This window comes from Haliotis asinina, unplaced genomic scaffold (genome assembly GCF_037392515.1).
Source record: "Haliotis asinina isolate JCU_RB_2024 unplaced genomic scaffold, JCU_Hal_asi_v2 scaffold_17, whole genome shotgun sequence".
Classification (NCBI taxonomy): Eukaryota; Metazoa; Mollusca; class Gastropoda; order Lepetellida; family Haliotidae; genus Haliotis; species Haliotis asinina.
The window spans coordinates 1,023,708-1,095,796 of NW_027133889.1; the positions used below are offsets into that span (position 1 = coordinate 1,023,708).

Below are 72,089 nucleotides of genomic sequence, written 5' to 3' on the forward strand. Positions count from 1 at the left end.
CAGTTTAGGATAACGTGGTGACAGTTTTTACATTCTTTTGATATTTTGCTTTTGGATCTAATCCTTATACATATTGCAATTCTTCTTTCGATTTTGGATATAAAGATGTCATGCCGTATTAAACATGAGGTGAAAGTGCTGTATGAATTTCAGAATATCGTGACAGGTCAGTTCTACATGATTTATTTATATTTCCTTACTTCCTCTTCGTGCTTACTTATTTCATTTACCATAATCTTTCTCCCCTTATTTTTCGCCAAGAATTCTACTGAGCAGATATAGTGAAATACATGATCATGTAGGCACCCGTGGCGAGCCACCTCCTCGTGGTGGGTGCTGGGTAACGCTAAGTGCTCGCCAACCCCCCGTGTGGATCCGGGGGCATATTTGGTCCACCAACCCGTTTGCCGTGGGTTGCAGCCCTGTGTCGGTGGAGGAGGGGATCCTGGTGGTTGAGGGTAACAGGGACTTAGAACCGTGTTCCTGTTGCTCAACACACCACTTTGGCCTTGACTTCACCTAGACGGGTGGTAGAACTGGCCCGGTTCTATCAATCGGCTGGTCACGCTAAGCCCTGTGCATGGTGACAATATTTGCACATTTCATTATATTTGGGTCTTGGACATTTGATCACTTGTATCTAAATTTTTGATAACTTGAAACTGCCTAGAGTCCTATGCCAGAAGGCGGTGGCTCATGGGCCAATCTGGCAATATTGACCTCCAAATACAAGATGTGTCCAATTACTTGTCTTGGGCAGAACCACCCTTGCATTTTAGTTGGTCTGCAAATATTGCTATTTGTGTCACTGTTGCTGGAGTATGGCATCCCTGTATCTCTGGTGTCGGCATCTTGGAGATCAGGTGCTATTTGACATCGTCCTCGTTGACACTCCGTGGTGGGTCGGGAGCAGGGATGCTGAATTCTTTTCCTTTCATTATGGCAACCCCACAAGCTGGTTCATCTCGCTATGAAAAAAAGAGACGCCTGGATGACCTAGATCATCTACATGAAACAAATCCGTCAAACATTGATTTCTGGCCTAGATTCTTGGTGATTGAAGCTTCTGACCTTCTACCCATTAAACTAAACCCATTTGCTGTTTCCAAAGCTATCCATGGTATATGCGGTGAAGTTAAAAATGTCACTCGTCTCCGTAGTGGTTCACTTCTGGTGGAGTGTGCACGGAGACAGCAATCGCTTAATCTCTTATCTATTAAAACATTTGCTAATGTTGAGGTTGTTGTGTCCGTGCACAAAACTCTCAATTCCTGTCGTGGTATCATACGAGACAGGGCTCGTTGTCTCTCTGACATGTCCGAGGAGGACATAGCTGCAGAACTTGAAGACCAGGCTGTTACGTCAGTGAAACGTTTCACTATTCAAAAGGATGGCAAAACCACAAATACAAATACCTATCTCCTGACATTTTCTAGATCATTCCTACCACAGTCGATCAAAGCAGGTTATTTTAACATCGGGGTGGATGTGTATATCCCTAATCCGCTCCGGTGTTACAAATGCCAACGCTTTGGACATGGTTCTCACTCTTGCCGTAATTCTGTGATATGTCATCGTTGTGGTGACCACCATGAAAATACAGATTGTGAAAATAACTACAAATGTGCTAACTGTGATGGCTCACACTCTGCCTCATCCAGGTCCTGTCCTGTGTTTCAACGGGAATCTAAAATTATGAGAATTAAATGTGAAAAAAATCTTTCTTACCTCGAAGCCAAGAAACTGTTCACAAATCAGTCGTCACTTGCCTCAAATATAACTTATTCTGCTGTAGTCACTCGCTCTGTTGCGGTGTCCTCCACTTCATGTCAGACTGACTTAACGTGGGTCACGTCAACACAACCAGTGCCTTTAAGCTCAAAACCTGCTTCCCCAGTTAGTCACTCTACGTCGGGGTCTCAGACTGAAATTCTTCCTGTGACATCACAAGATTCTGCATTCAAATCAGATATTTCCCAACCAGCAAAGGATCAATCCAAAAAGAAGAAAGGAAAAAAATGAATAGAACCCCACCTACTGTCACTTCAGCTTCGGGAGGTTCCTCTCCAAAATGCATTTGGGCCTCTCGATATGGAGGTCACTGTGTCCTCCCAAGACAGACAGAGGAGCATATCCTCCTCACATGCACGTGAACGTTCGCCAATTGAGCCACCATGACTCAAATGTCCACTTTAATGCGGTGGAATTGCAGAGGATTGCAGCATAACTTAAATGAGCTTCACTTATTGATACAAGATTTTAAGCCGTCGGCGCTATGTCTTCAAGAGACATACCTAAAAGATACAGATTCCTTTAATTTGAGACGGTATAGTGATTAACATTTTTATTCTCAACCTGGGGGTAGAGCAACAGGGGGCGCTTCCATGTTAGTACGAGAGGATATCATTCATAGCCCTGTCATTCTTACTACTAATCTTCAGGCTGTAGCTGTTCGTTTAACGCTACACATTGCAATAACACTGTGTAGCTTGTACTTACCACCTTCTACTAATATCCAGCAGTCAGAGCTCCAAAATTTATATGATCAACTTCCCAAGCCATGCCTCATTATGGGTGACTTCAATGGACACAACCCACTTTGGGGAAGTGGCCACACTAACAATAAAGGTAAAACCCTTGAAGAATTTATTTCCGATAATAATTTATCTATTTTTAATGACGATTCAGCCACCTATTTACATCCAGCTACGGGAACATATTCCTCCCTCGATCTATCACTTACCGATTCAACCTTATATACTGAATTTGAATGGATGGTCCATGATGACCTCTGCGGGAGTGATCACTTCCCAACCATTCTCAAAACAATCAAAACTGGTGATGATCCACCTATATCAAGAAGGAACTTCGCCAAGGCTGCCTGGTCATTATTTGAGACGCTGTGTATTGACCACTTGAAACATAACGTTTTCAGGAACAGTGAAGATCCTATACAGTCGTTTTCAGATATTCTAAATGACATTGCTGAGAGAACAATTCCACAGTCCTCTGCAACTCCACACATTCGCAAACCATGGTTTAATAACGAGTGTAAACAGGCCAGAAAGAGTAGAAAGAAAGCCGAAAAATATTTTCGCAAACATCCGACAGTCCATAATTTAGAGAAAGTTGGAGGAACTATGTTTCCCAAATAAATTCTCGCACACCAATTTCAAAGGTGTGGAACATGATCCACAGGATAAAAGGCAAAGGATCAAAATCTACTGTTCAGCATCTGAAGGGTGGTGATAATGTATTAACTAATAAAACTGAGATAGCACATAAAATTGGCGAAACACTTGCCAAACATTCTTCATCATCTAATTATGTTCCTGAGTTTCAAAAGTATCAGAAACAACAGGAGAACAAAAAAAATCAATTTCAACTCAGACAACGGTGAAGATTATAACGAATTATTTTCGTTACATGAACTCCATACCGCCCTTCAGCAAGCTCATGATACAGCAACTGGGGATGACAACATTCATTATCAGTTGCTGAAGCATTTGCCTGAATCATGTTTAGAAATCCTTCTAGAACTTTTTGATCAAATATGGACTTCAGGAAATTTCCCACCTTCTTGGCGTAATGCCATTGTAGTCCCTATTCAGAGGCCTGGTCGGGATCACACTGATCCTTCCAACTACAGACCAATCTCTTTAACGAGTTGTGTCTGTAAAACCATGGAACGAATGGTAAACAATAGATTAACATGGTACCTGGAAAACAATAATCTGATAACAAATATCCAATGTGGTTTTAGGAAAAATCGTAGTACCATCGATCATCTGGTACGATTAGAATCCTTTGTTAAAAATGCTTTAGTAAATAAACAACATGCAGTATCGATTTTCTTTGATCTCGAGAAAGCATACGATACCACCTGGAAGCATGGCATTTTACAGGATTTACATGACTTCGGTTTAAGGGGTCGTTTACCTGTTTTTATATCACAATTTTTAAAAGACCGGCAATTTCAGGTACGAGTGGGTTCAACTCTGTCTGAACATTTTAAACAGGATCAAGGTGTTCCACAAGGCAGTATTTTGTCGGTTACACTCTTTAGTATCAAGATAAACAGTTTATCCAAGGTTTTAAATGATTCGATTGATGGATCACTTTTTGTGGATGATTTTAATATTTCTTGTCGTGGTAAAAATATGCATACTATTGAACGGCAACTGCAATTGTGCTTAAACAAAATAAACAAATGGTGTCTTGAGAACGGCTTTAAATTTTCTAAATCAAAAACCAATTGTATACATTTCTGTAGAAAATACAAACTGCATAAAGACCCGGAATTGTTTTTAAATAGCACTCCCATCAAAGTCGTTAAGGAGGCAAAGTTCTTGGGTCTGATCTTCGACTCACATTTAACTTTTCTCCCCCATATCAAGTCCCTAAAAAACAAATGCCTGAAGGCGCTGGATTTATTAAAAGTCGTTTCTAATTCAAAGTGGGGAGGGGATCAAGCTACCCTCCTCCACTTATATAGATCACTTGTCTGCTCAAAACTTGACTATGGTTCCATCGTCTATGGTGGAGCCTGCAAAAGCAACCTAAAATTATTAGATTCTGTCCATCACCAAGGTCTAAGACTTTGTCTTGGGTGCTTTAGAACCTCACCTGTTGACAGTCTCTACGTTGAGGCTGATGAACCATCTCTTACACAACGCCGTATAAAATTGTCCTTACAATATATTACTAAATTATACTCTAATGAATCTAACCCTGCATATAACTGTGTGTTCAATCCACTTTATGTGGATTTGTACGACAAGAAGTCTTCTCTTGTTCCACCTCTAGGGCACAGGATTAAACCCTTTATTACTTCGGCCGGCATTGAGCTGGAAAACATAGCTCCCTCCCGTCTTCTTTCTTCTCCTCCTTGGCAGTTGGTTAGACCACAAGTCGATCTAACATTAACTTCCTTAAAAAAATCCGAAACTAATGAATTACAACATAAACAAGAATATAATCAGTTAAAAAGTAAATATAGCAATTACAAACCCATATTTACAGATGGATCCAAGGACGGTGGCGCAGTGGCTTGTGCCACTGTCATTGGATCGAGAACAATCTCTTCTAGAATTCCTGATAACAGCTCTATTTTTACTGCAGAAGCAAACGCCATATTAACAGCTCTCAAATATATTCAAAGACACCCTAAACGTAAACAGTATGTTATCTATCTTTCTTGTCTTCAGGCGATTAAAAATATTTCTTGTAAACATCCACTTCTAATAGACATTATTAAATTGTATAATGATCTTGCTACTGACCAATACGACATCGTCTTTTGTTGGTTACCCAGCCACGTAGGCATTTCTGGGAACACACTGGCAGACCTTGCTGCTAAAGCAGCACTCAAAAAATCTGTGACACCACTTCTTATTCCATACACCGATTATAAAGCTATCATTAGGTCTTACATCCGTGATCTGATGCAGAAGAGGTGGGACACCCAAGTAGGTATCAACAAATTACATGAAATAAAACCCTACATTGGCTACACGTACTTGGGTTGTCAGTCCAGATCTGAAGAGGTCATCATGCGACGATGTCGTGTTGGCCACACACGATATACACATAAATATTTCCTTAAAGGTGAGGATCCTCCGTTTTGTATCCCTTGTGATGAAAGAATCACAGTCAAGCATATTCTGCTTGACTGTGTTGAGTATTCCATCACAAGGGATGAGTATTTTAATTCACAAACTATGAAGGATCTTTTTAATAACACAAGTTCTCATTTAATCATTGCATTTTAAAAAGAATTAGATTTATTAACTGAATTGTAAATAGATAAATATTTTATTATTGGGAGTTTAAATTCGTAACTGTGCTTGTTAGTGGCTGTATCCTCGAAGGGGGTTGAAGTACCGTAAAATTATTGTCCTCCCGAGAGGGTACGTAAGTCCCAAAACTGCTGAAGTCAGATTTAATCTTCCACATTTTTAGTCGTAGAATATGTGTCATTTTAAATTATGGCTAATTTTGCATCCAGTCGCCACCAGCCGAGGGGCTGGTGTAAATCCAGCTAGGGACCATGCAGGTAGCAAAGGCACAGTAAGTCCCCATGGTCCCTAGTATGGTGATCTACCTTCGGTTTTTGGCGATCTATGGCCTGTTTTTATGTTGTACTGTCCAAATAGTGATAATATTATGTTTTAAGTTTCCACGCTAGTTATAAATACTAACTGTGATAATCTAGTGATTTTACTGTCCTTCGTCGACAGGTTCTTCATAATGTGCACATATGTTTGGCTTTTTAATATCACATATGTTCTCGTCACGATATGGCTGCAATATTGCCGATGTGACGTTAAATATTAACTCACTCACTCACTCATGATCATGTAGGTTATATTTCTTAGCTGTTGATAGCAACACTCCACATAAACTGTCTAAAAAGTTTTTAAAATACATCTTCTAAACAAGAAATGTATAACAAACCCATTATTGAGACTTGCTGTTATTTCGTGCAAGAATGATGCTATCGCTGCTTGATAATTAACCATCAGACGCAGAACTTAACAACTACGAATGAAAGAATCCAAAAGACTATTAAGACACTAGATAATTGATATAACGGTTAACGGTTAACGGTTACCGGTAATTTTCCGATCACGAGGTATGACGTGAAACCATGAAATAATGTCACTCGAAACGAATCAGCAGTGTTGTACTTGGACATGTGGCAAATGACATTGTACCGTGGCTCATGGTCACATTGTAATAAAACGAGGGAGTGATTATACTTACGTAAGTACAGAACTGGTTCTTGATTTAATCATTGTATGAATGTGCGCCAGTACAAGGAGCCCCGGTTATCCGCCCCCTCACTCCTTGACTAAGTATCCCTCAATGGACCAAGCGAGGATACAGATCCGTGCAAAAAGTATTCGGACACTTGTCACTTTCCATGGACTTAGATGCTATTTCAGTGTAGCCTGAATGAATAATTTTCATGGAGTGAGTTTAGGGTGGATCTTTGTATGCACTCAGAATTTGTAAAAAAGTGTAAAATCTGACTGGCAAGTTGGAAATCATCTCTGCGCTGCGCACATTATATCAGTTCAATATTCCGACCACTATTTAACTAATGACATCACATTTATCAGCTTACGTATGGTTCCACACTGCATAATCCCATAGGCCGCCATATTACAGGAGTTCACAACACTGCACACATGTTGATTAACTTGTCGTCGCTCGATAAATAAACAACGGAAAAATACACAGAAATAATGTGATTGAAGTTAGGATGATTTTCCACTAATTTGCAAAATTTATCTTGGGTCTTACGAAAATTAAATTCATGAAAAGTATTTATGCTACACTAAATTAACATGTTAGTCCATGGAAATTACGTCAAGTGTCCGAATACGTTTTGCATGGGCCCGTAGAGCCTGAGCATACCTACGTGTCTCCCAACAATGTGGAACGGTCATATAATATGACTGTTGTTAGACAATATTAACGCGAAGCAGCACTGACTAATGGCACTGGCTTTCATGCCGGGCTCCCATTCGTGAATTTCACTGTGGGAAGTTTTGCTTAATATTTTGTGGCAGAAAAAGAGAACAGATGTCTATGAAAGACACGAGACACAGCAACTCTGCTAGTCTCAGGGTCGATCGACGTTTTAAGGCGAATTTACAAAATGTGTTGAATGCATATTGTTTACATTGCTTTCGAAACCAACATTAACAACACGTAGGACATACTCCATATTCAACGCCTTAGCATGTACGGAGCCCGCATGAAGAAATTACTGTTTCGGGTAAAAACGTTTCAGAGTGTTAAATACTGATATAATATATGGCTGTCCCACCTGAATATATATAGTTGTAAATTTCACTATTTGAATTCGAATTGCTTCTACAAATTAGCAGGTCGATGTCTGAATAGAATGTGTTTCTCTAGAATCTGCTGAAATAATATTGAGCCCGCCGACAGATCTCCGACAGATCCACAATTAGGTGTATAGAGTTGTGCCCCCTGAAGAATATGCATAAGTAATATTGAGCCAGCGACAGCGACAGCGACAGTGAAGAATGCAGGACATCCTGTGGATATGACCCTTTGTTCACCATGATTCAGCGAGTGGATTTGCACTTCTTTTAAGTGAAACACAGGGCTTCGGAAAAAAATGAAACCAACATGTGTGTAGCACTTCGCGGTAACAGGAACCCTGCTCAATACCTCGTTAAATCAAACGAATAGCAACACCCACCCAGTCAAAGGTTGAACACTGTGGGATACTTTCTTTTGATTCTAGGTTATAATAGTTGGAAACGTACTGTTGATAGTTTAATCACAATTCTGAGAGTGTGTGAGTTTATTTTTACAGGAACACTTCAGCAATATCACAGCGGGGTACACCAGAAATGGAATGCGCTTCACACAGGTCTGGGGCGCGACGGTTGCATGTCGAAAGTGCTGACCATAACTGAATGCTGACTTCCCTAAAGGCAAGAAACTAGGCAAGAAGGCAAGAAACTTGTGGCAACCAGTCCTGTCCTTTGCGTTTCTTGTCGATCACGCATCCCACCCAACAATCACACCGCAAAAGAGTCTTCTTTTGTCTTTCTTTCTGTCACTCGTCAACAGATCCTTAATCTCCCACCGATCCTGAGCAGATAATAACTGCTTATATGAAAAGATAAAAGCGTTGCCGGCGACGACGATAAAAGCGTTGCCGGCGACGACATTGCCAACTTTGCCCAACTGTCTGACCAACGAAAACGCCTAACCACCGTTGCCTCATGGGCGCATTTCCTCTGAACACCTTGTGGGCCATGATAATCGTTGCAGTCGACAGTCGATATGATATTTGTTTGCGCAAATGATAGTATGTACACGATTAACGAAGCAGTATTTCGTGTCCAATTCCAATGAGAAGTGACTGACTAATGTTGCTATGGAACGTATAAGCAATCAATTTAATTTAGTTTTACGCTACACTCCAATTATACGTATTACAGCTATATGGCAGCGGTCTATAAATAATCGTGTTTCGACGAGACAATCCAGTGACCAGCAGCATGTGTATCGAAACTGATGACATGTGTCAACCAAGCTGACAACCTGACCACCCGATCCCGTTAGTCGCCTCTTACGAAACGCATACTCATGTCATTTGCGGCAAGCAAGGGTTGATGAAGAACTATTCTAAACTGGGGGAGTGATTTTAGATTTACATTGATATTATAGCAGCTTAACAGTCGGAGACACCAGAAATCGAACCGGATGATGGAACGCTTTAACCATTAGACTACCCCACCCTCCTGGATTTCATGAAGAAGTGATGTACTGCACATTATGCATAAATTGACAAAAAAAGATCTCTACTGGCTTTCTTACAGGGATATTTCTCAACCAAACATATCTTAGATGATAAATTTTAAAGTGCAATCAGTAATAGTCATTCTTGATCTGAGTTGTAGTCCATTTTTTCTCATCTTCTGTGGTGTTCTGAACAGAGACTATTTGATTTCCATGCTCTTCGTTGAAGGAACGGATGTGCCAAGGATGAATCATAGTCTTGTGATCATTTGAGTGAGTGAGTGAGTTTTACTTTTACGCCGTTTTTGCGATATTCCAGCAATATCACGGCGGGGGACACCAGAAAATGGGTTTCACACATTGTACCCATGTGGGGAATCGAACCCAGGTCTTCGGCGTGACGAGCGAGCGCTTTACCACTAGGCGACTCCATCCAAGTTCGCTCACATTCAGGAAGTAGACTGTTAATCCCTGTGGTCACTAACATGGTGGCCTAAATTTGACTGCTCGTGACCTTTACCTTTGTATCCTTATGTATACTAGGTTTGTGCTTCCACACTGATATCAAATCTAAACTTGCTTGTGTGTAATCAAGCATTAAATGTGATAGACTGAGATGGCCCAACTCTGCAAGTGTTCTTTGTCTACACCTTGTATAATCTTTGTACTATAAAACAAACTTCACACATGATACCCATGTGGGGAATCGAACCGGGATCTTCAGCTAGGAGAGCGAGCGCTTTAACAAATAGACTACCCAACCGCCCCTTTAGCAGTACAAGCAGTGTCGAAATAGTATTACAGCTGGCTTACACAAACATGACACAGCGATATACTGCATGTAGGTCGTGTATAGTCTACCGCATATGAATCGCCTCTCACTGTACAAGTAGGTTCTGAAAGACGCGTAAGTTAAATTGCGAGCGGTCAGTTTTCTGGTTCACAACTCAACTGTTCCACTGCTTATTTACCTAACCACTTTCACCCCCCCCCCCCCTCCGCCTTCCCCCCCGCTCTCTCTCACTCTATCTCTCATCAATCCATCTATACATACATACCTACATACATACCTACATACATACATATATACATACATACATCCATACATGCATACATACGTACATACGTTCATGCTTACGTGCGTGCGTGCGTACCTGTTGCTCTATTTACTGAAGAGTATTTTCGTCAAGTTGAAATAAGGTCACATTTACAGCCACTCTTTTTACTTCCTGCTTTGAATTGAAATTGCGACGTACTTATCCAGATATACACGAATGTGTTAATGGCCAGAAATAAACACTTTTTTTGTCTTTTGTAATGGGAAAATGACAAATTTCAGAAAAGAAAAACGCTAATTAACGTTTATCTAATTAAACCGATTAGCATACAATTTACAAGCCCTGCTTATACGCATGCGCTGTTTCCATTGGTTTATTTATATCCACAAATATCTGTCAGGACTAAGAGGTGCACTTATCAAGGTGAGCATTGATACACCTTAAATTCACACGACAGTCATTGTAACTATAGTCTATGTTTTAAGAAGCTGATTTTATAACCTACTACACTAGACAATGGTGTCAGATCGAGTAAATGACAGATTCGTACGTAAAGCTGTAGACATTATATTTGACAAGGAAGTGTAACAGTCCATATTTGTGTCGTGTTCCGCGATATGCATGAAGGCAGTGCAAGATGTTTTTGTACCTATGGTGACACAACAAAGTCTGACATTTGTTGTCCGTCTATCACAGACTATGACAGGTGAAAGAGTATTTAATTTAGTATATATGTCTTCTGGTGTCTGAGGGACTCCAAGGTCATTGATATTTTGTTTACATTGATATTTTGGGGTTTTTTCTTGCGTATGCTATTTATTGTATCGCCTTCTTGGGTGAGTGATCTGGGTTGTAGGCTGCTTTCAACAGTGTTTCTGCAATGTCGTCTTACATTCTAACATCTGATCCACAGAAAGGACACACCCACAATGTGGAAAGGCTCGACGTTATTACCGTAGTAAATCCTTTAAGGAAAATGCGAAGGAATCCCTACAGCGCGCAAGGTATTATCGTCATGCGTAGAGCATTGTTGTGCTTCAATGACGTTTATTTATCGTTTTATTCACACATTGCGACTGATCTATAGTAGTCCGTCATAGATCCAGAAACAAACATATCCAAGATATGGCAAGTCCAGATTTCAAAAGACAGATTCTAGACTCCTTGACGTAATCTTTTGCATTTTTTCTCCAAAAATATGTTCTTTTCAGCGACTAGATGTTACCCTACTATCATCTCCTGAATTTTCTATGTCATCATGAGGTTTTGTATTTTGTCATGCGGTTTCTGGTAGCGGTAGGGGTTCATGTTTAATCACGGAATTTCTGCTTCACATGTTGTTTCACTGTATCTCTTTGACGTTTATGTTTTGCCATTTAAATGGTTTAATGTGAGATTTACGCTTTACCCTGGGGTTTGTGATTTGCTGAGGGGTTATGGTTCATAATGTGATTTCTGTTTAACGATATTATTTTTTTGCTATCATATGATTATGATTATGATTACGATTATGATTATGATTATGTTTATATTGTGCTATGCGGTATGGGTTTACCACGAACTTTGTACTATGCGGTTTGTCTTCTATTTAGTTTCTGCATAAATATGAGGTTTTGTGTTACAGATTTTCTTTGTTTTTCACTACGATATTTCGTTTTAACTAACAAGATTGTATCGGACATATAATGCTGACATTTGATCTTGTCTTTTAAATTCTATGACAACAACGCAAACTTCAAAATCGATAAATTATTCACTCCGTTGGATGGTGTAGATTTGTTCCGATAATCGTTTTTGGCATAATCATATTGGTATTGTTAACATGATTTGAGGTAGCTCGATTGTCCAGTTTAGAATAGAATGTCAGTAGAAGTCAGATGTCTATCGAGAAAAGGGGTTGTAAGGACGCAGGGAGTTCATATTTCACTCATTGTGATGCCATTGCCCCGTAGCCTCTGTTCCTATAAATATGGGAATGAAGGGAAGTATTTCATATGTGTCCATTTCGGCCTGTATATGCGATTCATAAGAAAGCAATACAAGTCGCTATCAAATTGCATATCGTTTTAACAATGTTGATTACATTGGGTAAAGTGTGCATCGGTGTAAATGAGGAAAATGTCCCTTCGTCTCTTCGGAACGCCCTTCCCCTATGTATACATGTGTGAACAACACGGAGGGGAATGGGCGTCTTTGTTATCAATATGACTTCCACAACCTGAATTATGACAGGGAAGTGTCAGAAGCCCGTACGGTCCAAGATAACAGGTCACTATGTATATACCACCTAAACCAAGTCGCATTGTAAACATGTTCCGAAGCGTATCAGTTACACAACTGTCACATTCTCTCATGTTCATACGTTCTGGAGGATCCGGGTAAACGACCCCTAAGAACCTGTGTCCAGTGAGAGGCGCCTCGCTGGTGCGGCTTGTAATTGTTCAGCAAAACGCCAACACAGAGATATCGTTTCACCTGCATATGCAGAGATATACATATCTGTAAAACATTGGGTATTTTTAATGTAAAATGGTAGGTGGAGGGTAACTGATGTATAGAGAGGGTTGACTAAACTGATGTGTCAAGGGGTGGAGGGTAACTGATGTATAGAAAGGGTTGACTAACCAGATATATCAAGGGATGGAGGGTAACTGATGTATAGAGAGGGTTGACTAACCTGATATATCAAGGGGTGGATGGTGCACTGATGCAAGGAGAGGGCGATTGACTTACCAGATATATCAAGGGAAGGATGGTGAAGTGAAAAAAGTAGAAAGTAGAATACTGCACACACACACATGTATAAAGTTTCCAGTTAAACAAATCTGTTTATACATTACATGGTTGACGATATCTGTAATGGTGCATCAAACCGTGGGAGTCAACATCTCCCCACTGCACACACCCTTCCCCACACCTCCTCCCCAACCTCCCCCATCCCCCACCCCCAACCCCGCTCCGCTTAAAGACACACAGACACCCCCCCCAACACACACACACACACACACACTCGCACACACACAAAGGAAGTGTTTGACAGAGATAACTTGACTAACGTCCGCTAGTAAGGCGATGGCTTAATGAACTAGATTATACCAACATATTCACGTAATTCATTATGATAAATATATCCTTCCCATTGTGTTGGGCATGTGACTAAGTATCATCAATACATCCGCTACTTTTCCAGACATGTCCCTGTAAATAACTTTCATTTCGCAGTAAACAGGATTCATTTTCCCATCCTTGTACAGTATCACTATTCATAGTCACAAATTACATATGTTAGGTATCCAAGTGTATCAGTGGCCCAGGTTATGGCATGTTGGGTGTCTGTGTGTATCAGTAGCCTATATTACCACATGGTTGGTGTCTATGAGTATCAGGCACCCGTGGCGAGCCACCTCCTCGTGGTGGGTGCAGGGTAACGCGAAGAGCTTGCCGGCACCCCCGTTGTGGACCCGGGGGATATTTGGTCCACCAACCCGTTTGCCGTGGGTTGCGGCCCTGTGTCGGTGGAGGACGGGAGTCTGGGGGTTGAGGGCACTGGGGGCCTGTGACCGCGTTCCCTTTGCTCAACACACCCCTTCGACCCTTACTTCACCTAGACGGGAGGTTGAATGGGCCCGGTTCAACCAATCGGCTGGTCATGCTAAGCCCTGTACACGTAAATGTTACTGCATAAATTTTTAGAAACCATTTTGTCTTTTGTCAGCTGCCATACCTTTGTGATGACATGTCTATTTTGAGATTGAATAACTCAAATTTCGTATCTTGCCTTGAGTCCTATGTCCAGAAGGCAGTGGCTCACGGGCCAGTCTGGTGGAATAATTACTTGTTGATTATTCTGCTTGAGTATATCATCCGGGTATCCTTGGTGCTGCAGGCTGGAAACCCGCCTGCTCTTAGCATTGTCCTTGTGATACTCCGTGGGGGGTGGGGAGCTCTTATAACGAACTCATACTAACTTACCATGGAATACCAAACCCCAAACAAAAAAACGAAACGCAAACTCGATAATGATGACGATGAACAGCGACCCTCCAAATCTATTGATTACTGGCCTCGTTTTCTGATCCTTGAGACTCTTGATAATACTCCTTTAAAACTGAATCCATTCGCGATATCTAAGGGTATCCATGGAATAGCAGGAGACATTAAAGATGTGAAACGCTTGCCTACAGGATGTTTATAACTTGAATGTAATAGAAAACAGCAAGCAACTAACCTGTTGTCCATTGAAACGTTTGTTGGAGTTCCGGTTAAGGTGTCTGCACATAGACCACTGAACACCAGCAAAGGTATTGTACGAGACCGAGAACGTCTATTTGCAGATATGACCGAGATTGACATTGCATTGGAAATGAAGGATCAATGTGTGGTGTATGTCAAAGATTTTCCACTCGAAAAAACAATGAAAGTGTTCTAACTAACACATACCTGTTTTACCTGCGCCAAATCCACCCAAATCAATCAGGGCAGGTTACTACAGCGTTAATGTTGATGCATACATCCCCAATCCTCTGAGAAATTTCAAATGCCAGAAGTTTGGACATGGTGTGAACACTTGCACATTGTCTGTTACATGTGCTCACTGTGCTGAGAATACTCATGTAACAGAAGATTGTGAAAGTAGCTCCAAAAAATGTGCCAACTGCAATGGAAATCATTCAGCATTTTCTAAGGATTGCCCCACTTGGAAAAAGCAGATGGAGATCAACAGGATTAAATACACTAATAATGTCAGTTTCGCTGAACCCAAAAAGTTGATACAGTCAAGGGATACTAGTGAAATTTATGCCTCCATCGCCAGAAAACCATCAGAAATGACCAACAAAGAAAATACTTCTCAAGTCATTACCTTGTCACATGCCTGTCAAAAAGACTTGACGTGGATAAACACAGACATTCCTAAAAACCTTTCTCCTAAGCAATCAACACAGAATGCAGATTCACTTCCTGATCAGCAGAAATTTTCTCAGCAACAATCTCCCGTTTCTCAACTTGGATCACAACCAGGGAAAAATGAGAAACAGACAGGTAAAACAAAGATCAAATCAAGATGAGACACCTCAAGACCAAATCGAGCTCCTAAAGGGTCAGACAGGATCAAATTATTTAATAAGTGTGGGTCACTAGAAGATATGGATGTGTCTGATAACATCCATCCTCGGGCACATAGCCTGTCGCCCTCTAAAAAGGTGCGGGGCAGATCCCCAATCAATCCACCATAGTTTCTTCCAAAAATTAACACAATGGAATTGTAGAGGATTAAGGACTAATTTTAATGAACTACAGCTATTAGTCCAAGACTTTGCACCATCAGCTTTCTGTTTACAGGAAACATACCTAAAACAGACAGATACTTTTAATTTACGTCAGTTTGATGCATACAATTATTGTTCCTATCCGGGTGACACAGCTACTGGAGGATCTTAATCCTCGTTAAACAAGATGTTATCCATAGTTCTGTAGCTCTTAAAACTAACCTCCAAGCCGTTGCAGTGAAACTTACTCTTCACGTTACTTTTACACTATGCTCTTTGTATATACCGCCTTCCTCAGCACTCCAACAGTCAGATCTGCAAGGTCTCTATGATCAACTCCCAAAGCCGTGTATCATAATGGGTGATCTCAATGGGGTGGTACAAACACTAACTCAAAAGGTCAAATACTTGAAGATTTTATCTCCAATCATGACTTATATGTATACAGTGATGATTCAAGCACTTATCTGCACCCTGCAACCGGCACCCACTCTTCGCTAGATCTGTCTCTTGCAGGTTCTTCTCTAATAAATGAGTTTGATTGGCCAGTCCACAATGACCTCTGTGGAAGTGACCACTTCCCTACTATATTAAAATCTATAACTCCATCTGATGTGCCTCCATCATCAAGGTGGAATTTTAAAAAGGCTAACTGGGCTTTATATGAAACACTGTGTTCTGAAAAACTTAAACCTGAACGTTTTATTGACGTTCCTGATGCTATTCAATACTTTTCTGAGGAACTGAATTCCATAGCTGATGGGTGTATAGCAAATTCTTCTGTAGTTCCACACAAGAAAACCATGGTTCAACGATGACTGCAAACAAGCTAGGAAGGCAAAAAAGCAGAACATTATTTCCGTCGGCATCCTATGGTGCATAATTTTAACAAATTTAACATTTTAAATGCTAAAGCACTGCGTACTTTTAAACAGAACAAACGCCAATCTTGGCAAGATTATGTATCCAAAATAAATTCTCGGACACCCATGTCCAAGGTATGGAACATGGTCTTGAAAATTAAAGTTAAACGTACTAAATCTACTGTCCATCATCTTAAACATGGAGGTCAATTACTTATTGATAAATCAGATATTGCGAATAGACTGGGCGAAACTCTCGCTAAACATTCTTCTTCTAATTATATACCAAAATTTCAGCAATATCAAAAACAACAAGAAAAGAAAACTATTAATTTCAATTCTGATAATGGGGAAGATCATAATGAAACTTTTTCTATTCATGAACTCCATACTGCTCTTGATCAAGCTCATGACACTGCTACTGGAGCTGATAACATACATTATCAACTCCTGAAGCACTTACCAGAATCCTGTTTAGAGACGCTCTTATCAATTTTGGATGATATTTGGACTTCCGGGAAATTTCCTTCTTCATAGCATGATGCTATAGTAGTACCAACACCTAAACCTGGACGTGATCATACGGATCCATCCAATTATCGTCCGATTTCATTAACTAGTTGTGTTTGCAAGACCATGGAACGCATGATAAATAATCGACTTGTTTGGTACTTGGAAACAAATGACCTTATCACAGATATACAATGTGGTTTCCGAAAAAACAGAAGTACAGTCGATCACTTAGTGCGTTTAGAATCATTTCTTAAAAATGCGCTGATTAATAAACAACATGCTGGGTCTATCTTTTTTTATCTTGCGAAGGCATATGACACAACCTGGAAGTATGGCATTCTGAAAGATTTACAGGATTTCGGTTTGCAAGGTCGTTTGCCTGAATTCATAGGCGATTTTTTAAATAACAAACAATTTCAAGTCCGAGTGGGTTCTACCCTGTCTGATCTATTTTGTCAGTCACACTTTTTAGTAAAAAGATTTAACGCTTTATCAAAAGTTTTAAACGGTTCAATTGATGGATCGTTATTTGTCAATGATGTTAATATTTCTTGTCGTGGTAAAAATATGCATACCATTGAACGGCAACTACAGTTGTGTTTAAACAAGATTAAAAAATGGTGTCTTGAAAACGGCTATAAATTTTCTAAATCGAAAACTAATTGCATACATTTTTGTCGTACATATTAACCACATAAAGACCCTGAACTATCTCTAGATGGCACAACAATTAAAGCTGTAAAGGAAGCTAAGTTATTGGGTCTCATTTTTGACTCACACTTAACGTTTTTACCGCATATTAAGTCACATAAAACTAAATACCTGAAAGCTCTTGACTTGTTGACCCTTCTCCATCTCTATCGATCACTCGTTCGTTCGAAACTTGATTATGGCTCCATCGTATATAGTGGAGCCTGCAAAAGCAACCTTAAACTTCTTTATTCTGTCCACCACCAAGGTTTAAGACTTTGTCTTGGGTCTTTCAGAACTTCACCTATTGACAGTCTTTACGTTGAGGCCGATGAACCATCTCTTGCACAACGTCGTATCAAAGTATCTTTACAATGTATCACAAAACTATACTCTAACGAATCTAACCCAGCATATAACTGTGTCTTCACTCCTCTTTATGAGGATCGTTTAGCAAAAAGTCTTCTCTTATTCCACCTCTTGAGCTCAGAATAAGGCCGTTTATTGCTGCTGCTGGTGGTATTGAGTTGGACAATATAGCTCCCTTCCGTCTTCTTTCCTCTCCCCCTTGGCAGTTGGTTAGGCCACAGGTTGACCTAACAGGTTGACCTAACAGGTTGACCAGTACATTTAAAAAATCAGAAACGAATGAATTACAGTATAAACAAGAATATAATCAATTGAAACATACATATAACAATTAAAAATCCTTATTTACAGATGGGTCCAAGGACGGTGGTGCAGTTGCTTGTGCTACTGTCATTGGATCCAGAACAATACCTTCTAGATTATCAGATAATAGTTCTATGTTTACAGCTGAAGCTAACTCCATATTAACAGCTCTTAAATATATTCAAAGACACCCGAAACGTAAACAGTATATAATATATTCCGACTCTCTTTCCTGCCTTCAGGCTATTAAAAGTATTTCTTGTAAACATCCACTTTTAATTGAAATTATTGAACTGTATAATACTCTTGCTAATGGCCAATACGACATCGTCTTTTGTTGGTAACCCAGCCACGTAGGTATTTCTGGGAATGTGATGGCCGATCTTGCTGCCAAGGCAGCACTCAACAAATCTGTGACACCACTTCTTCTTCCATACTCAGATTACAAAGCAAGCATTAGAACATATATCTGTGATCAGATGCAGAAGAAGTGGTACACTCAAGTAGGTATCAATAAATTACATGAAATATAACCGTATATTGGATACACATACTTGGGTTGTCAGTCCAGATTTGAGGAGGTGATCATGCGACGATGTCGTATTAACCACACAAGATATACACATACATATTTGCTTAAAGGTGAGGATCCTCCGTTTTGTATTCCTTGTGATGGAAGAATCACAGTCAAGCATATCCTGCTTGACTGTGTTGAGTATTCCATCACAAGGGATCAGTATTTTAATTCACGAACTCTGAAGGATCTTTTTAATAACACAAGCTCTCATTTAATCATTGCATTTTTAAAAGAATTAGATTTATTGACTGAATTGTAAATAGTTAAATATTTTATTAATGGAAGTTTAAATTCGTAACTGTGCTTGTTAGTGGCTGTATCCTCAAAGGGGGTTGAAGTACTGTAAAACTATTGTCCTCGTGAGAGGGTACGTAAGTCCACAAACATTCAAGGTAAATTCAAACTTTCCACGTTTCTAATCGTAGCAGTGTCTTTTTATTTGCATTGCCAGATTTCCCACACTGCTGACGGATTAGGGCATGATGTAAATCCAGCTAGGGTCCATGCAGGTAGCAAAAGTACTGTAAGTCCCCATGGTCCCTAGTATGGTGATCTACCTTCAGTTGTTAGCAATCTATAGCCCATTTTTATCTTGTATTGTCCTCTATAGATAAATTGTTTTAGGTATAGTTACTAGTTTTATATTCCCATCCTGTGATATTCTAGTTGTTTTATAATAGGTTTTATAATAGGTATATATTTCATTTCAGTATTAAATGTTCTCGTCACGATATGGCTGAGATATTGCCGATGTGACGTTAAATATTAACTCACTCACTCACTCACTCTATGAGTATCAGTTGTCTAGATTATCACATATTTGGGATTTATGTGTGTCAGTAGTCTAGTTTATCTCATGGCTGGTGTCTATGGGTATCAATAGCCTAGGTTATCACATATTTGGTGTCGATGTGTACCAGTAGTCTAGATTATCACATGGTTAGTGTCTATGTGTATCAGTAGCCTAGGTTATCACATATTTGGTGTTTATGTGTATCAGTAGCCTAGGTTATCACGTATTTGGTGTCTGTGTGTATCAGTAGCCTAGGTTTTCACAAATGTGGTGTTTATGTGTATCACTTGTCTAGATTATCACATGGCTGGTGTCTATGTGTATCAGTAGCCTAGGTTATCACATATTTGGTGTCGATGTGTGCCAGTAGTCTAAATTATCACATGGTTGATGTCTGTGAGTGTAGGTAGCCTAGATTAAGGCATTTTCAGAGTTTGTGTATATCAATAGTCTTGATTACTACATGCTGTCTGTCTGTGTATATCAGTAGTCTTGATCACTGCACGTTGGGTATTGATATGTGTCAGTAGTCTGATTAAAATATGTTGGATGTTGGATGGATAAGAAACTGCTAGCTGTATATATGTATCAGTAACCCATGTAACGTTTCCTTAGGTGCCTGTGTGTATCAATGACCTACATAATGTCATACTAGCTGTCCAAATGCATCACTGACCTACACCGGGTGATCAAGTTAGTTGTCTGTCTTTATCACTGACCAACAAAATATCATGCTCGGCATCTATCTGTATCACTAACCTACAAAACATTACGCTAGGTGTCTATCGGTATCGCTGACCTACAAAATATCACGCTAGCGATCTATCTGTATCATTGAGATACAAAATATCATGCTACGTGTCCATTTGTATGCTGGGTGTCAATTTCTATCACTGACCTATATAATGTCAAGCTAGGTGTTTATTTGTATCTCTGACCAACAGATTTTATGCTAGGTATCTTTCTGTATTTTTTACTTACATGATACGATGCTAGGTGTCTATTTGTATCACTGACCTGCAAATTATCATGCTAGCTGTCGTTATGTATCACTGGCCTACACAATATCATGCCATTTGTTTATGTGCATCAGTGACCTACATAATATCATGATTGATGTCTATGTGTATGACTGACCTACATGATACTAGGCTAGGTGTCTATCTGTATCACTGACCTACATGATACCAGGCTAGGTGTCTATCTGTATCACTGACCTACATGATACCAGGCTAGGTGTCTATCTAGCCTATATGGCACTGGCCCATGTTAGATCATGTCAGCAGGAAACATACGAAGTCATACTAAAACAACAGTTGTATCAGTTCCAATTCTTTCAGAGGACATATGCTTGACGTATCTATAAGTGTAATGTCTGATGTGAGTACAATTATGATATCAGTCACTAGATTGTTTGGTTTCGTCATCGCTATTGCTCAGAAAGAGAAATGTAATGTGTACTCAGTTTTGGGTGTCAGTGATCTGTGGTATTTTATCAACCTCCGGCTTTGCCGTGACGAATGCATGTATCCCAAATTGATCCAAACCGTCTCCCTTATTAATGTTCTTCAACAGAGTGGCCGATACCCATGAAAAGTCACTGGGTCGAGTGATCCAACCTCGATAATATAGCTTGACGGACTGACAAGCACACAATCATGTCACCTGAAACAACCATGAACACATTTGCAATACAAGTATACAGTGGAAGCTGTCAAAACCGGCATGTGTCCATACCGGCACGTTGTCAACACCGGTATAAAATCTCACTCCCTTTTGTGGCTTGTACATTTATCATCAGCTCTCCAATCCGGTACATTGTCTGAACTGGACAATTTCTTCAGTACCGATGCGTGCCGGCTTAGACAGCTCCCATTGTAGTCTATAGTCCCTCCACGCGCACGCACCCCATCACACATACAGTCATTGTATTTCTGAGTGCGTGTACCCTTGTTGGAACTGTGATAATGACATATTCACACAAAACATGGCCACGTGGTTGAATCAAACAGAAGAGAGTGTGGCTTCAACTTATCAGTCGTCATAATCACATCCTAGTTTCTTCGTCAAATCAAATAGCCCTGGTCGAGTACCCACGCGGGTATAATGTATACAACCCATTTCTGGTGTAACTCGCTGGAGTATGGCTGGAAAAGTGGCGCAAAACCGTACAGTTGCTATGTATTTAGACCGAGGCAAATATCAGGGACCACGGCATCAGCATCCATCTTTATCTCTCCCATCTAGTATACGTTCCGATCTACGGAACAGCGATACGATGACGTGTTTCAACGACGACTCGCTCCCCTTTGTCGCCTTTCCCGATAAGCGTGGTTTGCTAAGACCAATAATTATTGCAATCCGGTTATTCACGGGTTATTTGATGGGGAATCCCAACTGGATCGCCTCGAGGAAAGAACGCGTGTTTTATTTGTAATATTTAATTTCATTTAAATATTCGATGGTCTCGTCCTTATTGAGTAAGTGAGAGTGGTTTTACGACGTTTTTACTAATAGTCAAGGACTACCAAGGCGGAGGATACCAGAAATATACTACCAAATTGTACCTGTGTGGGGAATAGAACCAGCTCTTGGAGCTGCGATGCATTTAACACACACACACACACACACACACACTCACACCAATGAAAAGAAAACAAAAAAAAATACAGACAAAACAAAATAAAACAAACACACACACACACACACACACACACACACACACACACACACACACACACAGACATTGTAGCCCCGTGAAGGTCCTCGATAGAATAGGCCTTCAGTAGGTCATGGCGACTATGCTTGTCGAGAGAGGCAACAAACGGCATCGGGTAGTCTTGCTCGCTAACATGTCACATGTCATCGGTGCCAATTCCCCATGCTGTTGATGACTGGATTATCTGGTCTAGGCTCGATTATTTGTAGACCGCCGTCATTGATCTGGAATATTGCTGAGTGCGGCGTAAAACTAAACTCACACACTGTAAGTTCAGCTTTATGAAATGCAGTGAAGCGAGCAGAAAAAGTGGTAAGGTAACTTCAATGTTAACGTTCTCACACAGAAATTTGACGAAAGGCATAGATGCTACATAACTTGAATGTTGTTAGTATTGTGACAAATATATACCCATCAGCTGGGTAAAGCATAAAACAAACTGAGAGTATTTGTTCACAAACAATAGCCGTTCAGTGAATGCAAAGGTCGTCCATGTTGTATGAACGCCACATCCGCTTGTGTTGACGAGCACTACTTCCCGGTTTGAACGTGGTCGCGTTCACATGATAACGCACAGGCTGGAACAGAGTGTGGGAATTCCCGTCACTGCTTCAGTGAACTACAATCGAGTATCAGTAACAGACAAGAGGCGTATAAGTCATCTACATATACACCTTTCTCCCTGGTGAGTGACAGTTGTGTTAACGTGGATATTTAAGCATCCCGTTGATGTAGCATAAATTACTTCTATAAACTTAAAGTTCAACTTTTTATTGAAATATTAGACTATCTTCAATAATTTTCTTGCGTTTTGAATCATTTTAGCATTCTTTTGAGATATTTTTCTGTCTCACCAAGCAGTTATTGTGATCACGCTCTAAAAAAATGCTTTTGAATTTGCTTAGTTTTGTGGATTCTTGCTGATAATAAATCCAGTAGAAGTATCATTATGTCCTGTGTTCCTCACGAGGAGAGTTCCATCCAAAATCATCGTGTGAATATACAGTTTCACAAATCAGAGAATGCGAAAGAATGTTCAGTTTCGAGAATGCGGGAATGAGCGAATGTATAAAATTTCAGAATTGCGAAAATGTTCAGTTTCGAAAATGCTGTCACAGCTGTGAGCTCAGGAGTCATTGCCATGATCGCACGGGCAATCGCATTCAAGATAATAGACTTAAACCGTCCACTCAACGGCGAGCGATGGGGTAGCCTAGTAGTTAAAGCGTTCACTGGTCACGTCGAATGCCCGGATCAGACTGGAATACTTCTTAAAAGAGCGTAAAACTAAACTCACTCATTCACACCAAAACGGTTCAACACCAAAGAAACGATGAAGATCTCTGCGCGTATGCGTGCGCATCTATGTTTTGTCTGTTTCACCGAATACGGTCCATAACGAGTATATAATTTAAACTATCCCAGATTAACGTATGTATGCATGAAGAGAGCCACATGTCAGCTAAAAACAGTTTTAGTTGCAACAAATAGGTATTGCAAAACAGGTGGAAAGGAACAGTTAGTTAAATACAATTTATGTGTGATATTTTATGACATAAACAAATCACATTGGAATAATGGAACTCACACGGATACCGACAAAACACTTTAACATTTACATGTTGCCCACAAAACTATCGTTGACGTCAACGCGGACGGATTACTCCACCATTCCTGTAGAAAGGTCCTCTACTTTCACTTTCGTGAGTAAATGCAGAGCAATTGTTTGTGACTTTGTAAACATGTTTGTTTACACGTTGTTTAACGCTGCACTCGGTTATCTTCCCGATATGCAACGGCGATCCAAACGTAATGGCGTATGGACCAAACAATCCGGTGATTTCAAATATTTTCTCATTATTTCGATAAATTTCACGCTGCTTCAAATAAACAGAAATTAATTGAAATGTCTTGAAGTTGTTTTTTTCACAGAAACGTGAAGCAACGAGTATACACTCGAGCAATGCAAACGAACCATCGAAAATATAGCTAAAATATTGAGAAAATATTCGAAACGAGAAAATATTTGATGCAATGAGGAAATAGTTGCAGCAATGGGAAAAATCATCCAGGCAACGAGAAAATATTCAACGAAAATATAATCGAAGCAACGAGAACTTCCTCAGAAAACAAAACAATTGTGCTACAAACGTGGCAGCATTATCCTTTCCTAGCAGACAACTCGTCTAACGGTGACATTGTTTGTGACAAAACTGTAATCATGTTAAGTGCAGGCCAGCTGGAATATAAACATGCGTCCAAAAGAAACGCCACCAAATATCTTTCCGGTCCAAAACGAAACTTAAGCAAACTATGGTAACATTAAATCTTTTATTGTAAAACAAACAATCATTCAGCAATGGTATTTAGTGGATAACAAGAAGAAAACCGACGCATTTCGTGATCTAATATTACATGAATAACTAAATCTCGTGATCTAATATTACATGAATGACTGAATCTCGTGATCTGATATTACATGAATGACTGAGAGCTTTCATAACTTTCTGGCCATTCCTTTTACGGGGGAGCTGCCAAAGCTGATTTTGGTGTTTCCGAATACGACGACCTAGCTATATCCAAAGGTGCTCAACTGGTTACAGATATTTTAGAGCTGGACCTTGCTTTTGCCTTTTAAGTTCACTCTTTGCCAGTGTCGCCGCGGCCAGTGTAGCACGGTCTTGGTTCATCTCAATCTGGCACGTCGGTGTTGGCACGTCAACGTCATGCCCTTGAAAGGTCGATCGACACAGAGACCATGAATGCGTAGTAGTCTGGTCACACTTTGTCTGCTGACTGGATGTCCAATGCTGTTGGCGCTTGATGACATCACAGTGACTTATCGGTTCGTCAAGTGACACAACCGAAAAGACCGGTCTTCTTTTTAGGGTAGTGTCCTGCAGTCAGCCACTCTGCAGTACTGCCAGTCTGTCGAAGACGTGTGACAAGTCTTCCAATGGAGGGTTTGCAGCGTCCCATGGTCCTAGACACATGCTTCTGTGTCTGTTCCATCTGTAACATACCGATTGCTCTCTCCTCCTGCCCTGCTGTTAAACGAGTTTAACGAGTTTAACGAGTTCCTAGTTTTCACCCGATTAACATTATGTGAGAGAATATACCTGGATACGAGTAACTTCGTTATCATGGCAAAGTTATAATGAGAATTATCTTTCACACATATCATCTCCCAAAGAGCAAAGAATATTCCAAATTCACATGCTCACACAATTTGACACTTAAAAGTTCTTACTTAAAAAAAAAAAGTACTAGAATTTGTACTTTACTAAGAAAGTGAAATCCCAAATATGACATATGTTGCATTTGACCACTTTCTAAATGGCATCGCGTAATCATAGCTTTCGGCCGTGGGAGCCGTGCCAATTTACACTTATCAGAGGGGTACACAAAGTACGCAGTCTAGACTACCAGTTGTCCGACTTTCATTTTTGTGGAAGTCCCGGTTGCTGAGCGGGCTAGGCGGCTGACTTTGTGTGCTGGCGATTAGGTGCCTGACTCTGAGGGTGCGGGTTCGAATCCCGGATGGGATTCAACGGAAAGAAAAAAAAAGAGAAGTACTAGAATTTGTACTTTACTAAGAAAGTGAAATCCCAAATATGACATATGTTGCATTTGACCACTTTCTAAATGGCATCGCGTAATCATATTCTCATTAGGTTCTCACGCCACGCGAAAGATCATAAATGATTCATAAGGATATTCTCACTAATTCTCACACTAAGTGAAAAGTTCATAAAAGAATCTCACAGATGTTCACTGAAATAATAAAAAGAAGATTCATACAGATATTTTCATTAGTTTCTCACACCAGATGCAAGTTCATAAAAGATCCGTATAGATATTCTCATAAGTTCTAGAAATACGTGAAAGTTCATAAAAGATTCATAGACATGTGCTCAGTTTCTAAGTAAATTAACCCGCACCATAACATTTCAGGGTTAAAGTCAAGATGTTGCTTCATTCCAAAACCTAAGCTCCTACACATGGATCCATCAAGGATCTTGAATAAGAACCTGCCTCTGCTGATACAACAGCTGCAGCCAGATGAAGTACTGGATTACCTGCTGTCTGAGGATGTTCTCAGCCAGGCGGAGTACGACAGGTGCAGGGACAACAATGTCAAGTCAGATCGCATCAGGGAGTTGATAAGGCTGCTGATGTGTAAAGGGGAACGTGGATACAGAGAGTTCTGCAAAGTACTGGACAGGGACCAACGCCATGTCAAGCAGGCTTTGGATAACACTGCACGTGGGGAAGGTATAGAATTTATTTATTTGTTTGTTTGTTTGTTTGTTTGTTTGTTTGTTTGTTTGTTTCTTTATTTCTTTATTTATTTATTTATTTATTTGCGTGTTCCAGTCATTGTTGGTATGGCACTGACACCGACATCTTGTGTAGACGTGTAGTTCCAGTACAAGGCATTGAGTAATTGTTAAATATAGAGCTTCAAATGTGTAAACATATTGTTAAAATGGTTTACTTTTACGTCATAAGAATTAGGATATTAACTATAATGTGTCTATATTTTTATATGTCATTCATGATAGATATTGTATAATCCCCTTCACATCACCAGCAGTGATCGTGCCTGCGTACATCCGTTTTGAGTGTTCAGATTCTTTTATTTATGAATCTATATTTTGCCAAAGCAATACATGTATTATCATTTTTATTTTGTGCAATCACGTCATAAATGCAAAGAATTGTTGTAGCATTAGTATCGGTTTGTCCCAAGCACCATTCGTGCACCATATGTACACCTTTCTGCTCATGTTACATCATGCTAACAGTAATCATACAGTCAAAATCCTTTGACCATCAATGGAATATTTGATTATTCCCTTCAGGATCTCATGACTTAGTCTACATTCCTGAAACCACACTGGTAAGAGAACTCGGCGCTAAAGAAGAAACTATTCGTCGTTTGCAACAGGTATGATTTAAACCGGCGTTAAGCTGCCAAGACGTGAGATACCTGAATTACTGATAAAACGACATTAAGCCCAGTTATTATTCTCTTTCCCACTTTGTTGTTCTTCAGGAACTACAGTGGTTGAAACAGGAACGTGAAACTATTGTCAATGACGAAAGAAGGAAGATTGGTAGAGAACTCGACGAAGAAAGGCAAGGGAAAATAAAGGGTATTGTTATGGTCTTTGATTTAGCTGACTTTATTTCAAAGCACATCATTATTTATGATTAGGCAGTTTGTCGTAAGCTTGATATTGATGAAGCCACCTAGAGCAAATGTCAGGATGGTATGATCGATGCATACAGGTTTAATTAATGCACATTTGCACTGAGACCTATTCAATGTTCCATGTGTAGCCCTGAAGGATTTGAAAGACAAGGTTACAAAGAACGACATCCTCAGTCAACGCATCAAGGAACTGGAGAAAGTAAGGACATATACTTGATCTGTTCAATATATTTTGTAAGATGAACTTCTGTACGTTTACGTCTTTTGAAATGCATTGTAAAGTATGATGAATTCTCATTGTGGAGACACACCTTCTGAAGTTCATATGCAACCAAAGAATAACAACCGTAATCAAAACACAATTATCACTTATTCATAACATATAATACACATAGCCGACTTCGTAAAAAAAAAATTATACGCGTACAGTCGGGAATCAAAAGTGCAATATTTTGTACTTGTGTTTACTCCCCTCGAAACGAAGCACCCGGGAGACCTGTTTTAAGTGTAACGAAGACTTTTCATCGGCTTGTTTATTTGCCAATACGCAGAAGGCTCAATGTGTATACGTAGTGACGGCCTGTTTGACTGGTATTTCAAAAGTATGGTGAGTAATGGGAAAGTAAGATTAAGATTTATTTATGAATAACAACTTCTTTTGTTGTTGATGATTCAACGTTTTGGCATAGATTCATATACCGTTGTCAAGCAAGAGTTATAACGATATAAGAATCCATACCGAAGCGTCGCATCATAAACAGTTGATGAAGTTGTTATTCATAGATAACGTGTATGCAGGTGTTGGGTTTTGTAAATACATGCATTTGTGTTCGATCCAATCAACAAATATGGTGAACTACTGCGTGGCTTGCAAACTGTCGTTCGTCCATGTACAAGCCAGAACATGAAACTGAAAATCTGAGTTTGCACCGGTTTCCGTCCTGTCCACACATCTGGGGAAATGGATGCAGTTCCTTTGCAACCCACGGATATGATAACGCCGTGTGTACAATTATCACTATGTCAGTAAAACAGACATTGAATTTTGTCAGTGACAGCGACAGTTTGACACAATCAACATATTTTTCCGTTTCCACAGACATGTACTTGTATTAAAACATTTCAGTTTCCAAGCTGACCAATTTTTAGCAATGAAATTAGTACAATGTATTTCTAATGCTACACTGTCTAGAAAATTTGGTTTGCAAATCTGCATGAATGGGACCGGTGCTTATTCATTACTGCAGCCAAAAGCTTGTAATCACAAGAATTTTGTGTTTGCACGAGTCGCCTTCCCGGTTCGAGCCGCTAATCACTTAATCACTGCGCAGCGCAGTACAGGTGGTGAAACCACTTCTTCTCCCTGCGCTGGGGCCTATTTAGTGAATCGTTTGAGCTGCGATTTCGCGAGCTTTTTTTCTCATAGCTTTATTTTTTAATATCAACTTTATAAGTTGAATTTGCATTTTTGATGATTTGTCCACACCGAAAGGTATCAGAATCTGCAAAGTTGTCTTTTGCGTTGCATGTGACCTTTAATGTATTTAGTGATTTGTATGGCTTTAATTCCCGAAACATTTAAATCGTGAAAGTGCTCTTCAAACGTTTGTGGGCATATACGTATGAAACGTGTAAATACTCGAGCGTATTTTTTATCAATGGCATTACAATAACGTTCTAAATATCACATACTTATGAATGTATTTCAAGGAAAATAAAGATTTGCAGTCAAAGTCGGTAGCACTTCCAAGAATCGAATTTGAGGAGGAAGAACAGAAACAGTCAAGTGTTCCCGGTAAGCATATGGTATCAAGTAGCAATACAGACTTTTGAAGGACTGGCCCTATCAGCAAGACGATGATATTCAGAATAATTTCAAAAGAACCATTACGAACCATATTAATGTGTTTCATTTTACTGGTTGTCCTATGTAACATACAAACTGGTATGTTAGAAGAAAGACATGTAGAACACAATGCATAAAGAGTCGATGTAAAGAAATAATTTGAAGTATTAACACTATTCGATTAATTGTCAGCTGCAAATGGATACATGTTGTTATCATAAAATGAAGTTAAAATACAGTAATTATTTAAACTAATCATTTAATTATGAAAAGGTGAATGATGGAAAGAAATCGTTTTACGTTAAAGTAAATATTGGTAACTGGAATCCCTACCGTATCCTTTGCGATACCAAGTGCTGAGTTAACAATGTGCGTGAAGTAGTGTATGTTTGTTATATACACATATATAAACATTATAGACAGTTTTGTACTTTTCTGCAGGTCCTTTTGATACAATGAAATGTGCCCTAATGACCTCTGAAGCATGTGATCCTAAACGAGGCCTTGTTCTCCCCTGTCTTCATTCCGTGTGTGAAACCTGCCTTCAGCAACATACAGAGGAAAACCTTACCTGTTTCTGCGGTCGTGAGGTTGCGCGCAAAGACGTTACACAAGTTGATTATGTTCGGCGCCACGAACATACCCGTGATACGAATATCCGTTGTGCATACCGTACGATCCCATGTACAAATGCAGTCGTGTCGACATGCGAGGAATGCAAAATCAGCCTGTGCCAAGCCTGTATGGAGCTTCATAATTCGATCAATCCCAGTGCATCCCATGACGTGCATTACATTAACAGATCTGATAATGAAAATGGCGACCATTACACGAAGCCAATGTGTGATCACCATTCTAGTCAACATGCGATCTATATTGACCACCAGTGCCACAAGAAAATATGTGGCACTTGCTTTGCAAATCTGCATGCTAGGCACGACGTCAGCACCATTGAGGAAGAATACGAACAACAAAAGTCACTCCTTTCCAAGGTGATCGAAGATCACAGGAAATCACTAGAAAACGTTCAGGCATGTCTGAAAGAAAGATGTGACCGGATTCATGCTCTCAAGTCTAACAAGAAGAAGAAGGTTCAACACATGGCTAACCTTTATGAAAACTTTGTGCAAGTCTTAAAGGAGCGGTTCGAATATCTTAGAGAGAGCATGATCCGAGAAACAAAAAGGCTGCAAGACGACATTGTTCAGGATATGAAGTCTTTACAGGAAACTGAAGCTGCATACTTGATGACTTTGGATTACGCCCAGCGATGCTTGAACGTTGGCGAGTTGCATTTGATTGCTCTTGCGCCAATGATTGCCAAAAATGCTGAAGAAGATCGGAAGCGATTACTGCCGAAATGTACAGCACTGACTAAAGACATTGTGTTTTCTCCTCAAGGGAACGCGGCACTACTGAACCTGATACGCAGATTCGGAGGCATAAAGTGTACAGGGAGACATGCCCGTCAGCAAGATGACCTTCCAACACTTGAAGGTGAGATCAAATTTGAACTTCTTTAGTGGTACAAAACCACATGGATATAAGTTGTGCAGTTGTGCAATGATACGTGTTTAAGGTCATAATCTTAATGAGAATGTAATATATCCTGCTCAAAACGCACTATCTGATCCGTATTAACCCGGATAACCCAAGCTGAGGCGCGAGAAGGTCTGTAATCTAACGACCTATTTCAGTGGGTACCCATTTTCTGCTTGTTGAACAAACTCGCTTGTCTGGGGTAGACCACAAGCATCATATGTAATCCGTTGTGGGACAGGACTGAAGTCCTAGGAAATCTCAGGAGTCAAAGTTGTCACACACGGTCACGCATCCAAGGAGTCTCAGAGCCCAACATCGGTCATATTCTAATGATTGTGACATGATCGCTATGCAGAGGACCACTCCACCAAATTTGAATCTGAGGGTGCAGGCTCGAAACCCGGATGGGACTCAACCAAAACATACTAGAATTTGTACTTTACTAAGAAAGTGAAGTGCCAAATATGACATATGTTGCATATTTGAATCCTTGCGCAATTTCATCATTTCTACATAGAGAAATGCTTTTCATTGTTCCCAGACCATAGCATTGTCTTTATAGCTACAGTATGCGATACAATGTAACTATAATCACTACATATTTTTCGCTTGGTGAACTGAATTGTGCTTCTGGGAATGAAGGAATATTTTTGATTTGTCTAGATCTTCAAAAACAAAATGATGCTCTTCAACAGAAACTTGAAACCCTTACCGACGAATGCAGAAAGCAAGAAACAAAAACCAAAGAAGTAAGTACATAGAAATTTGTTTCTGTTTTCGCAAACTCTCTTATCATAACCTGTTCCTTCCCCTATTTTGTTGTAACCAGAAGCAAGTAGTAACCAGATTAAACCTATCTGAATCAATGTATTCAAATATTTCTTGAAGGAGCGATGGTTTCACAGGACGACAGATGGGTGAATATATAATTTAAAATGGGATGGCTTCCTTGATCAATGCATGAACGGTAAATGGGCATGTTCCATTGTAAGTTAATACTTTGTATTCTTTTCAGGAAAAAGATCTCATCTGTGAAGCTGTTTCATTGCTCAAGGATAAACTGGAACACTGTGGTATGTGTCCTACATACTAACTAATGCGTTTTCATGAAAATAAGGTGTCATTTTACGATCTACTTTTTTAACAACTATAATTACAATTATTTGTTTTCGCAGGAATCTTCATCCATGAGCCGAGGCAATTAAGAAAGACATGTATCCTTCAATGTAAGTCATTCATTCGTGCAATATTCAACATGTTTTAAATATCCTAGTTCAAATAGGTGCGTTGTGTTTGGAAAGTTTTTATTATTGTACGTTTTTATATGTTTTCTTTATTTTTTTCATTTCAAGAAAACGTGACAAGCACAAGTATGTTTTGACAAGCACCATTCGTCATTTCATCTTTTGTATTAATGCTCTGACTAGCTGCCAAACTTTATTTTTCAGGCATCCACATTGAGTTCAGCAAAGACAAGCTGAATATCCACAAAGCCCGCATAACCACTAACGGTGACCTGGTGAACGACGGGAAGATTATCACTCTGCTCCCGGGTCAGGGGAGGCTAGAGAGGTACATGGGCACCTGCGGTACAACAATCCTGCCCTCTCCTGGTGTTCCTGGCTACCTAGAGGTGATAGCCAAGGTCTGTTTGAAAACTGTCTTGACAAAGAATGATCTCATTTTGGAGATGGGAATGTGCAGGGAGAAAGTTAAGGACAAGGGACACACGATAGGAGACGCACCACATTCGTACAGCATGGCAGTGTCCCACTGCTCAAACCATAACCGAATCTGTCGAATCTTTTGGAAGGAGAAACGCCATCACTTGTGTCTGCCTGCAGAGACTATTCCCAATAATGCCGTGGCTTCAGGCATTCTTCGTGTTGGCATTGCCTACGATAATACCAGGTACAAGATTGCTTTCATTGATGTGGAGGCCAGCCAGGTCATGGCAGTACTGGACGGAGTGGACTTCAGACAGCCCCTGCTGCCCATGTTTGGGGTGTACAACCCCGACAGAGTATCGGTCAGCATGAGAGGTGTCAAGGTCAAAGAGATGGAAATTTCAGAGGAGAAGATCCGACTGATCCTCAATGCTCTGTCATGAACAATGGTTACTAACTGGTTTTGATATTTCAAATTAAGCTCCATGCAACAGAACTAAGCTTCAGTCAACGGGTCTTATTGGCAATGAACACCGCATACGCATAAACAGATACCGCATGGTTCGTTGCATCACATATAAAGACAGGGGTCAGTAGGATCTTGATTGTCTTCCCTAACACAAATTTTTCAGTAGACTTGTAGACATTTGTCAACACAGAGATCTTCAGTATATCATTACTCATGCTCCAATATGGCCTGAGCTTTACTTCACATGTACTTGTATCGCTTAGAAACGGCGTTTGAAAGACATATAGGTGTCTAGACCTTCCCCTAGCACTATATAAAAGGAAAGGGATGTAACGAAGAAACCACCCCATCCTCGATCAAAGTTACATGTTGCCCCGTCGAGGCCAACGGATCGAAAGACAGATGATGTCCCCACAAAACGAGCCATAAATGGTCACAATCGGATCATTATTTCAAAAGTTAAACGCCACGAATCATCGAAAACAGCTACCTCCGCAATTTCAAGCCAAAATCATCTACATGCCTTTTAAACTGTGGAGCAATTGACAAGCGCTCTTCCCTGGCTAGACAATGTTCCGTATGATAAATAGGGCACTTGTACACTTGACACACACAGACGGCGGTTTTCCCTACCCCCGCCCCACCCACTTCCTTGATTTACCTGCTATAAATGTCGCCACGCACAAGTTACTCTTATATAAAGTGCGTCAGGTCTATTAATACCTTACATCGGGAAAACCGGATCCTCTTTGTGAACTATGCAGGAAACAGCGGAGTTGAACTGGAGATCGTGGCAATTTTAGTTTCAATAAAATACAGGACGTTTTAAATAAAGTTTCACAATATTGACATGAAATGAAGTATGTGCTTTCTTCAGGCGCATAAGTCATTAATACATAAAAGACTGTATGAGGATAATTATGCTTGCCAAACCTCTTGTATGCATACATACACGATCTTTTACCTCTTAACGACTCTTTAGATGTGCAGTGTGTGCGTGTGTGCGTGTGTGCGTGTGTGCGTGTGTGCGTGTGCATCATCTGTTAGAGATTAGCAGTAGTTTCATGTAACGTTTAAACAGCACGATTTCATGGAAAGTATTTTAGTCCCTTTATTGACTATCCTGGGAAGCCTTGAACTGCCACTCGCTCTTCCTCTTTCACAATTTATAACTTAGTCTACTATCCAAACCCATTCCGTGGTGCGTGCGCATGCGTGCGTGTATGAGTGTGTGTGTGTGCGTGTGTGTGTGTGTGCGTGCGTGTGTGTTCCTCCAGGTCGCTTACAGGGCGGTGCTGTTGCCTAGTTCTTATAAAGTGTTCGCTTGTCAATCCGAACACCTGGGTTGAATTCGCACATGGATACAAGGTGTGAAGCCCATTCCCAGTGACCTCCCGCCGTGGCATTGGTGGAATATTCCTAAAGGAGGCGTAAAACCACACTCATTCGCTACAATTCAATTCCAGCTTTTAGGTTTACATTTTCTTGGGACAGTTATATTTTACCGACGCTTGCATAGACGTTTGCGTAGAGGGACACAACTCCTTCGATCCTAATGTTTCCGAATACCAGTGAGGAGTTACAACAATTATATATTATAATAATCATTTTGACGAATGGCTGTGTTAAGACTTGTCCTTGATGAACATCTTTTGAAATATTTTCAACCAGAATAGTTAGTTCAAACCTATTGTTCGTCATTTGAGAATTTGAGTGAGTGAGTGAGTTTAGCTATCAGCCGTCAGCTATATGACGGCGGTCTGTAAATAACTTGTCTGGACCAGACAATCCAGTGACCAACAACATGAACATCGATCTACACAAATGGGAACCGATGACATGTGTCAACCAAGTCAGTGAGCCTGACCACCCGATCCCGTTAGTCGCCTCTTACGACAAGCATAGTCGCCTTTTATGGCAAGCATTGGTTGCTGGAGGTCTGTTCTACCCCGGGATAGGTTTTGAGAATTTGAAATTTGTTCGTCTATGCTATAATGTTCCACATTTGATCACTGGAATGTCTGGTCCAGACTCGATTATTTAAGCCATATAACTGGAATATTGCTGAGTTCGGCGTAAAACTAAACTCCTTCACTCCCAGATTTGATTATTTACAGACCATCGCCATATACGCTGGAGTATTGCTGAGTGCGGCGTAAAACTAAACTCACTCACTCACCCATGTTCCACACAAACACGTTTTCACACTTGCCAAAGCTGAACTTTCGTGAATTTATTCTGCAATAAATATACGCGGGCAAATGTCTTGGTATTTGTTATATGGTAATATTTATTGACTCACGTCTTGTGCAAACCAGCGCCTGTGGTTGTAAGAAGTTACATGGGTCCCATGTACACAAACGTTGACTCAACGTACATGTCAACCAGAACATGAACATTCATAAAAACAAAAAAACAAACAAATAAATAAATAAATAAATAAATAAATAAATAAATAAATAAATAAATAAATAAATAAATAAATAAATAAATAAATAAATAAATAAATAAATAAATAAATAAATAAATAAATAAATAAATAAATAAAAACACACTGTTTATTTAAGCCATAAAAACTGCAAACTATACATGCCGCTTTAAGATCGTTTTATTCGCTACGTAGTCATAAATATTCCAGTTGAAAATAGTTGTGAATTTCTGCATATGGACCAGAGAAAGTACCACTTAGGTCACCTGTCCATCAGATCCTTTCACAATAGACATTTGTCTTTACCCGCGGGGACCGCCTCCGTGATGTAGTGGTTAGAGCGTCCGCCCGGAGAGTGGAATGTTGCGGGTTTGATCCGCCTGCTCATTGTCTAGCGCCGGATATTAATCGGTACAACAAGAAATGGTCCGGCCGGAGTCAGTATTTATGTGTCTGTGTGGAGTGTTCATGCTTAACTGGGGCATGACCTTAACAATAGCTTAGGCCTAGGCTAGCATAAGCTACAAATACACACGCATTCGTTTTGAACCAGGTAAACTTTGTCTGTTTCTCTGTAACACAAATATGTATGTGTGTTTCTCTGTTCTTAAGCTTGCACTCAGCAGTACTACAGTGTCTGAGACGAGGGTCTGCAGATAATGACGTCAGAACCAAACAATTCAGTGATCAACATCATAAGCATCGATGGGGCACGTGTCAATTACGTGAGCGAGTTTGACCATCCGATCCCAATAATCACCGCTTACGAAGAGCATGAATTGCTGTAAGCCAATTTTTAGGCCGGATCTCCACGCGTTAGGTGCGCTTTACTGACATAAATGTAAATAAAATATGTCAGTAGACATTCACCATCAAGGCCAGAAAGAAATGTACACCTGGTCACGATCTGCCATCTAATGCTATCTCTTCCTTTCCATCCGTCTTTTATGATCGGAACCCGAACAGCAAACATCAGAAGCTGGAGTCGTATGCGACAATTAAAACGCTCTTGTTTTATCGACCACGTTTCATTTGCTTTCGATGTTTCATTACATTTCTGTCTGAATAATAAAACCGATCGACCCCTGAAATGAGGCAATAAAATCAGCCAATCAGACGAGATGTAAAATTCAGTCACCGGAAGCAAATTACGCGGTTGTTCGAAAAATCGATATTTATTACGTCGTCGGGATGAGGGGATCAACGGAGATGAGGCTGCAGGATCCAGACAGCAATAAGGAATTATGTATCCTTTAAAGACGCAGTATCTCGCTTCCGAGTTTCAGCGAGTAATATAATGCTTAGTGATGTCAAGATACAGGGGCCTCGCCATGTGATACGTAAGTCCATACTGAGGTCACGATACGATGCGTATCACAATACTGAGGTCACGATACGATGCGTATCACAATACTGAGGTCACGATACGATGCGTATCACAATACTGAGGTCAAGATACGATGCGTATCACAACACTGAGGTCACGATACGATGCGTATCACAACACTGAGGTCACGATACGATATGTATTTAGATGCTGGGGTCACGATACAATGCGTGTTTCCATAATGCGGTCACGATACGATACGTGTCTTGATGCTGAGATCACGATACCATGCGTATCCCGATACTGAGGTCAATATACGATATGCTTCTCGATGCTGAGGTCACGATACGATACGCATCGCGAAAGTTGCAACATTTTCCACGTAACAAGCAACCATTATTGTTTGTTTGTTTGGTTGGTTGGTTGGTTGGTACACCTATACCACAGCTCAGTCACCAACTGTCTTAGTTAGAACGTGAGCATGGTTATATCCATCTTCCAGCAATATCACAGTTATGCTACCTGCAACAAATGGGTTTCACACATTGTACCTTCGTTTAGAATTGAACCTGAGTCTTCGGCGTGACGTACGAACACTTCAATCACAAGGCTATCCCACTACCCTCTATTTTGGAAGATATTACTGGATAAGTGAAGACTGGGTGTCAAACAAACATTCATCAGCCACACTCACCAAACCTCTTCATATTTGATGGTTTGTATAACAAAACTACAAGAGACAACCCTGTCCGTTTTCGTATTTAACGAAGAAGATATGTTATATGAAATATCGGTGCAACCGATTTTAATAGAAATGGAAAAAAATGGAAACTGGAAAGGAAACAAATGGAATGCGTATCGCGTATTACATAAACCTTGTTCGGAATGCACCAATGCTTTGGCGCACAGTGACATTTCTAATAACGCTGTATGGTTAAAGTGCTTTTGCTTTAGGCAGATGTCCAAAGTATCCACTCATCACACCAAAGGCCCTGGTTCGATTCCAGTACAGGGGGGCAGACACTCGTGGTGAGCCCCGTGGTGGGTGCTGGGTAACGCTAAGCGTTCTTTAATCCTTTAATTCTTTTTTAAATTGAACTCTGTAATGATCTTGCTACTGGCCAATAAGACATCGACTTTTCTTACCCAAACACGTTGGCATTTCTGGCAACACAATAGCCGATCTTGCTACCAAGGCAGCACTGAACAAATCTGTGACACCATACACTGATTTTTAAATGTACCATTGGATCTTTTATCCGTGATCGGATGCGAAAGAAGTGGCACACCAAAGTAGATGTAAATAATTTACGTGCAAAATACAACCTTACATCGGTTATACCTACTTGGGTTGTCAGTCCAGAAGAGGACATCATGCGACGATGTCGATACACACGAATACCTATTGAAAGGTGAGGATCCTACGTTCTGTATCCCTTGTGATGAAAGAATCGCTGTCAAGCACGTTTTGCTTGACTGTGTTCAATATTCCATCACAAATGATAAGTATTTTTAAATTACGAACTACGAAGGGTCTTTTTATTATTGTCAGCTATCATGTAACTATTGCGTTTCTAAAAGAATTTGATTTGTTAAATGATATATATTAAGACTTTATGTTATTATCGTTAGTGTAGACTAATACCTGAGATTGTCAGTGGCTGTAATCTCAAAGGTGGGTGATTCATTGTAAACTTATTGTCCTCCTGAGAGGGTTCGTAAGCCCTAAGACGTCTGAAGTACATTTAACTTACCAGGAGTTTTAAATGTAGCATTCATGTGATATATTTGTGGCTATAGGAAGCTGAAGGGATGGTGTAAATCCAGCTAGGATCCATGTAGGTAGCAGTGGTACCGTAAGTCCCCATGGTCCCTTGTATGGTGATCTATATCCTGTTGTTAGCGAAGTCCCCATGGTCCCTTGTATGGTGATCTATATCCTGTTGTTAGCCAAGTCCCCGTGGTCCCTTGTATGGTGATCTATATCCTGTTGTTAGCGAAGTCCCCATGGTCCCTTGTATGGTGATCTTTATTCTGTTGTTAGCGATCTATTGCATGTTTACATTTTGTAAGTCCAAATAGAGGTATTAGTTTCCACCTTCCACGTTAGTAATTCTAATTGTGATGTTCTAGTTGTTTTACTGTCCTTTGTCGACAGGTGTATATAATATATGTATACATATACTCCCTTTCAGTGTTAAATGTTCTCATCACGATGTGGCTGAAATATTGCCGTTGTGACTTTCAATATTAACTCACTCACTCACTCATTCACTCCACTCACTCCAGTTCAGGTTGTCAACCCTAAATCTGGACGTCTCAGAACGGTTACACCGGGACTATCATTCAAGCTAAATCCATGTCATAAATACAACATGTTTCATCTAAATACCTTCCTGCTGTCATTGACATCAAGAAATGTGGCCACCATTGTGTGAACAAGTCAGTTATTCGGGGAATGGGGAAATGCTTCTGTGCCCCCACCGCATTTAATAGAACATACGAGGGGATATCAAAAAGGTTTGAGCCTCGCCCTGAAAAAAGCAAGATTTTTTAATTCATACTGCTTTATTATTCAACATAGTACCCTTCCAACTTCACACACTTCTCCCATCTGGTTTGCCAATTGCTGATTCCTGATCTGAAGAACTCCACACCTTGGTCCCCTAAAAAAAACCACAGCAGCGATAAGCTCATCATCATCCTGGAATTTCTGGCCCCGGATGTTTTTTCTCAGTCGAGGAAAGAGGTGGAAGTCGCTAGGGGCTAGACCGGTGAACAGGGAGGGTGAGGTAAAAGTTCGTACCCGCACTCGTGCGCAGTTTCCGTTGCACCTCGACTGGCGTGGACAGGCGCATTGTCCTGGTGAAGAAGAATCCCTCGCCGCTTCTCTTTAATGGACTGGCGTACCTGCTTCAGAAGGTTAGCATAGTACTCTCTATTCATTGTCGTACCACGAGGCAAGTAGTCGATGTGGATAACACCTTTACTGTCCCCAAAATAGTTGCCATAACTTTCTTTGGGGACCTGGTCGATTTGAACTTCTTTGTCTTTGGAGAGGTGACATATTTCCATTCCACTGACTCCTGCTTGCTCTCAAGGTCATAATGATGAAGCCAGGTTTCATCACAGGTTACAATTCTGAAGTGAAAATCTTCTGGGTCTGCATAGTAAGGAGTCAGCTTCTTGCAAACACCTTGGACATGTGGAGATTGTCATGGAATATCTCTATCCATATGAGAGCCTGGTTGCATCTTCTAACTCGTGCAGGGTGATACGACGATTTCCCATCACTAGTTGATGCACAGTGTCAATGTTTGCTTGGGTGGTACTGGTTGAGGGTCGTCCTGGTCGGGGGTCATCACCTAAGCTCTCTCTTCCTCGCTGAAACTCTTTCACTCAACGTTGGATGGTTGCAGCAGAAGGGGAAGACTCCTTGTAAACAGCAGTGAGTCGCTCTTCAGTCTGCTTGGCCGTGTTGCCCTCCAGGACAAGAAACTTTATTACTGCTCTATATTCAACCTTGTCCATTTTTCACAAGAAACTTTATTACTGCTCTATATTCATCCTTGTCCATATTTCACAATTCACTAGGGGGTATATCACTGCCACCGAAGAAATGCATCCAGCTATGTGATCCTACCGGGATCTATGTAGCTAGGACACTAACATACGTAAGGTGCCCTGTCCATTTCTATTTGTCAAGTGTAAATATGCAAGGCTCAAACCTTTTGATATCCCCCAATAGATTAAGTGAGTGAGTTTCGTTTTACGCCGCCGATTTTTAGCAATATTCCAGCAATATCGCGGTGGTGGTCACCTAAAATTATGTTACACACTATGAACCCGGGTCTTCGGCGTGACGAGCGAACGCTTTAACCAGTAGGCTACCCCACCGCCTCCAATAGAAAATAGAATAGGTCGGGCGTTTCCATGATGGAAATCGAAGACACTCATTCTCGCTGTTTCTGTAATATATGGTGAGTCAATAGGTTTAGTTTGTACAATATCACAGCGGAGAGACAACAGAAATGGACTTCAAACATTGTATCCATGTGGTAAATGGAACACGGGCGTGACGAGCGAACGCTTTAACCACCGCCTCTAAATACCACCGAGAGCAATATTGCAATATATGGCAAGAACACAGAAAGCATCTCTGACGAGAGTGCGACATTATTGGGATCAACATCTGCTGACGTACATGTTACCTGATCTGGATTGTAATGAGATGTAAATGGAGTAATGGTTTCTCACTTGGCCCAAATTAATAATGCTGCTTTCATTTGGATGGGTTCCTCGTGCGACATGTCATTTAACCGTGCAGATCAATCCAGTGTCACACTGACCAAAGTTCACAAACGTCCATTGGCGAGGGTTGCGTGGGTGAGTGAGTTTGGATAAACACTGTTGATGGTGTGACAGTTTGGCGTGGGATGAAAGCCCTTAGGGATGTAACTCGTGGGTGTTGACGGTGAAACCAACAACGACGTCGTGATGCTGACACCGGAAATGATAATTCGGATGAAACCGAAATTTGATTCCGTCTGACAAGGATGCTCTCGTGACATATTATAATGACCCGTTATAACTGGGAACCGTTGTGGTCCTCATTGCGTTTGTTTGTTTGTTATTCAAAGGGACACACCACTATTGTGCCTGTATGGCGGCGGTCTGTAAATAATCGAGTCTTGGCCAGACAATTCAGTGATCAAAAGCATGAGCGCCGTCTATGTAGCTGGGATATGGTGACATGTGTCAACCAAGTCAGCGATCCTGACCACCCAATTACCTTAGCAGCTCGGTTTCACGGATCGTCATCATAGTGGAGTGAGTGAGTGAGTGAGTGAGTGAGTGAGTGAGTGAGTGAGTGAGTGAGTGAGTGAAAGTCAGAGTGAAAGAATTTTTTTTTTTTAATAGTACTTCACGATTGTGATATCCATGGGTTGTGATGAGGTGCTGAAAACACCGAAACATGGTCTGTACAACGACTTGATCCACCGTAGACCACGTGGCAACCTACACACTTGTGATTGGAAACAGGGAATCAGGTGATCCTGGTTCAGCTAAGGGTGGCAATCCTGCATCATCATCGAATGAACTAACCACAAACATCTGAGTCTCCTTTTTTCACGTGCCTTACCCCATCGCCTTGCCATTCAACCACCTGTTATTACAAATGTGAAATAATTATTGTTTACACCAACGGTATAAACATCCTTTATCAGCACACTGACGCATGCCAATATGACTATTTCATGACGCATCTTGAAAAGACGTCATAAGTCTTCGGTTACCAGGCAACACGATAAATACGTCGGTTTATCCACACGCATAAAAACATCCTTTTATTGGGTTAGACATCTACGTTTTTATCTTGTGAATTCGTGCAATCGGCAGACCCTACTACACGCATGTTCAGACTATTGGTTTCCTATTAACATGTCTAGACGCTCTGCTCATAGAACAAGTCTGGTTAGGAGATTTGCCAAATCAATCTACTCTCATGTCTTATGAGGTAAATAAAGTCGCGCCTAACAGAAATCACAAACTCGCAACTATATTTTTCAAACACGCCCGTAGGGGATGAGAAGAGAATGAGAATGTTCAAAGCTTTTACGCTGGTTTGTGGAATATTCCAGAACTACTTGGACACGGCACACGGGCATTGGCTTCACACATTGTAACCATTTTGTCACTTGAACGAGGACTTCTGCAGTACCGTTGTTATGAAACTGTCTCGTTTCAACCAAGTACATATTCCCTTTGATTAAGAATCTATCACGTGTGTGCTGCTTTGTAGGATATAGTTTAAAACAAATCTAGCGTCGATTGCAAGATCTGTCTCATATATAAAAGACATTGAATGAATATGTGTTTGTGTGCGCGTTGTGTTTTGTTTTTTTGTGAATAATGGCATCTGACATTCTGCATTTAAAAACGAAGTTCTAAAATAAAATAAAAACAACAGCCTTATTTCATTTTCTACACACAATGGTACTAGGGTAGTCTTTCATTCGTTTCTTGACACCAAGGTATTTACCTGAGCAATTATTCTACTTAAATCAGGAACAGGGGTATTTCTCCGTACCAAGGTATTGGGTTCAGCACCTCTTGGATTTACACTTAGGAATAGGTTTTGTGTCTATACACCAAAGTTTTGGGCTGGGTAATTCTTGGAACCCAATACTATTTTTTGCCCTACTCAAAAAGTAAAACGGTAGTTCACATTCTCATTAGTGTTACATTGGTGATCGGAGATGGCTTTATACAAGCCGATGCTCTGTATGTAACAAATTCGAAGATTTATTTAAAATATTGCATGCCTAACACTACAGAATGATTACCATACGTGCGTTGGTAATGCGGCATTTTCGTCCAGCCAGTGACCTATATGACGAATGGTTGACCGGTTGATTATTAGCACTGTCACAATCACTGATGTCGACGTGGCAACAATAATGGCTACCAGGTAAATTCTTGACAACAGTTTCACTTCAGACTTTACGTCAGATGTGAGCTGTATGATCCACAGGAAGATGAAAAGGTAGCGAGTAATACAATGATATGTATGACATGGGGATAATATTGTAAGTTGCGCCGCGAGAACGCAGTGTGCCAGGAGACGAACGCCGTAGAAGCAGACTAAAGTTGCTATTACCATTAATATTACTACATAGAGCTGAATTCTTGAATTATATAACGTTTTACGGATTCTTACGGAATTAAATTTGTATGTCTTCGGTTTTTTGTTTTTGTTTTTTATTCTGTTTTTTTTCTTAATTTGTTACGTTTGTTATTTTTATTATCATTGTCGTACCATATCAGTAACAAAGCTGAAACAATACCTGCTCGGTACGCAAAAACGTCGTGTCTAATAAGCGAATCTATTCACGTCGATGGAATATAAAACTCCAACTGTCATTTTAATGAGATGTGGGTGAACGTGATATGGATTTCACGTTCGTGAGACATGTGATCCTATATGGTGTTATCAAGGTATTTACCCTGATATATACAGTTACGACAACCAACTTTGTCAGGTCGATACAAAAAGGTATATTTGTAGCTATTAGGGCCTTTGGGGTGTTCGACATAATCGGGAATTCGACACATCTAGTTCGGGACATCAGGGTAAAATAAATGATAAATATAAGGAAATCAGATGAGATGAGTTCGACACAATCGAGTTCGACACAATCGAGTTCGACACAATGGCCATCAGAGCTCGTGATATTGGGGTTTGACTAGACTAGTGTAATCAGTGAAAATCGAATACTAGTTAATCGAGTCTCATTAAATTATCTTATCAACAATCCTGTAATTCGACACACAGAAAACTGCATTTTGTTCAAACATCCCATATCCGATTCTCTAAATTTTGAGTTGTTTTTGAAAGATTTGTAACTAAATTCTACTTGCACACAGCCTTTTTATGAATGCAGATAAATCCTGTTCTCGATCTCGCAAGACATGTATCTTCTGCTAACTTCTCACTATTCATTACAACTAAACCTGACATATTTTAAAATAGATATGTCGTATTGTCAACAGTTTTCCAACCACAAACAAGCCTCAAACATTCCGCCCAGACCCAGGGACACAAGTACCCATTAAGATCACGTTCTCATAACACTATACTCATATATAACAGCATCGTATTTGTCTTGTGTTAGTATTTTCGGCCAGTCGTAAAATGACCTTGACCGTTACCATGTCGGGTGTGTCAGGTAAGACATCAACGTCAGTTGATGTGGTGTCACAGATGTAATTTTGTAAGCATCTTCTTCACTGCTTTTATGTCTTCTCGAAACTGAAGCCTTAATAATGTCATCAAGACCCGTCAATCTTCTTTGGACATCTGCCCTAATTCCAGAAACCCCGGCTTCCATAAGCTTATCATTTCGATGACATAAGACGGTTATCCTATGGACTCGGGACACAGCTTTTACGCGAAGCAAAGTCCTTATATTTAAACCAGTAGGCACAAGGGGAATGACATTTTTAGGCGACGATGTATCTAACCTCCTATCTTGATAACCACAAATGCATATAAATAGAAAGAACAAAATCTGTCTTTTTGTCAGATCATCAGTCTCATAATACCGCTCACCTATACACATATACACATCACCTATCTGTACATGTTGAATGCGTCAGTGTGTGCATGTTAAGAACATCAATGTGCGGCCCTCTAATATTAGCCGAATAAATGATAGATATGCTGGGGTATTAATCCATGCTTCGTTATTCAACCTTTTCTCTAAGATTACAACCTTAGATCTTTACTAAGGTTAGCCTCCCTTTGCACCAAACAACCTTAACTAACCTTAAGTTAAGGTTTAGAACTAAGGTTGTTCCAATGCAGCCTTAGCGTCTCTACGGTTGGGAAGGGAATACGGCGGCTGCTTTTATTTTATAGAGACTGAGAAAATGTTTTGGGAAGCAGAGAGTGTACTGACACAGAACGAGTCAACTGGACATGCTGAATTCACGTGGTAACTAGGGACGCTGTCATTACTCCTGCGCTGAAGAGTGCAGCCTTAGTTAAGGTTAAGGCTAAGGCTGAAATACGAGTGAAGGTTTCCCTAAGGTTGTTTTCTGCAACGGGCGTATGTTTTTCTTAAGGTGATCGTAACTCTAACCTTTGTGTTTAAGGCTTATCTTAGGTAAGGCCGTTTTGAACAACGCAACACTGGACAGGTTACGACAATAATCGTAGATAAACACGATTGTGAGATCCCGGAATCTCCACTAGTCATTGGAATCACGCCGACGATTGTGCCTCTCTGTAAGATGAAAACATCAATGAAACTGGCAGACGTGAGGCAGTCCACCACCATCAAAGCGTTGACGACCAGGCAAGAAGTGTTTTAGTGGCATTTTGTTATAAACACTGAAACCTGCAATTAAGAAAACATTCAGGTGAAAGGGATGAGTTAGATGTGTTTTACCTCGTATGTGTTTTATGAGTGTTCCAGTGACATGAAGACAAGTTAGGCTGTTCCACAGGAGATATCCCATCTGAGATATCAGATGATATCTCCTAGGAGATATCGTGTTGGCAGTAGATTTGGCACAATGACCTGACAATGCTATGACGTCATGAACTTGATGACGTCACAATGCTATTACATTGTTGTACTACAAATCTAATGCCAGTGCTGTGTCAATGAAGAATGCTTTAGGATGATAAATATAGAATCTCTAAATATAGAATCTCTTAACATTCGTTGATAAAGGCAAAAATATGTGTTACTTTATCATCTTATGTTGATATATTTGATATCAGTAGATATTTGGGTGAGATTCTCTCTGCATGCATCCACTATTCATGCATCATAATTCCTGTGTTGAACACGCTATATACCGCGTCGGTCGAAATATTGACTGACACCAATACACGCACATGAAGTCTTACACATACAATAATGAAATACGTTCTGTTCATGCATGCATGGCGCATGTAATATATCCTTTAGACACAACAGATATTTATATGCAAATTCATGAGCGTTGGAATGGATCTGCATGTAGCACTGTATGCATGATCCACGGTAGTAGAACATCTGTGATATTGATGTACCGACCAGCTGTGGGACATGCTAGCCGTGCACTGTTTCAATGTCACATCGCCCTACCACGATTTATATGTCTGGTATATCTGCATGGTTGCTTTTCAAGATGACCATCAATTGGTATTCCAAGCCATCTAGTACCATTTCCAAGCCATCTTTTGCTTCGTCCAAACTATCTATTGTTACCTTAAAGCCATTTAGTATTCTCAGTGTACTTCCAAGTTATTGTGTTTAGATCCCCAGACATCTAATATTCATTTTAATGTATCTAGCGTTAAGTCTAAGCCATCCAGTACAACCTCCATACCATCTAGTGCTACTTCATTTAGTGTTCTTAGTGTACTTCCAAGTTATTGTGTTTAGATCCCCAGACATCTAATATTCATTTTAATGTATCTAGCGTTAAGTCTAAGCCATCCAGTAAAACCACCATACCATCTAGTGCTACTTCATTTAGTGTTCTTAGTGTACTTCCAATTTATTGTGTTTAGATCCCCAGACATCCAATATTCATTTTAATGTATCTAGCGTTAAGTCTAAGCCATCCAGTACAACCTCCATACCATCTAGTGCTACTTCATTTAGTGTTCTTAGTGTACTTCCAAGTTATTGTGTTTAGATCCCCAGACATCTAATATTCATTTTAATGTATCTAGCGTTAAGTCTAAGCCATCCAGTACAACCTCCATACCATCTAGTGCTACTTCATTTAGTGTTCTTAGTGTACTTCCAAGTTATTGTGTTTAGATCCCCAGACATCCAATATTCATTTTAATGTATCTAGCGTTAAGTCTAAGCCATCCAGTACAACCTCCATACCATCTAGTGCTACTTCATTTAGTGTTCTTAGTGTACTTCCAAGTTATTGTGTTTAGATCCCCAGACATCTAATATTCATTTTAATGTATCTAGCGTTAAGTCTAAGCCATCCAGTAAAACCACCATACCATCTAGTGCTACTTCATTTAGTGTTCTTAGTGTACTTCCAATTTATTGTGTTTAGATCCCCAGACATCTAATATTCATTTTAATGTATCTAGCGTTAAGTCTAAACCATCCAGTAAAACCTCCATACCATCTAGTGCTACTTCATTTAGTGTTCTTAGTGTACTTCCAATTTATTGTGTTTAGATCCCCAGACATCTAATATTCATTTTAATGTATCTAGCGTTAAGTCTAAGCCATCCAGTAAAACCACCATACCATCTAGTGCTACTTCATTTAGTGTTCTTAGTGTACTTCCAAGTTATTGTGTTTAGATCCCCAGACATCCAATATTCATTTTAATGTATCTAGCGTTAAGTCTAAGCCATCCAGTAAAACCACCATACCATCTAGTGCTACTTCATTTAGTGTTCTTAGTGTACTTCCAATTTATTGTGTTTAGATCCCCAGACATCTAATATTCATTTTAATGTATCTAGCGTTAAGTCTAAACCATCCAGTAAAACCTCCATACCATCTAGTGCTACTTCATTTAGTGTTCTTAGTGTACTTCCAAGTTATTGTGTTTTAATTCCAAGGCATCTAATATTAATGTCAACCGATGAAACGTTAAGTCCAAGCCATCTGATGTTGATTCCAAGCCATATTACTGCTACTTCCAAACCATGTAGTGTTAATCTCAAGCCATCTAGTGCTACCTCCAAGCCACCCAACCTTACTACCAAACCATTTAGTGTTACTTCAAAAGCATCTAGTGTTAACTCCGAGAATTTAGTGTTAATTTCAGTCTATCTAGTGTGAAGTCCAAGACATCTAGTATTGATTCCAATCTATCTGGCATTACGTCCAAGTTATATGGTGTTAATTACAATTTATCTAGCCTATACTCAAGTCAATAGTGTTAACTCCTAACGCACCCTAATCCCATAACGAGGCTTACGTTAGTGTATGAGTATCACCACCGTTACTCATAAATCATTGCTTTGATTGATGCATTAACGTAGTTTTAATGGCGGCAGAAATAACACTGGTGTCATGTGGAAAATGAAGTGGTGATGAATGCAGCCCATGTGTTACGTCATGTCTTCCAGTCTTTTTTTCATTGTTCGATGACTACCTTCAAAGGGAACTGAATAAGGTACAATCCAATATCACCATTATCCGACGGCACGGCCCTCGTCCCAGGAATAAATAAGTTGTTATTTGATCACCAACTGTTGTGAGGTGGGGATGAAGACAGCACCTCAATATGATTCGACATTATACGACTGTGTTATTTGGTAAGTAAAGGTTGAAACGTGTACAAAGGCAGTGAATGAGCAATTACTATTGTATCGCATGTAAATCGAATTGTATCGGTCTGATAAAGTTTGACATTTGTAAATTGTCTGAGCCAGACATACTGATATTGACCTTTACTCAGCAAGCAATGATGAATTATACGTGTCTGGAATGGATTTGATGGGTCAGTCAGCGCCATGCATCATTTTTGGGCACGGACCAGACTGTGGCCATTGGTAAGGCATCTATAAAAAAAACTTGACAGTTGACCGCTTACTTACAGTCAGGATATAAGTTAGGACGTGGCACGTCCTTGTAGATGCTAAGATGGTTTAGAGATTTGAATTACAAGTATACAACTAGATTCTAACCAAGATAATTGGAGCATAAATGATCGAAGAACATTTCGAAGTTGATGTTTTACTAGGAATGGGCACCCATGAAGAGCCACCTCCTCGTGGTGGGTGCTGGGCAACGCTAAATGCTCTTCTCCCGTGTGGACCCGGGACAGAATGTGTCCACAGCACCCCATTGCTTGTCGTAAGAGGCGACTAAATTGGGCAACCTGTTTGCCGTGGGTTGCGTCCCGTGTCGGTGGAGGACGGGAACCTGGTGGTTGAGGGCATTTGGGCTTTTAACTGCGTTCCATTTGCCCAACACACCACTTTGGCCCTTACTTCACCTACACGGGTGGTTGAATTGGCCCGATTCAACCAATCGGCTGGTCATGCCAAGCCCTGTGCATGGACTGTCTATCTGCCATTGCACAAATTTGATTTGGAATTGTTTTAAATTTCGGCCTTGTCAATACTGATGATTTGTAACTTGTTTGATTGTAAATTATGATAATATGAAATTTGCCTAGAGTCTTATGCCAGAAGGCGATGGCTCATGGGCCAATCTGGTAGATTAATTTCTTATAATTCTTCTACTGGAGTATATCATCCGGGTATCCTTGGTGCTGCAAGGTGGAGGCCCGCTTGCGTTAGCACTGTCCTTGTGATACTCCGTGGTGGGTGGGGAGCTCGGATGATGAACCATACTACACCAATCATGGCTTATGAAATACCAACCAAACAAAACAAAACGTCCACTTGAAATTGATCCTGTTGATGCTGATCATAGACCCTCTCTATCGATTGAGTATTGGCCACGTTTCCTCGTTATTGAGACTCCGGAAAAGACACCATTGAAGTTGAACCCTTTCGCAGTGTCAAAGGGTATTCAAGGTATTGCAGGAGATGTTAAGAACATTAGACGCGTCTAACGCTTACGTTCGGGTGCCTTACTAATTGAGTGCAGCAAGAAACAACAAGCGACCAACTTGATGAGTATTGAATCTTTTGTGGGTATTCCGGTCACGGTCTCTGCTCACAAGACCTTGAACACGAGTAAAGGTATCATCAGAGATCGGGATCCATTGTTTGCTGACATGACCGAACTTGATATAGCATGTGAAACGAAAGATCAAGGTGTGCTGTATGTGAAGCGCTTTACAACCCGAAAAAACAATGAAACATTCCAAACGAATGCCCATCTGTTTTCTTTTTCATCGCCAAATGCTCCAAAATCAGTGAAGGCAGGTTACTGCAATATCCAAGTTGAAACGTACATCCCCAACCCACTCAGATGTTTTAAATGCCAGAAATATGGACACGGTGTAAATACCTGCACATTGTCTGTTGTGTGTGCTCACTGTGGTGAGAAGACACACACAACGGAAGATTGTGACAGTGGTTTTAAAAAATGCACCAACTGCTCAGGCGACCATTCTTCTTCTTCGAAACAGTGTCCAATCTGGAAAGAGCAAATGGCAATCAATAGACTAAAGTTTACCCAAAACATCTCTTTTTCTGAGGCAAAAAAACTGGTGAAGCGATCTGACCTTACAGAAAGTTATGCTACAGTAGCAAACACATCATCTCTGCGCAGCAATAAAATAACAAAATCATCTACAAGCTGCCAAACTACCTTGACTTGGGTCAATTGTGACTCTCCACAACCTTTTACCCAGCTATGTCATCACAGACTGAGGAATCACTTCCTGGAACATCAAAGTCTTCTTCTGATCATAAATTATCTTCACAGTCACGCATTGAGTCTCAATTGACAGCTGATAGACAACAAACTGCTAAAGGCAAACCTAAGCCTAAGCCTGATGCCTCAAAACAACAAAGTGGCAGAGCTCCTAAAGGGTCACAAAATAAAATTCAGTTGCACAATAAATATGGGTCTCTTGAAGATATGGATGTTTCTGAAAACGGGCACATAGCTTGTCGCCCTCCAAAAGAGTGCGGGGTAGATCCCCAATAAATCCCCCTAAAAGATAGTTTATTCAAATAATATTGTACAGTGGAACTGCAGAGGATTGAGGACTAATTTACATGAATTACAGCTATTAGTCCAAGATTTTACACCTTCAGCAATATGTCTCCAAGAGACATATTTAAAACAAACAGATACATTTGACCTTCGTCATTTTAATGCATATCATTGTTTTTCACCTTCGGGTGATAGAGCCACTGGCGGGTCATCCATTCTAGTCAGACAAAACGTTATTCAAAGCCCTGTTTCACTTAATACTAATATGCAGGCTCTTGCTGTGAGAATTACGTTACATGTAGCGTTTACGCTATGCTCACTTTATATTTCACCATCTTCGACGTTTGCCAAAACTGATCTTCAAGCCCTGTATGACCAACTCCCGAAGCCATGTATTATAATGGGAGATTTAAATGGGCACAGCCCACTCTGGGGTAGTGTAACTACAAACACTAAAGGCAAATTGTTGTAGGACTTTTGTTCTGACAATGATTTATGTATTTATAATGATGGTTCCAACACATATTTACACCCTGGTACAGGGACCTATTCTGCTCTTGACTTGTCATTGACAAATTCAGAACTACTAAACGAATTTGAATGGTCAGTCCACGATGACCTCTGTGGAAGTGACCATTTCCTACTGTATTAAAATGTGTAACTCCATCCGATGTTCCTCCATCATCAAGACGAAATTTTAAAAAGGCTAACTGGGCTTTATATGAAACACTGTGTGCTGAAAAGCTTAAACCTGAACGTTTTATTGACGTTCCTGATGCTATCAAACGTTTTTCTGATGAACTGAATTCCATAGCGGATGAGTGTATACCAACATCCTCTGTCGTTCCACATATTCGAAAACCATGGTTCAACGATGAGTGCAAACAAGCTAGGAAGGCAAGGAAAAAAGCAGAACATTTTTTCCGTCGCCATCCTATGGTGCATAATTTAAATAAATTTAAAATTTTAAATGCTAAAGCGAGGCGTACATTTAAACAGAACAAACGCCAATCTTGGCAAAATTATGTATCCAAAATAAATTCTCGGACACCTATGTCCAAGGTATGGAACATGGTCCAGAAAATCAAAGGTAAAGGTACTAAATCTACTGTCCATCATCTTAAACATGGAGATCAATTACTTACTGATAAGTCAGATATTGCGAATAAACTGGTCGAAACTCGCGCTAAACATTCTTCCTCTTCGAATTATACACCTAAATTTCAGCAGTATCAAAAACAACAAGAAAAGAAAACTATTAATTTCAATTCTGATAATGGGGAAGATTATAATGAAACGTTTTCTATTCATGAACTCCATACTGCTCTTGATCAAGCTCATGACACTGCTACAGGAGCTGATAACATCCATTATCAACTCCTGAAACATTTACCAGAATCCTGTCTGGATACTCTCCTAAGTATTTTTGATGATATTTGGACATCGGGTAACTTTCCTCCTTCATGGCGTGATGCCATAGCGGTACCAATACATAAACCTGGACGTGATCATACAGATGCTTCCAATTATCGTCCGATTTCATTAACAAGCTGTGTTTGCAAGACCATGGAACGCATGATAAATAATCGACTTGTTTGGTACTTGGAAACAAATAATCTCATAACAGATATACAGAGTGGTTTCCGTAAAAACAGAAGTACTGTCGACCACTTAGTGCGTTTAGAATCATTTGTGAAAAACGCACTAATTAATAAACAACATGCTGTGTCTATCTTTTTTGATCTTGAAAAGCATATGACACAACCTGGAAATATGGCATTTTGAGAGATTTATATGACTTTGGCTTGCGAGGTCGTTTGCCTGAATTTATTGCCAACTTTTTAAATAACAGACAATTCCAGGTCCGTGTGGGTTCTACCCTGTCTGATCATTACAATCAGGATCAGGGTGTTCCACAAGGCAGTATTCTGTCTGTCACTCTTTTTAACATCAAGATCAACAGTTTATCAAAAGTTATAAACGATTCAATTGATGGATCGTTATTTGTGGATGATTTTAATATTTCTTGTCGTGGTAAAAATATGCATACCATTGAACGGCAATTGCAGTTGTGTTTAAACAAGATTAATAAATGGTGTCTTGAAAACGGCTTTAAATTTTCTAAATCGAAAACTAACTGCATACATTTTTGTCGAAAATACAAACCACATAAAGACCCTGAACTATCTCTAGATGGGACGGCCATTAAAGTTGTGAAGGAAGCCAAGTTCTTGGGTCTAATCTTTGATTCACATTTAACGTTTTTACCACATATTAAATCACTTAAAACTAAATGCCTGAACGCACTTGACTTGTTGAAAGTGGTTTCAAATTCAAAATGGGGAGGGGATCAAGCTACCCTTCTCCATCTATATCGATCACTCGTTCGTTCTAAACTTGATTATGGCTCCATCGTATATGGTGGAGCCTGCAAAAGCAATCTTAAATTTCTTGATCCTATCCATCACATAGGTGTAAGACTTTGTCTTGGGTCCTTCGGAACCTCACCTATGGACAGTCTTTACGTTGAGGCCGATGAACCATCTCTTGCACAACGCCGTATCAAACTATCTCTACAATATATCACAAAACTATATTCTAACGAATCTAACCCTGCATATAACTGTGTCTTTAATCCTCTTTATGAGGATTTGTATAGCAAAAAGTCTTCTCTTGCTCCACCTCTTGGGCTCAGAATAAAGCCCTTTATTGCTGCTGCTGGTATTGAGCTGGACAATATAGCTCCCTCCCGTCTTCTTTCCTCTCCCCCTTGATTAAAAAATCAGAAACGAATGAATTACAGTATAAACAAGAATATAATCAATTGAAACATAAATATAACAATTATAAATCCTTATTTACAGATGGGTCCAAGGACGGTGGCGCAGTTGCTTGTGCTACTGTCATTGGATCCAGAACAATATCTTCTAGATTATCAGATAATAGTTCTATTTTTACAGCAGAAGCTAACGCCATATTAACAGCTCTTAAATATATTCAAAGACACCCGAAACGTAAACAGTATATAATATATTCCGACTCTCTTTCCTGCCTTCAGGCTATTAAAAATATTTCTTGTAAACATCCACTTTTAATTGAAATTATTGAACTGTATAATACTCTTACTACTGGCCAATACGACATCGTGTTTTGTTGGTTACCCAGTCACGTAGGTATTTCTGGGAATGTGATGGCTGATCTTGCTGCCAAGGCAGCACTCAACAAATTTGTGACACCACTTCTTCTTCCATATTCAGATTACAAAGCTTGCATTAGAACGTATATCCGTGATCTGATGCAGAAGAAGTGGGACACTCAAGTAGGTATCAATGAATTACATGAAATAAAACCGTATATTGGCTACACCTACTTGGGTTGTCACTCCAGATTTGAGGAGGTCATCATGCGACGATGTCGTATTGGCCACACAAGATATACACATAAATATTTGCTTAAAGGTGAGGATCCTCCGTTTTGTATCCCTTGTGATGGAAGGATCACAGTCACGCATATCCTGCTTGACTGTGTTGAGTATTCCATTACAAGGGATCAGTATCTTAATTCACGAACTCTGAAGCATCTTTTTAATAACACAAGCTCTCATTTAATCATTGCATTTTTAAAAGAATTAGATTTATTGACAGAATTGTATATAGATAAATATTTTATTATTGGAAGTTTAAATTCGTAACTGTGCTTATTAGTGGCTGTATCCTCAAAGGGGGTTGAAGTACTGTAAAACTATTGTCCCCCTGAGAGGGTACGTAAGTCCACAAACATTCAAAGTAAATTAAAACTTTCCACGTTTTTAATCGTAGCATAAGTGTCGTTTTATTTGCATGGTTAGATTTCCCAAATTGCTGATGGCTGAGGGGATGATGTAAATCCAGCTAGGGTCCATGCAGGTAGCAAAGGTACTGTAAGTCCCCATGGTCCCTAGTATGGTGATCTACTTTCAGTTGTTAGCAATCTATAGCCCATTTTTATCTTGTATTGTCCTCTATAGATAAATTGTTTTAGGCATAGTTACTAGTTTTATATTCTCGTCTGTGATATTCTAGTTGTTTTACTGTCCTTCGTTGACCGGTTTTATAATAGATATGTATATATTGCATTTCAGTATAAAATGTTCTCGTCACGATATGGCTGAGATATTGCCGATGTGACGTTAAATATTAACTCACTCACTCACTCACTAGGAATGTATGTATTATTTTAACTGTCTCGTATTTTGCCATTGTGGATTAGAATTGTTTGCTTAATCACTGTAATTGGTACACCAGCATTGTGCCCTGTATTATTTTCAACATAATCCAGTTGGGAATTTACCCCCATCTCCAATCGCCGATGATAATACAGTCTGCGTGATATGGATCATTGTTTTGTGATATGACTGATTGTTCGTTGTGAATGCCTATTCAGCAATTCTCCTAGTAGTCGGTACTTCACCCAGGCTTACATTCGACAGAAGTCATATAGTAATATAGTCATATGTCTGGTAACCTAACCTAGTCTTACCCTTATCACGAGCCGTATCAATAGCAGTGCTTCTGGTAGTTGGTATGTATCCTGGTCATTCATCATTGGTCTTGAAAATTTAGCAATGCCTCTAGAGGTCGGTACATATCTTAGTCTCACCATCATCAAGAGCTTTACAAAATTTATCAATGTCTCTGGTAGTTAGTTTTAAGATTGATTTAAATCCGAGACAGTCCTTATGTATTTAAACGGTTACGCCTCACTGTACCCGCTTCTTTGCCCAGGTTACTAGTGCTGTCAGCCAATGTTTAACAGGCACAAGAGGGGTCAGTAATAGATTTAGAAAATTACACACAACCTCAAGATACCCAAACAGTGTCTTTCTGCCTGCATGTAGACCTTCCTTCTGCTGATGCAGTTTCTCCTCAAAGTGTTGATACTTCCTTTTCTTGAGTGGCAATCTTCCTCCTGAACTGATGTGCAGTGGACCATTCTGTGCTTGTTTCTCCTCCTTCAACATTTCAATCTATACATAAAACCTTGGTGTTATTCGGTATCATTACTTACACCGAAGTTCTTCTTGGTAACTGGCAGGCACAGCTGTGTGAACTGCCCTAGCCTTGGATTTCAGAGAAGCAAGTACTTCCTGAATCTTGATGTCCTGTTCATCACATGGATGAAAGTGGATATGTCAGTAAGTTGTAGTAAGGGTGTTGTGGATGCTAATGGTTGCTGCTAGAAAACCTTCTTGTCGCAGAGTGAATGAATTTTGTAATCTCCCTTGGCATCAAGTCGAACATTAACTAAACATCTTCCATTTCAATCGGTGTTGAATCTATGGGCTGCTTTTTCACCCTTGTGTGTATGTATATACGTGAACATCGTGACAGATCTCAATCATGGTTATATTCAGTTATAAACATTGATGAGAAAAGGGTTCATTGATCATTTATGATTCACAGCAGAGCTTGGTCCGTTTCTCATCTTTATTTTGGATAGACTATGACTGTCAACTACCTCATGGGCGACCGTTACTCCCTGGTTAACTCTTTACGACAACATCCAGGGAGCGGGCACAGTGAAGTTAAGCCATTGGTAAGTAACCTGGATTTACCTTCATCAAAGCTTGACCTAATTACAGTGGAAGCTGGTATCTGTTCAATCCGGTAAGTTGTCGGCACTGGCATAAATCAATCCATTTTGCACGTTTATGATCAGTTGTACGTCTCGGCACATTGCCTAAACCGGATTGATTCTTTAGTCCCAACGAGTGCCGGTTTAGATAGCTTCCACTGTAGCATCGTTCCGTGCTCAGGGGCGCCCACAATAAATTGCACTATTTGTGCATCCCTTTATGTTTGAGAGCATCCGTGGCATTGCGATGTTGTCGAAATCTATGTGGCGGAAAACTGAACATACATCGAGAAAACATAGGTGGTGTTTCATTCCGCAGCCATCAATAACGCAGACAATCGGAGTAACAGATGGTGTCGTGTGTGTATCTAGGTCTGGCACCATGAGCCATAAACTACTCTTTACTGCATTATTAATCTTTATCAACATCAACACCTGTTTGCCTCTACTCTTAAGACAAGAGTTGCGTGATGGGGGCTTTTTGGAACCATGATTCAGGAGAATGTTTATCGTTTTATCAACGTTGATGATTCCCACAGACATCTTAACGGCTTTTAAAGGCTTTGGTTAATTTCACCATAAATGCCACTTCGAAACATAAAATGACATGTAAGAGAAGCATAAAATAACATGGAAGCGAGATAACTACTCCATTCCCCATGCAGATGTGCCCATTAATGTTTTAATGTGCATGCCAACTGAACATCGCTAGCATGAATATATGGATCGATATCAATAAAAACGTATGTATATAACATGAATGTCATTGAACCGTAAATCCCTGACTAAACTTACACATGGCTATTCCATCTGAGTGCACACTACGTTTATCTTATTAGCTCCCTTTGGAATCGTAAGTTAACAGTCACAATCTCATCCTATCGGGTACCCGTTCACGGCAGTGTGAATACCTCTTGAGTGACGAGACAATTTATGTTTGCCGATCTTCCACTTTTCCAACTCTTTTTAACATCACCGGATATAATTATTGTCATTTAGGCTCGCGTAACCTGATAACGGGCATGCGGTGGAATTGATATTTTAAATGCATGATTTCACTGTAATCGTTCATGCAGCAAATTGAAAATACCAAATATTCCACTCGTGAATGAAGCGTTTGTTTACGGAAGCTATTGGAGTCATCACCCATTCCTGTGCCGACAAAATGTGACGTCACCTTGTTTCGTGGATTACGTAGCTGGTTATTTTATTTCACTATGCACGAAAGCCCACTGCAGGAAGCAAGGAAAGCAGACGACGAGAATCTCTTTTACTTGACATGTTGTCAAAATAATATTGGGCAGTGGTAGTATTGGTGATCTGGGCCTATCAACCTCGGTGTTGGAATATTATATTCAGTGTTCTTTAGAGCAATGCAAAGATTCGGAACGTGGCATTGTATGTACATGTATATCAAAAGTACGTCAATGACGTCAGTCGTGACGTCAGTCAAAACTTAATTTACGAGTTGGCATAATAATTTCCGCGATCCACAAATCAAAGTTATCCATGAATTTTGGTCGAATATATGGTCGTTGATGCTGCTGTCGGAATGTCTGCCCTATGTGTTATGTACGTGACATTTCAGCAATATACCCATCAAATCTGCTATACATTTGTCATTTCCACTATTCATCATCCATATTTCTAAACGTATCACGTCTCCTACACAAGTCACAGTTGCTGATTCAGTATTTCGGTCATGCATCTGCCATAGTTGACATACATATTCCATATTTCTTGAACTTTAGGAGAAACAAATACATGCCTTACACAATCCTCTATTACGACAAGAAAACCACATTTAACGCAAACAAACACAGATGCATGACAGAAAACGTGCCAACTAAGATACGCGTTGTGTCTGATTTATCGCTTCATTCCTGTTTCAGGGAACTTGTACCAAGGTTGTCCCGAGTTGAACATAATCCATCAACATCACAGTATGCGTGTAGAGGCCATAGTAGCGTGCACTAGGCCAATCTACTGAAAAAAGCCCAAGCTGCTTGACCTACATATTGTCACTTTGTTAAGACACAAGCACATCCTGCTGTGTGTCCGGGGAACTATGCATGTTTTGCCAAATTATAAAGTCTGATAGACTATAACCCTCATTTGAAGTCAAACTGAATTTTTCAAATTACCATTTTCATAAAATGCATATTTTATTGCAAATGTTTTGAGGTGATCAATGCCAAATCAGTAATCAGAAACAAAACAAAAGGCTGATCAAGAGACAACAAAATGCTTCACCAGAAAAAGTAGAAACCCGTTGATCCGAAATCTTCCAAAGTGATATATATTCGAATAAACGAACAATGGCAGATTTGCCCCATGGTTGTACAGACTGCTAAGACCACAGATATATAGTCAAGTCCAGGGAGGACCACGGTCTGTGACCTCAGTCTGTTATGTAAACTATTATGTTTTAGAGATTATCATTTAACTATCCATTTTTTTACCTCAGAGGCATTAGCAGGAATAGATTCATTTTCTGTCACATTATGCACATATAATTACTCGAATGAGTGGTCTCTATCATTCATTTACGAGAGGAAAAAACTTAAAGTGTGAGAGCGGTGTTTTACGGCTTAATCATAAATGGAACAACCGACATGTCAGTCGTAGAAAACAAACGGTTACCACCACGCCAGATCTTTACGGATGCTGTTCCACAATCAGTTATACCACGAAAAGCCACCCGATCCCCAATTAAGTCGTCTCAAGAAGACTTGACCTGTTTTGTTCATGGCAAAGCCATCAGTGATTGTATCACAGATAAAAGTAAAAAAAACTCGTTTTGCAGGTGTGATTAACTTATGCTATTGTATCTATATACGGCATAAATATCTTGCCTCAGCGACAAACAAATAAACCAGGGGTCAGGATTCGGTCAAAGTTGTTATGGGGCATGTCCTGCAGGTCCATAGCTTAACCTCCATAAACTAGATGTATCTAGGTGGGAACTGCAACGGTCGTCGCACTGTCTCAACAACCGTCCCTTGCATATCTGTTATACAGTTCTTGTAGCAAAAGTTATTCAACACCACCATCCATCTTCCCGTACCTTCCAGCATCCGACCAAAGACGCAGAAAGCAACAGAGAGGTAACTCTCTAACGTACTATTAGCAGGCGAAACTATTTTGCCTAAGTTCAAGGTGGGAGTTCAAATCAGCATGACCTGCACCTTTGCCTCACTGAGGCCGTTAACATCGATCAAACCCTTGGGAAAGATCATAATCAAGGAAATTCTTCTTTATATTGTTTAAATGTCCTTCTAGGGCCGATCTTTTGCAAGAACAATTACCATCTCACCTCCATACCTCACAGGACCCGTGAAGGTCCCGGGGTAGAATAGGCCTTCAAAGCAACCCATTCTTGCCTACTTGAGGCGACTAACGGGATGGAGTGGTCAGGCTCGCTGACTTGGTTGACACATGTCTTCGGTTCCCAATTGTGCAGATCGATGCTTATGTTGTTGATCACTGGATTGTCTGGTCCAGACTCGATTATTTACAGATCGCCGACATATATCTGGAATATTGCTGAGTGCGGCGTAAAACGTAACTCACTCACGCCCATACTCACAGCAATATTGTTCTCCTCAGTCATAATCATTTGTGTTGTTTCTGCGACTGTTATCCCACCTCAGATCATAACGGCACCCTATCACAACATGGTGGCTCGGTGTAACAAGTGCAGGCAAGAATTGCACCGTCATGAAGGTGAAGACAGAAACATGATTCATCCTCTACTGACGTTCTCGTTATCGAATGTTTCGCTGTAGACGTCTATGTCGACATCACATGCACGATTGTCGTAGACCTGGCATAATACAAGCTGTAAATGGTTCTGGCTGTGCGGGGTAGAATCCGTGACATGGGCGGGTGAAACATGTTCGGTCCATAAATGTCAAACCGTGTTTCCATGAACGATGAATGAACGAGAAGCGACATCTGATGAGTTACCAGACGGTAGCATGTGCCTACAGCCATACGTCGTCTTCAAGTACGGTTCTTATGATGTCATGCTAAATAATGTCATAACTCCAACATTATTCGCTTTAGTTCTTCATGAACTGTAAATATTTTCATATTTTCAAAGTTCAAACTGCGCCAGAGCGTTATTAGTGATTCAACGCATTGACATCCATGCTTCCAAGCAAGTCTCAGAGGAGTGTCCGGTAAAGCCTCTTGGCATGTTGTCAGTTTCTTTTCTCATGATGCCAAACAACAATTGCAAATATTATCACGTAACTGACATCATGTCAGTTTCATCATGTGTCACAATTAATTCATCGCCTCACGTTTGTTTTCAACCAACACCGTGACGATGCATCAACTTGTGCATGACATGTTGAACATCGTAAGTTCACCTGCACAGATAAATGAAGCACCACGAAGACCTAACTTACACTGCGGGATTTAAAAAAAAAATCATTCTGCACAATAACAGGGTCACAGTTTCACAAATATCTATCGCAACACAGTTTTGTCAAAACAATGCCTTCAAAAACATCATGTTATATATAGTGTATGTCCATTTTCATGTAATGTTGGAAAAATGAGAAACTCTTGTGTTGTGTTTTTCTTTAACACGTATATAAGTTCATGCAAAATATGTATTTACTATACTTTGGGCCAGTGCCCTTTTACTGAATAGACATGTAGACGGAATCGCTGAAAAACACATCATACACAAATCATTCTTTCGAGGACATTCTTAACTTCCCTTTGCTCTTGATGTCAATTCCGTATGTCTATAGAAACTGTTACATTGATATATCATCTTATTCCTATCAGAGGTTGCAATGACGTTGGTGGTGGCAAGAGAGTATAGGGTTACTGTCTCTGTAGATATTAACAGAGCAGACTTGATCAGTAGATAAATATTCGGATGGTTGGATCCGCTACGTGTGTTTTCTGCTTTCCGAGTGAGTGAGTGAGTTCACATGCACTAGTGAGTTTTACGCCGCATTCAGCACTATTCCAGCTATGTGGTGGCTGTCTGTAAACAATCGAGTCTGGGCCAGACAATCCAGTGGTCAACAACATGATCATCGAACTGCGCAATTGGGAACCGATGACGTGTCACGATGTCAGCGAGTCTGACCACCCGATTCCGTTAGTCGCCTCTTACGACGAGCACTGTTGTCCTTCTGTTTGGAATTCTTATCGATCTACAAGCGACAGTGAAAATGTGCATATGGACATAGTTTTGTGTGTGCATGCTCGTGAGTGGTATACTTCGGTGGAACGTAGGGTACTGAAGGTTGAATTAGTAAATAGAAATACACAACAATACACACTAACCAACCCACAAACGGGTAAATGTGACAGCCCAGTATACACTGGTTATGCTGCCACGCTTTGTCCAGGCGAAAATATGGCATTATATGCAGGGTGGCATCTATTGTTTGGAGTCGAGGTCCACCAGGCCATGACAAATTACTTAGCAGAGGGGGGTTACGGTATAGTCTGTTGCAGGAAACAAGGTAACGATTGGTTAGACAATTAATAATATAAATATGTATGTACAGTTCGGTAGTAATAAAAGTTGGCGCAGATGACATTCGTAGTACACAACATACGGTAAGACAAATCAAAGTCCAACAAAATGTATACGGTGTAGATGTATCGGGTGGGTGTCTGGGCAGCAGAGAGCAACAAGTTCTTCCCTTCTATGAGTTTCTCATCAAGGTGACACTACTTTCTCCTCTTGAGAGCAAGTCTGCCCCACAGATTCGAGTTGTCCGATGGTGAGTTCAATGTCTTTGTGTTCGATCTTGATCAAGTCGAGGAACGTGTGTATGTTTGGATGGCAGGGGCCAGACTTTTTCACTTGGCAGTGCCAGCCTTCCAGATAATTCCTTGTTCTTGGTCCCACAGTTGCAAAATGGTTCCTGATCACCAATGATCTATTGCTCTGTCACACAGACTGCAGACTGCACAGACTGCACACTGGATTCTGACTCTGTTCTATGGCACAAAAACAGTTAACATCTGTGTCACATAGTCTAACCAGGGCAAGGACACGGGATAAGCTATGATTGAATATCGGTAGTCTATTGATGTTATTTCAAATTAATTATTGGTTCAAGACCCATCCATACAGATCACAATGAACAGATTTCACCAACAGACCTTTGCTCCGGTCCCTTCTGTTGAAAAGTGTTCACTCGTGATACTAATTAGAACAGACCAAAGTCCCACATATACAGTCAAGTCACCTCCTAATCCCTTACCCAAACATTCAGATGTGGGAAAAGTGAGGTCAAACCGGCACTATAACCAGGTCGGACATTTAGAGGAACAGTGCAAACAATGAAATGATTGAGCTGATGTCTCCTGTAATGAACGTTGAATGATTGGATAATACCAGCGTCTGGGGGCTGCAGACAACTTGTTGTCTGTGACAGACAACTTGTTGTGTGCAGCAGGAAGTGTAATTTCACATCTGTTATCTCATCACGGATTGCAAGGTTACTTAAAGCATTAATGAGTTTGGTCAGTTTATTCCAGTCATGTGAAGTAAGGTGTGTATACTACATGCAGCCAGTGAATTTAACATTATAACAAGGGAAAATGAACTTAGAATTTAGAACGTGGTCAAATGCAACATATGTCATATTTGGGTTTTCACTTTCTTAGTAAAGTACAAATTCTAGTATTTGTTTGGTCGAGCCCCATTCGAGCCCCAGCACTAGACTACCAGTTTTTGGTGTGCTGGCTCTGACGGTGCGGGTTCGAATCCCGAATGGGACTCAACCAAAAAAATACTCGAATTTGCACTTTACTAACAATGTGAATTCCCAAATATGACACATGTTGCATTTGACCACGTTCTAAATGACATTGTGTAATCAACCTCATTTTCCCCATGACGTATGTTGAAAATGGCGTTTGGTCCCAAACCTTAGGCAAATGGCATTATCCAGGGTCTCATTTTATCCGGGGTGGCATTATAGCCAAGGGCATTATAACCTGGTTGTACAGCACACTCTGTCCTCTGGTACGTTGCCATCATTCATGCCGGTCATGATGACGCAAAAGCAGTTCATGGTCTAAATGTTGAATGTCACAAAAATCAATAGCGACAAATTACCAGCCTTCGGTCCAATCATTTATATTAGGTAGCTTTTTATGTAAAGAACAGTCAGTGTGATGTCGATTTCAGGTGCCAAGTGCAGGTGTGAGAGCAGGTATGACGGATCATGCCCCTAGGGCATTCTGTCACTTAACGCAGTCACATCTGTCAAAGCAGATCGCTCCGTGATTGTACCTGTTGTGGAACAGCAATCACTGATCGGGCATATCAGACAAGTTGTGTTTCTCGTGTGTCAGCTTGTCTCCAGACCATCTTATGCATGACATTTGGAACCATGTGATACTGCACTTCTTTATGTCCGTCTATATTCTAACATACCCGTGAAGGTCCCGGGGTAGAATAGGCCTTCAGCAACCCATGCTTGCCATAAAAGGCGACAGTGCTTGTCGTAAGAAGCGACTAACGGGATCGGGTGGTCAGGCTTGCTGACTTGGTTGGCACATGTCATCTGTTCCTAATTGCGCAGATCGATGCTCTGCATTGTCTGGTCCAGACTCGATTATTTACAGACCGCCGCCATATAGCTGTATTATTGCTGAGTGCAGCGTAAAACTAAACTCACTCACTCAGTCACTATGTACTAAAAGATACTTGTTGTGGGTGCTATCCATGACGATCAGGTCTAGAATTGATGTTCCGTAACCCATGCTTGTCGTAAGAGGCGACTAACGGGATCAGGTGGCCTGGATCCCGGACTTATTGGCACATGTCATCGTATCCCAATTGCGCAGATCGATGCTCATGCTATCGATCGCTGGATTGTCTGGTCATGACGCGATTATTTACAGACCGCGGCCATATAGTGTGAGTTTTGTTCTTCGGCGTAGAACATAAGTCACTCACTTACGTGTTTCAGCGGCATTAAGTGCCCTCGTGTATTTTTACCAGTACAATCCACAGTACAATCCACTTTGCGAGAACTGCGGTATTTCCGTTCTACCCTACCTGCATACTACCATCCGCAGAACCCATAACATATTAATACGGGCTTGTGTCTTTGAAGTCACTTGAAAGGACTTGGATATATATCAGACACACTCAAGCATCAACTCAAGGCAAGAACGTTTAGATAATCTGGGAAATTTGAAAGACACCAATCGATTGCATTGCTTCAAAGCGACACTGTCCTTAGATATGTCTTTGAACGTAGCGTCTGTGATGTTCAATTTAAGTCATTCAACAATTAGTTTCTGCATGGGAACATAACATTGTGATTTGCTCGCAGTACTTGAGTCACTGTGACAATGCAGCTGACTTCAGTCATGTCCTTCACTATACGATAATGTGGGGTTTTCTAGACTACTCGCCATCCATAGCCAAAGAAAGATGTGTTTAATGAGAAAGAGAGAAATGTGAGAGAGAGAGACAGACAGAGATAGAGGTAGACAGAGAGATAGAGAGAGATAGAGAGAGAGACAGAGAGAGATAGACAGAGGGAGATAGACACCGAGATAGAGAGACAGAGAGAGATGGAGAGAGACAGAGAGATAGAGAGAGAGACAGAGAGATAGAGAGAGATATAGATAGATAGATAGATAGAGAGAGAGACAGAGAGATAGAGAGAGATGGAGATAGATAGCGAAAAAGAGGGGCGGGGGGAGAGAGAGAGAGACTGAATGAATACCCCTGAAAGTTTAGTGTTTCTAATCAAGACAATTTATGAGCAATCATAGTTTTATGTCTCTCGCTGTCAACTTGCAATTGAGAGCTCGCGGTTAGGTACATAAAGAAGAAAATGGAATAGAACCAAGCTACTGTACACCGGTACACTAGCTACAAGATCACGTGCAAGCTATCTGTTACTACACTAGCCACAAGGTTACGTGCATGCTAACTGTTACCTACACTAGCTACAAGGTTACGTGCATGCTAACTGTTACCTACACTAGCTACAAGGTTACGTGCATGCTAACTGTTACCTACACTAGCTACAAAGTTACGTGCATGCTAACTGTTACCTACAGTAGCTACAAAGTTACGTGCAAGCTAAATGTTACCTACACTAGCTACACGATTGCGTACATTAATTACAAGGTTACGTACTGGAAAGCCACAAGGTTACATACCCAAATTTGCATGGACAAACTACAAAGGTTACATGCACAAACTGTATGGCTACGTACTCTGACTGCAATAATTGTACGAACAACGCGTACAAATCTACGCAATCTGGCTGCAAAGTTACGCACGGCAAACTAAATAGGCACATGGAAGCCTCAAAGGAACAAGGCCAGGTACACTAGTACAAGATTCTGTACAATACAAACTACTTTAGGAACACTAAGTTATGTACACTTCATGGTACAGAGGAAGAGGACTCAGGACTGACGCAGAATAGGTTTTCTCAGGGGTAACAATTGGCAATATCAACATATGACTGGCAATATTTCCCTTCAGCCTCATTTCACGAAATGTCATTCACTGTAAACGATCGTCTTTTATGATCCACAACCGTGTTCCACAGGAGATATCGCTTGTGTGAGATCAGACGATATCTCCTAGGAGATATCGTTTTGACAGTAGATTTTGTACAATGCCCTGACAATGCTGTGACGTCATGAACTTCATAACGTCACAATGCTATGACATCGGTGCATTGCAAATCTAATGACAGTTATGTTTTCAGAGATGTACGTTTTCACTGAAAACTAATGAGTCAAAAAAGAAACGTCACAAAATGTAATTTAAAAAAAACATCTATGCATCCGAAATGGGATCTTTCGACTCTTTCGTCGTGCTAATGACGTTAGTGCCAAATCAGGTTTTGCACGTGCAGTCGATCACGTGATCTTCGCATCGAAGTTTTCTTCATTTGCACGTGTTTGCATTGGCCTCAAGAATTGAAAAAAATGGTTTTAAATCACAGTTGTCAAATGTGAAAAGTGAACATGTTGTTGGCATGTTGCAAGCCGGAAGATCAGTTATTGACGTCGCAAGAGCAATGGGATGCAGCCGCCTTGCTGTGTATGACTTGCGAGGTCGTCTACAACAAAATGGCACCGCTTCTGATCGCTCCAAGGTCGGGTCTTCCACGTGCGACGTCAGGAGCAGAAGACCGTCAAATCGTCCTACGTCACCTTCGTGACAGATTTCTGCCGGCTACACGAACTAGGGCAGAGATATTTAGATCATTCGAAATCGGTTGCAGGCTGCCAGTCTCCATTCTCGACGTCAACGTTTGCCGTGGGCCTAAAGTCACCTCCGATGGACCCAGAGAGACTGGAATAGAGTCGTCTTTAGCAACGAATCTAGGTTTACCCTCAGATTCACGGACGGCATAGAGGCACAGAGGCTGGAGACGACGTCGTGAACGGTATGTCTAATGTACAGGAAGTCGCAAGATTCGGGGGAGGAAGTTGCATGGTGTAGGGAAAGTTTTAAGGGAACAACCGTCCCCGACTTCTGGTCATCCGTGGAAACCCCACAGCTGCTACTTACCGCGAATTCACCCCTGAATTCGTTCCTTTCATGGCGGCTCATGGCCCAGGTCTACAGTTCTAGCATGATAATGCTCGGCCGCATACCGCGATGTTGACACGAAATTTCCTATAAAACGCTTGAATCCACCTCATGGACTGGCCATCGAGGTCCCCTGACCTTAACCCAATTGAGCACGTTTGGGATGCACTTGGGAGAAGGCTTCGTGGTCTTAGGGACCAACCTCAGAATTCGCAGGAACTTGGCGCTGCCTTGCAAGAGCAATGGCGCAGAATCCCCAACCACGTGTTCACAAGCATCAGGCAGTCGACGAGGAGACGGTGTTTGGCAGTGGTGAATTCGCGGGGAGGCAATATTGAACTGAGAAATTCCTAATTTATATTCTTGTGACTTGACATTCTGTATACCCATGTTTGGAAGGCGGTGTAGCCTAATGGAACTGATTGTGGCACTGTCAGTGTATCGAGTACATCACACAGATCTAAGCAATGATATAGTAACAATTTAACTATCTTACCATCTATTGCTCTTTTATAGAGCCCTGAGGAAAGAGTATGAAGTTTCATTTTGACTTTGATATATTTGATATCAGTAGACACTTGGGTGAGATTCTCTATATCCCAAATCAGAAGATTCAAGGCCCAAACCAGTGTGAATTGTTTCAGATGACCGGAAGAGGGGTGCCCTCAACTTACCGCTCAAGTAAATACCTTCATTTGCTTCAAGGTCAAGGAACTTAGGACATCCTTTCCATGACATTAACATATTAACATAGACTTGTATAAGTTCAGGGTAAAAAGAAGAGAACTACCTAGATATGATGGAGATGTGAAAAAAACTACTTTTTACATTTATGAGTGAGTGAGTTTAGTTTTGAGTGCACTCAGCAATATTCCCGCTATGTGGTGGCGGTCTGTAAATAATCGAGTCTGGACCAGACAGTCCAGTGATTAACAACATGTACATCGATCTGCGCAATTGGGAACCGAAGACATGTGTCAACTAAGTAAGAGAGCTTGACTACCCGATCCCGACAGTCGCCTCTTACAAGCGTCGCGTTTTATGGCAAACATGTTGAAGGACTATTCTACACTGGACCTTCACGAGTGTTTTACATTTATGAACTTACCCAATTTCTGTTATGAGTGATTCGTAGTGAGTCGTCATAACTAAACGCATAGTCTAAATAACCGTTCTTTTCTGATTAGCACCAGTCTTAAATCTAATTACGTGCTCTTGTTCCCGACCTCATGAAAAATGCAAGCCTAATAAATAATGAAAGGAGTATTCACAGGATGACCTCATATCTGTATTCCGTATGAATCAAAACGTAAGGACGGTAGGGTAGCCAAGAGGTGAACGCGTTTGCTCGTTAAAGCCGGAGACCGTGTTCGACTCTCCACCTTGGTTGAATGCATGAAGATGAGTTTTGGTGTCCCCCGCTGTGATATTGTTAATAACTAAACACACCCACTCATTAACCACACCAGTATCTGAAAAATAATTAAAAAATAAGCACAATGATAAGGTACAACACGCTGCTGTTTCAGTGTGTATGCCTGGAGCAAAGTCACAAGTTTACCATTTCAGGAATAATTGTTAGATGACATTACAATCGATGGAAGAAGACAACACGTTTGGAAACTATTCCAAGGGGTCCATAATAAACCAAACAGACATGGACTGCATCATTTAGTGAACCAACCGTTGCCAAAATATATTGTCAGCCATTGTTCATAATGGTTAGTACAGAATACTTTTAATAATGTCTCAGTATAATTGACCATCTTCTGATACATGCTAAAAGGTGTTCCTTTTAATCCTATACATCTAAATGTCGCTAAGGTCAAGAAAGCTTTTATATTTCTTTCTTAAATCAGAAAAGTAAAGTCAGAGCCTACGATGAAATGGGTTTGTTTTATAAGATAAATCTGCAAAGCAGTTGGATTTGACGACACAATTGGATATCTTACGTATGGCCGTCTGTGTTACTGACACCTTCTTGGAGGGCATTGTCAGTCACGACATTTGCCGCGTGAGCAGCCAGCATGTGATGAAATTACCCTGGACCACGATCCATTAATCATCGTCTAAGGACGTCCAGATTTTATGACAATGGTGCACGTGGACTTATAACTAATGTTATGTTCGCAGAAAATCGCCAAGGAAGATCAATAGGTGTATCAGTCTGCAGACATGTCATTTGTCGTTCTCTGAGTATACCTGTATTTGTCATTGCAGTAATCGTGATGGTTTGATTTAGATAGATTTTGTCACCTTTTTCGGTCGCTGTTTGCCAGAAATTGATATACTGTTCAGTCGATATTCTTGTTTCACTATATGCCCTAAATATTCTGTATAGAAGGCAGTGTACGTGGTGCCAGTGAAGAATTTTGTGAGTGAGGTGGTGATTGTGGTTTTACAGTATTGAAGCTGAGGCAACAGAACTGGTGTTTAAGGGAGTCGAAGCGGTGATTTTGACGTTAAAAGCGTCGAGTGAGTGAGTTTAGGTTTTTGTCCCCACCCAGCAACATTCCAGCTTTCCAGTGGCAGTCTGTAAATAATCGAGTCTTGACCAGACAATTCAGTGATCAACATGATCATCGATGGCCGCAGTTGGGAACCGATGACATGTGAACCATGTCAGCGAGCTTGACCACTCGATCCCGTTTGTCCCCTCTTACGAAAGGCATGGGTACTGAAGGCCAATCTTCTAAAAAGGACTTTCAAGGGTCTTCATGGACACATCTGCACCACGGTAGAGTGTGTCCTCGAACACACGGACTAAATCTAAAACATGTTATCGTTATCGATGCGTATCTCTGGCAGGATAATCGTAATTAACAAACCCATTCATGTTGGTGACATGAGAGAATGCGTGTCCACTACAGTCATATTTTGGGGCACGTATAACGATTTCGACCATCCTGTTCCTCACACTATAGGTCTTCATATATCCACACTTCAGATTAACGGCGAGAGTCAGGGTTAGAATAAAAAACGGGTGGGCAGGCCTCCTTACACATATCATCTTATTTCCATCGTCCATCAGCATTTTATCAACTGTTTCCAAAGTGATGTCCTATCTTTACGAAGGTCTTCATCATCTTGTGTCTTCGTCAAATCTCTCTGTTTCCGTGATGATCAGGGTTAGAATTGATCTTCAGTAAACCATGCTTGCCGTAAGAGCCGACTGACGGAATCGAGTGGTCAGGCTCCCTTGGTTGCCAGATGTCGTTTGCGCAGGTTATGTTGTTGATCTCTGTTGTCTGATTCCGACTCAGTTATTTACAGAAAGACACCATATAGGTGGTACATTGAACAATAAACAAACAAACAAAACGCACTACATATCTATTAGCTTACGAAACAAATTTATTTCACAAATAACACTGCTAAAGTCCTTTCCGTTCCCATCGTTCAGAAGCAAGAAAAAGGAGCATGTATCAGTGGAGCTCGTTTGTTTGATGTTCCAGGAGCAAAGCCTTTGGCGACGTGAGTCTTTAAGGAAGAAGGAAGAACTCATTTGTCGGCAGCAGCCTTCGTTCTGTGTTGCTAATCACGCGACATCGTGATCTGATACTCTCCATTAATCAAGTAATATAGACTGGTATCGATTTCACAACCTTGATGCCGAAATGAAGAAAGGGTACCTTTTTATGACGCTGTGCGTCATTACCTATTGCACCTTCCGAAATGAGACGTCAGCTGAATCAGTTGATGAAAACTAGTATTTTAAGATTATTATGAATCATATGGATTGTTTGTGCTTTCAAAAACGTCACTGGATTACGTACACGTGATATGTAACGACGACTTATTCGACTCATACTGTTAATTATTATAACCGTAAAATGAAATGAGTGGTTAGGATGGAGGTATGGTGGGTGATGGGTGTTTGGGTATCTCAATGGTCAGATCGTGCACTCTTACAATTATTTATCCATTAGGTTACTTTGTAAGTGAGTGAGTGCGTCATTTGGAGTTTACTTTTGTCACTATCATATTAGGCGACTCACGGCATCGGGTTATCAGGCTCGTTGACTTGGTGGACACGTCATAGTATCCCTATTGCGTAGATCGATGCTCGTGAGGTTGACCACTCGATCGCCTTGTCCAGATTCGAATATTTACTGACAGCCGCAATATAGCTGGAATATTGTACTCCCGAGTCGGCGCAAAACAGCAAAGCAACCAACCAGTATTGTCAGGGTACACCAGGAATGTGGTCACTCTTGTGTCAGGGGTAGGCGATGTATGAGGAGGAGGTACGGGTGGTCAGTCGATGCCCTCAACTGTCCAGCTCCAAGGTAGCGAGGCGTGATAATTCAGTGCTCCAATCGACACACTTGAACTGACACATTCAATCTGTCCCTCCAGCGAGTGTGTCATGTTTAATCTACAGTGATTGTTGGCTGATAGTTTATAGTTCATTCTCTATATGTCAAACTACATCGGTGCATCTTTTTAAGTGGCATTTTAGAAGTTGGTATGATGAGGATAAAGAGTTTTATGGATAATCAACTTCTTTCGTTGCATCCACCTCATTAACAACATATTAACAACATTAATATTAACAACAGCGTTTTCTATCCATAAAAGCCTTCATTCTTATGTCGGTGCATGGCATATTGCAGAGACATATTTTGAGATACGGAGTGTATCATTACAAGGCTAAACACTTATTTACTGGAATACATTACGTTCTCACAATGCAAAGGAGAAAGCTTTACTACGACAGACTGTAGGTCGCCAACAACTATGGATTATTGGGACTTACAGTGCTTTTCCTACCTGCATGGATCCTAGTTTGTTATAAACCATCCCTTCAGGTGCTGGACGTTTGGATTGTAGGATTGTAGGA

General features: G+C 40.5%; 1 protein-coding gene across 2 annotated transcripts; it reads left to right on the top strand.

The window, feature by feature from the left end:
* The first annotated feature begins 10,734 nt into the window (after nt 1–10,734).
* On the top strand, nt 10,735–34,034 carry LOC137269851 (CAP-Gly domain-containing linker protein 1-like). 2 transcript variants are annotated; one of them, XM_067803693.1, is made up of 11 exons: nt 10,735–10,772; nt 26,398–26,718; nt 27,309–27,394; nt 27,503–27,602; nt 27,790–27,860; nt 29,372–29,456; nt 29,949–31,004; nt 31,713–31,798; nt 32,065–32,122; nt 32,225–32,275; nt 32,498–34,034. In XM_067803693.1, exons 2-11 carry the CDS (start codon nt 26,445–26,447, stop codon nt 33,157–33,159), a joined length of 2,529 nt encoding a protein of 842 aa, XP_067659794.1. In that variant the 5' UTR covers nt 10,735–10,772; nt 26,398–26,444; the 3' UTR covers nt 33,160–34,034. The 2 variants fall into 2 exon arrangements, with proteins under 2 accessions (XP_067659794.1, XP_067659795.1); XM_067803694.1 differs by lacking the exon at nt 10,735–10,772 and adding an exon at nt 23,049–23,128.
* Nucleotides 34,035–72,089: the final 38,055 nt, after the last annotated feature.

What these genes read in the sequence shown, in the direction of transcription:
- LOC137269851 (XM_067803693.1), top strand. Translation starts at nt 26,445, where the DNA reads ATGGATCCATCAAGGATCTTGAATAAGAACCTGCCTCTGCTGATACAA. An exon ending in AAGGCAAGGGAAAATAAAGG is followed by an intron (nt 27,603 to 27,789) that starts GTATTGTTATGG and finishes TTCCATGTGTAG; the next exon opens with CCCTGAAGGATTTGAAAGAC. An exon ending in GCATCAAGGAACTGGAGAAA is followed by an intron (nt 27,861 to 29,371) that starts GTAAGGACATAT and finishes ATGTATTTCAAG; the next exon opens with GAAAATAAAGATTTGCAGTC.